This window comes from Pinus tabuliformis, chromosome 1_1 (assembly GCF_031772625.1).
Source record: "Pinus tabuliformis cultivar Carrire ecotype Pingquan chromosome 1_1, CPIR1, whole genome shotgun sequence".
NCBI classification, from domain to species: domain Eukaryota; kingdom Viridiplantae; phylum Streptophyta; class Pinopsida; order Pinales; family Pinaceae; genus Pinus; species Pinus tabuliformis.
The window spans coordinates 660,183,173-660,255,261 of NC_142297.1; the positions used below are offsets into that span (position 1 = coordinate 660,183,173).

General features: G+C 39.1%; 1 pseudogene; it reads right to left on the reverse strand.

The window, feature by feature from the left end:
- Positions 1–42,463: 42,463 nt before the first annotated feature.
- On the reverse strand, positions 42,464–45,029 carry LOC149215124 (pentatricopeptide repeat-containing protein At3g12770 pseudogene; annotated as a pseudogene).
- Positions 45,030–72,089: the final 27,060 nt, after the last annotated feature.

Below are 72,089 nucleotides of genomic sequence, written 5' to 3' on the forward strand. Positions count from 1 at the left end.
TGAGATCTACGGCCGATCTATCAGGAAAACCTCTGAAAAGCAGAGTGCCGTGGTCGGTGAGTAGTTGTTGTATCCATTCTCTATTATTTCGTATGATGTGGGTTGCATCTGCAATCTCTCCTTTGCAATCGTGGGAGATAGCGCATTGGTAAGCAGGGAGAAGAACCCTGGGGGATAAACTGTTTGCTTCTAACGCTCCTGCAATCACCATCTTCCTCCTCCGTTCTATTTCAAGCTTAGTCCTAAACCCTAACAATGGTCCAAGTTATGGTACAAGATAATGGAAAACAATTATTCCAATTAGAAACTTATTCGATATTGAAAAATGTTACACGAATAGGTTGTTATATCAATTATAACATGAGCGATATAGTAAATTTGAGTCTCTTGATGTTGTCTTTGATTGTTGTAGTGATGGTGAAATGAAAGAGAAACATAAACAAAATATAAAGGTGAGATCTCTTCGTAGTTTGTCAATAAGCTCGCCACTGCAAATTTTGTGGCTTCTCACAATATGCTCCATAAATCCCAAAAGGTAAGATACACTGGCCATGATTGAAAAACAATAGTGTGGAGGAAAACCAAAGAATAGGAGGTCATTATCAAGTTTTACAAATTTGGTTTTAGAGATACTCCTTTCTCTGTTCCACTTAGTATTAGTGTGATGTAATTACATCCTTCACTCCATTAGACTAGACTTCAGCTAACAATACATCCATGTCGCCCACCAGTATGAATTAAAAGCAATTGGTTGAGAGCCTCATTAAGAAGGATGAGAGAAGGTATGATGAATATGGAGACCAGGGAATCATCTTGCCCCTCTCTCCCTTATATGTCTTATAGTCTAAAAAAATTCAACCATATATCTCTTGGTGCCTAGTGTCATGCGGAAAGAGTCAATTTTGCGGACAAAACTGACCTCCCTAGAAGCTAAGGCTTTCTAGTGACAAACAAGACAAGTAAACACTACCTTTCTCTAAATATGCATTTAGAATACAAGTAATCAGGTGTTTATAACATACCTTTAGTCCAACGCTTTGTAGTAGTCCAGCCTCGCCGATCCGGATGAGCTCCTCCTTCTCTTCGAAACCTGCATTCACTAACAAGCCAAAATATTACATAGCACCTGAATAACTTATAAAATAAAACATATTCATCATACAGACCAAGGAGTATATGAAACAAATCATGTATAACAATCTGTTGAGAAAAGTGAGCTTAATTGTATTAAGTGGAAACAAAAGAAACCATTACAACCTGAGCCTTGGTGTTGTGCAGGTCCCTCCTAGGGTCCAGCAAGAGTTTTCCTTTACTTTGATCAGCTCACCCACTTCCAAATAAGGCTAGGAAAGGATGGGAATCTCTCCTCTCAAGCTCTATAAGGGAGTCCTAATTCCAGCATCATCTACCCTTAGGAATGTTCAGCTTTCAACCTCCTCTCCCTCTGGCCCAATGCCTGTATTTATAGTGCTCTAGAGGAAGTTAATCAGGTCCACCATCAATGGGATAAGCCCCTCTTTGAATGGGATAGCTCCCCTCTTGATGGGATAAGTTCCTCTTTCATAGGGATAGATGAACCATCTAGAGGCGCTAAATACACGTCAAACAAGCTTCTAGAATGCTCTAGAAATGACCACAAGTAACTTTTTTGAAGTGAAACTTGCGCCTTTTGACCTTTACAGGAGTACGCACCCACCCCTTTACAGACAGAGCGTACAAGTACGCAGGTATTGTGAACTTGGGGTGCGTACACGCAGGTAAGGCTAAGAGAAACTGCGTAACCAGAGTTAATTGACATTTTAAGGACTTTCTCTCTTTTTGGAGTTTGACATGAGGAGCAGAGGTATGAGACTTGCCAAGGAGGATAGTATGATAGTTGATGGAGCCATAATAACTGCAAATATTCATGGTGACAAATTTTAGTGTAACAGATTGCCCCCTAAAGTGCGAAGCCTGTAGTAGATTAGGGTTTCATATCATCTAGGAAGGGTGAAGTACTTTATCATTTCAAGGATTATCTTGTGGAGAGCCCAGTCGGAACCTGAAAATATTCAACACAAAATACATATATAAGATCATATCATCGCTGAGGTAGGCATTCCCATACTCAGATCAAAAACTTTAACCAACAAACTAACTACTGCTCTGATACAGGAATGATTTCGCAGTACATCATAATCATAGACTCTAGTAGACACAGTATGGACGCAGCCATCTGTTTATGATTAGTCTACTGTACAATGAATACAAAACTCCTTGCAGCCTGGATGGTGGAAACTAGATCCAGGGTCTTCATTTCTACTTCCCGAAATGGTACGATTCTATCCATGCGAATAAATGAGTTGATGTCGAACATGGTAGAAACCACTTGATTACCAGTCGATGATGTAAACTGTTAACAAGTGTGAGAGAGACCACCAGTGATGTCAATGGTTCTCAAAGTACCCAGTACAATCCATGAAATGTGAATGAATGAGTTGATGTCGAACATTTCACGGAATCCTTCGATCGAAAGTCAATGATGTAAACCGTCGTCAAAGGCGAGAAACCTGCCATTGATGCATGCAGATTTCAAGGTACTGACGATTTCTAGGTCATCGTTCTAGATAATGTGCTGATGTCGATAGAAAGCAACCCATTGCAGGCAAGCCCACAACACGAAATCATAGATCAAGTTGAAGAAATGTAGCTGTAAGGACTGACTCAGGGATGGTCGAGATGGATGACAGGTATTTTGCAGATGAATGGTTTATTTGCAGTGACCTCTTGAACACATAACGACAGGACAGACGGCTTGGTGACCATTGACCCAAAGTTAATACCCGGAACCGGTTGAAGATTTTCAATGTGGTTTAATCAACTGTTAGGCAAAGGATTTCCCAACCCAGGTGAATGAAAAGTTTCGTGTTCAAGAGTGGTAATAAGGCTTCTTCTGAGACAAAGGATAAAAAATAGGCTCATTTTTCTCTCTTTTCCCCCACCATTTCTGGCAAGTACCTCTTTATTTTTTACAAGCTTGAGGAGGATAACATATGCTTGATTATAAGCTCATCCTTCGGATGAGTCCAACTTAGTTTACATTCGAACCCTAAGAAGGAGTGGTCCGTTCCTGTTTGTAATCGAACAGGTCCTTTACTGTGAAATTTTAACGATTCCAGTATAGGAGAAACTCGGCGTTTTTCAATTTTAGGGAGTCTGAAAAACTTAAGAAGACTCCAAGGTTGAACTTTTTCGTAAATTTGTGTCTCCCAAGCCCGAAAAAGTATAAAATAATACTTGAGAGAACCGCTTGATCTTGCGACCAAGGAGTACTTTCATGATTAGTGTCTTTGACCTGAAAAGTAAAAAGCGATCAAGGACACGTCGTTTTATTTCCAGTATCGAATTTGAAACGACAAAAATCCAGCAATCTTTTCCTGTTTTTACGGTCAGAAAAGGGCTATAAGGGGACCGTCTTTTAATTCCGTTTTAACGAGTGTAAAAGAAACGCTCGGCAATCTTTTCATGTTTTAGGATTCAGAAAAGGGCTTAAAAGACGACTCTGATGTTTCACTTTTTCGTAAGTTTTAACGAGTTCGAAAAAATGATAAAAATGTACTCCTGGTTTTCACTTTTTCATAAGTTTTAATGAGTTCGAAAAAAAATGATAAAAATGTACTCATGGTTTTCATTTTTTCGTAAGTTTTAATGAGTTTGAAAAAATGATAAAAATGTACTCATATGGCCGACTTTCAATTTAATTTACGAGCAGGAAAAGACGGAAAGAACTCGACATTTTCATTTGTTTTACGAGAATGAAAAATAGCAAAATAATCTCGGGATTTTTATGAGTTTAACGAGTCTTGAAAATAACTGAAATTGACTCGAGATAGGTTTCATTTTTACAAAAGCTTGAAACAGAGAAAAACTATGCTTCAAAGTAGTTTCATTTTTACACAAGCTTGAAATAGGGAGAAAACTGTGCTTGATACCCCCTAAGCATAACTGCTAGAGCGCATGCCCCCCAGCTTCATTTCATTCAACTAAGTACCAGCTGGATGGAATGAAGGTTCATGAACGAGATCGTTTGAAAGACTTGACCTAAAACAGTAAGAAAATTATGCAAAAAATTGAAATAACTAACCTAAATATACAACTTAACATTTACGAGATCTAGTCAAACTCTCGATTCAAGTAGAGGAGGATTTGTTTCATTTTTAACGAGCTTGACACAGGAAAAGAACTATGCTCGGATTTGGTTTCATGTTTACGCAAGCTTGAAACGAAAAACTATGCTTGTTATAAGTTCGCATGCCCCCAGCATAATGACGCAAAACGAGGTACATGCCCCCCAAGCTTCATTGCATTCAATGAGGTGGATGGAATGAGGCTTTACTTTCAAGATCTTGGAAAGACTCGCAGGAGTTGTTTCATTTTTTAGTGAGGTTGACACAGGAAAAGAACTATCCTCAAAACCCTTGTTTCATTTTTTAAACAAGCTTGACACAAGATAAGGAACTATGCTCATAACTACTCTCTACAATCTACCTAACAAAATACTCTAAAAACCTTGATTCATTTTTTAACGAGCTTGACACAAGACAAGGAACTATGCTCTAAAATCCTTGATTCATTTTTTAATGAGCTTGACACATGACAAGGAACTATGCTCATGAATACTCTCTACAATCTACCTAAATAACCTATCCTTGTTTCATTTTTTAACGAGCTTGACACAAGATAAGTAACTATGCTCAAGACTCCTTGTTTCATTTTTTAACGAGCTTGACACAAGACAAGGAACTATTCTCAAAAAAGTTCGCATGCCCCCAGTATAATGATGCAAAGCGAGGTACATGCCCCCCAGGCTTCATTGCATTCAACCAGATGGATGGAATGAAGGTTTACTTTCAATATTTAACTTGAAAAGGGAGTTGTTTCATTTTTAAGGAGGTTGACACAAGAAAATAACTATCCTCATACCTGATTCATTTTTTAACGAGGTTGACTCAGTAACAAGAACTATCCTCATACCTGATTCATTTTTTAACGAGGTTGACTCAGTAACAGGAACTATCCTCAAAACCCTACTTTCTACAATCTACCTACAAATCCTAAAATCTACCTGATTCATTTTTTAATGAGGTTGACTCAGTAAAAGAACTATCCTCATGCTAGCCTGTTTCATTTTTTAACGAGGTTGATACAGGAAAAAACTATCCTCGTACACACTGATTCATTTTTTAATGAGGTTGACACAGTAAAAAGAACTTTCCTCACACTCCTTGTTTCATTTTTTAACGAGGTTGATACAAGAAAAAACTATCCTCGCACACACTGATTCATTTTTTAACGAGGTTGACACAGTAAAAGGAACTTTCCTCGTGCCTGTTTCATTTTTTAACGAGGTTGACATAGTAAAGGGAACTTTCCTCGCACTCACTGATTCATTTTTTAACGAGGTTGACACAGTAAAAGGAACTTTCCTCGCACTCACTGATTCATTTTTTAACGAGGTTGACACAGTAAAAGGAACTTTCCTCACACTAGCCTGTTTCATTTTTTAACGAGGTTGATACATGAACAAACTATCCTCGCAAACACTAATCATGGCTTCCAACTGGAAGAAAGACATGTCAATGGACATACCTTGATCATGGCTTCCAAGAGGTCTTCATCAGAAGGAAGAATAGTTCTCTGGAAGGAACACATGTCAAGGGACTCAAAAGGGATAAGAACATTGTGTTCAAATAATCCCATAGAGTTTTCCATGTCAATTACCGGATTTAAATCAACAGTGAGAGGCTCACTTACATCGATAACTAAAAACATGGGACCAGTTGCCACATAATTAACCCGTGGCAGGGTAGATACCACTTTAGAATCAGGAACATTTAGGGCTGTCATATTATTGGTAGTTGAAACAAGACTAGGGAACGAAAGTTGGTCTACAGTCACAATATTGCCATTGTGAGGGAAAGACATCACGCGAAAGAGTGTCGATACGATAGCTTTCATTGCATAAACATAGTCTCACCCAAGGAGTAAATTGAAATCCAAGGGACCTCGAACTACCATAAGATCAATACAGACAGTTTTACCTTCCAAGGTAATGGAAAACTTAGGAAGGATCCCTAAAGGTTCACTAATGGTTCTGTTAAAAGCTTTCAGATTCTGCGTAATAGGCGCAAGCTGAGGGGAACCCAAAGCTTTCCAAACAGTTGAGGATAAAATACTAACAGAAGCACCTTCATCTACCTGAGTACGATGTATGTCCCTACCACCAGCCTTGACAATGATTTGGAAAGGGATGGAGGAAGAAAGACGAGGTTCTGTCAGCCTATTCCAATCAAAGGAAAAGACCTCAGTGCTTGGAGGGGGTTCTATAGAAATAGGTGAAATGCCCCCTGGCATAGAAGAATCTGATGTAACAAGAAGAACTTGAGCGGTATGAAGTTCACTCTCTAAAGGGAAAGTGGGATCGACCGAATGTGAAATTGAATCGACCACTTGATCAACTAATTGATAATCAACCTGAGTGACATGAGTTTCACTCTCCAATGGAAGAGTGTGATCGACTGTACTTGAAGTTAAATCAATCACTCCGTCAGTTGATGGTAGGTTGGGAGAAAGTTTACGGTAACTAGTTGGAAATTCTTGTTGTGGAACAGTAAGGTTTTCCAACAATTTTGAGGCTTCATCCATGTGAGGGAAAATGTGAGTTTGATGACTCCCTTTGCATAACTTACAAGGAAACCTAACTTTACCCTTTTTCCCAGGAACCTGACTATCACTGGTTGATGGATCAATGGAAAGTTGATGTGATTTTTCTGACCATACTTCCAAGACCTTTGGAATACCAGGACAATTGACAAGGAAGTGGTCACCCTTACAAAGCCTGCAAGGGTATTTGGGTTTACGATGCATGTCGGAGTTTTCCTCAACACAACTAACACTTACAGCCATGGTTGGTTGGTTGACTTATTTCTTATCTTGCTTCTTCTTCTTCTTCTTCTTCTTCCCTTTCTTCTTCTTCTTAGCCTCCTGGTTACTAGCATCAAGGCTTTTACCAGGCGAAGAGGAAGAAATGGAGGAAGAAAAATTAGGCGAAGAAGGTAAAGGGTCAACAGAAGGTTGGTGATGTTGAGATGGTGAACTCTGTTAAGGTGAAGCATCCGGTTGAGGTGGAACAATTGGAGTACTTTGGGCCAACGAAGTTGAAAATAACCATATCGGTAATCCTATTGTAAATCCAGATAATGACAAAGTAGCCATATAAGGAGGACCAACATTTCCAAAGTAAGGAAAAGTACTAGGATTCTCGTTAGGAGGGGTTCCTAGGTTGGTAAATTCCGGAATGTTTGCCATTATATTCAACTTCAGTGAATTTTATTAACAATTTATAACTAAAATTAACAATTCACAATTCACACCTAACAATTAAAATTCACAATTCACACCTATGGTCTCTAAAAGTAAAAACAAACAAATTAACACGCGCTATCAAATCTAGGAGTCAAACCACACACAAACAGTAACTTTCCGGACCGAAAACACTAGTTGGTGATGAAATCGAACATCGCAGAATTCAGTACAGAAGTGGCGGGTGGAACAGTTACCTCGACAACCTTCTTAATGAATAGACTGGACCAAGTTCCTCCACTTTAACCGTCTCGAGTGAAGTGAACCCCCCAGAAAATCCAAGTGAGTCTAGCCGACATCTGCTCCAGGTACAGTGGGATCTTCCCTCCACCGTCACCTTGGGTAGAACCCTAAAGATAATAGTCACTAAGGTCACCAACAGCAACAAATACACCTGGGGGAACATTCTACGATCCGATAGCACGCAAGGGCAGAGTAACAAGCTCAATCCCCTTGTCGGGTCCTTGACAATAATCCAAGGTTTACCGACAAGTGACCCCAGGCTCCTCGACAATAGTTAATCCGAGGTTTACCGTTTGTAGTACGTGCGTATCTGGCGTCATTCCAAATGAAGGAGGATTGATCCCCTCACTGGTTCGGACACGATCTCATGCTTCTCCTTTAAGAGGAGCTTTCCCAGAGCATAAATGTAACTACTGGATTTATCCTACCACAAGATGAGCTACTTGTTTGGTTTTACTGTCTTGGAGAGTTAATTACTCTCCTACTCCAAGACACTAGCCTAAGCTATGTTGGTGTATCAGAGCCCTAGAAATGTAAAAATTTACTAGATAAATTTTAATTAAGTGTTGTGTTATTAAGGCTGTTATTACTCAAAGGGGTAAATGGATATGAAACCAATGGTGTTATGACCCGACTCAACTGAATGCAATCGAATATGATAATGTAATCTTTTCAATTCGATGAATCCTAACTAAAGTAAGGAGAGAGTTTCCATTCACTTCCAACAATGCAAAAAATTGATCACTAAGAGAAAATATAACAAATTCTCTAATGCACTAATTTTATCAAGAAAAATTAATGCAAATCAATTCCAAACCATTTTTTTATTTTTATTTTTGTGTAAATTCAAATCAAAGAAAACTGATCTAAATCTACGATTGAATTTTCAGAATGTAAACTATGAAATTGTAATCTATGCACAATTCACTTGAAAAGTATGCAAATGTAATCTATGCACATTTTTCATTAATATTCTGAAAATGAGAATTCTAATTATGCAAATGTGATCTATGCAAGAGAATTCTCAAACACAAGATGATTCTAATGTAATCTAAGAACCAATCAAGTGCAAGTCGAGGAAATTGGGTGAGAGTTCCAAAGATAAAAAAAAAAAAAAAAACACTCAAAGGCGATTAACACTCATACACAATTTAGCGAATGAGGGGGAATTTTTTTTGCAAAAACAAAAGCAAAAAGATACAAAATTGTGAAAAGACTGAGACAAACCTCCAAGTAATGACCAAAGGAAATCAAATTAAGAATTTCTAAGAAAAGAGACTTAAAACACCCAATTGATGAAAGCTTAAAGCAGGAATGCCAATGGAATTAACCAAGGAAAGTTTTTGACAGGTAACCAGTGGATCTGGGCAGCAAAAACAAGCTATAAACAAAATCTAAAAGATAAAAAAGAAAAAATTGAAATTTTCTAGGCTTTTGACAGGGGTACGCAGGCAACCTGTTTGCACAGGCGCGTGTATGCTCTATGCACAAAGCTATAGTGTGTACAGGTACGCACTGTGCTTAACTCAGAGGGTGCGTACTACTAGCAAAACCAAGAAAAACTAAAATCTAATTTAACCCTAAGCTATCCCACCCAAATGCACAGTCAAATAGCCAAAAACCAGAAAACAAACGACTTTTCTCAAATCAAAGTTTCACACAAAGGAAAAATCATTCACATCAATGGAGTTCCCCAGTATGGTCGCCATTTTGTCATGCGAAAAGAGTCAATTTTGCGGACAAAACCGACCTCCCTAGAAGCTAAGGCTTTCTAGTGACAAACAAGACAAGTAAACACTACCTTTCTCTAAATATGCATTTAGAATACAAGTAATTAGGTGTTTATAACATACCTTTAGTCCAACGCTTTGTAGTAGTCCAGCTGTTGTGGGGAAAAGTATCCGACGCGGATGACACTATCCCTACTCTAAAGGTGACAGTCTTTAGCAACAACTGAAAGTAAAGTTTTACTGTTTCCCTTTATGCAAGTACAGAGAGAATGAAAGAAGGTCAACCAACCTGGTGTCCTTCGCTTAGTCAATCCTTGCTCTTCTCTCCTTGTATCTCGTTCCCAGCTCCTTGCTCTCCTAGCCGGTCCAGCTAGATACAGATCCTGCACAAAACAAGAGAGCAAACTACAAGATACATGTACTCATAACTGAAGCATGGATTAGGGTGCATCAAATATACATGTAAACACAAAGCATCTATGTAAAACAAGTATATAGGAGAACATGCAAACTTTATTGATAGAAAGTAACAGGGTTCCAGAGGAAGTTACAACCAATGATGGCTCCAATCCTGCAGCACCTCCTCGGCAGCAAGAACTCTCCTCTTCACCTCTAGTAAAACAATCACCCAATAGCTCTGACTGCAAACCAACAGCACCTCCTTGCTTAAACCAAAATTCCAGCCTCCCTAGACCTCATAGAAGAGCTCTATATATAGGGTAGAAGAAGAAAGGATGAGTCAGCTTGAGACTGACATGAAGCTGCCTTGTGTCCTCTCCCTCTTCAGTTAATCTTCAGTTCCTGTGTCCACTTGGAGATCCTTGCTTACACATGGTGATCAAGTACCTCTTACTCATCACAGGGCGAATCTCATGACCCAAGTGTCAGTTTGGAAGCTTCCTGGGCAGCTGACACCTTGCAGGATGACTGTGCCACTTGGCCAATCTCGCCCAGCGCAGGTAGCCTTCATTAATTTTGACTTCCAGCGCAGGTACAGAGTGGGATAGTTGCAATACAGCGCAGAAGCTCAGTTAAGCAGCTGACATGATCCAAAATAAGCCTGTTTTGAAGTGTTTTCAGGTGGAGAACTGATTGGAAGCGTTGTTGTTTGATGACCTTGTTCTTTTAGGGGTAAGAACAACATGTTTAGGGACTGAGGATCCCTGTAATTATTGACATTCCGTGCTCCTTGACGCGAGGCACAAAAATGTCTATAACAGTTGCCCCCTAAAGTATGAGGCCGTTTATCGGGTGAAATGCTTTATCTAGAGGATCCGAAGTTCGTCCCAGTGCTGAGGAGAGTGCCCTGTAATACAATACAATACAATACATTATTTTTCATTCATCATTATTCTCATGATCTAGCTGAGGCGAGCATTCCCATGCTCAGCTTTTTATAAATACATTTTGGTACATATGACAGACGGTCGTCTGAAGATAGACTGATAATTTTCTACTGAAATTATCATCCTTTGAGTAGGATGATCATCTGCTGCAATGATGTACACGGCAAATGCTTTTATATTTCCTGAATATATATCGCAGCCCGGATGGATGAAACTATATCCGGGGTCTTCAAACTCGTTCGATCTTCACTCTAAGTACAAGTCGATCCATGTGAGAATTGCGCTGAAGTCGAACATGGAAAGACATCGCTTGATTACCGGTCAATAATGAAAACCGTTAACAAGCGCGAGAGGAATCACCAATAATGACGATGACCCTCAAGGTACTGCAGTACAATTCACGTGGCGTGAATAAAGGACTTGGCGTCGAACGCCACGCAAAATCTTCTGGTCGAAGGTCATTGATGTATACCTGTCGCCGGAAGTGAGAAACTTGCCATTGAGGCATGCAAGCTTCAAAGTACTGATGGGGGTGTTCCTAGATCAACTTCTTGGATAATGAGCTGAAGTCGACAAGAAGCGATCCGTCAAAGGAGGGCCTTAATGAATCCCACATCAATGACACGGAACGGAGCTAATGACTTTAGTGGAGGTGAAAACAGACTGTGAAATATGATTCAGGGTGGCGATCATGAATGGATGAAGGATAATGTATGGTAGTGGATGGGACACGGTTGACACTTTCAGAATGACCCCTCTTGAACATATAACGACACTGATGCGACGGATCGGTAGCATTACCCCAAATGTGGATGGTGTGGCGAGGACCATGGTGATGAGACCGGTGAATGAAACAACCCAACCCGATATGGTACGGAGGAAAAGTGTCATGTTCAAGAGTGACTTGCTACCTTTAAACTTTGATGTTCTCCCAATTTTTCCCCAGTCATTCCTGACCAGTACCTCTTTATTTTTGTCAAGCTTGAGGAGGATAACATATGCTTGTTCTATAACCTGCCCTTCGGGCAAGCCCATCGCTATGATTTAACGAGCCTAGCGATAGGGAAACTCGTTCTCGTCTAAAGACAAGTTTGTCGCTATTTAATCATTTTAACGAGTCTAACGACAATGAAAACTCGGTCCTTTTCATTTTTAGAGAGTCTGAAAAGGTACAGAAAGTCAACTCCATGATTCCTTTTTCGTCATCTAATCCCTTAAGTCCGAAAAAGTATAAAACAATACAGAAGGGATGGCTGTTCGGTACTTTTGCGAGCCGAACAAGACAAGCGCTCGATCTTTTTGTGCAATAATCCCTCAGGTCCAAAAAGATTAAAATCTAGAGGAGGGATAGCTTTCGGTCGTTTAACGAGCTAGAAGGCCAAAAACTCGGCAAACTTTTCATATTTTACGAGTCAGTGAAAAGAGCTCAAAGAAGACTCGTCTTTTGAGGAACGAGTGATAAACAGGGATAGCAACTGATTCCAGGTACAAATTGGAATTTTCCAATCACGGTAGTGTCACAAGGATGGCTAGGTGAGATCACTCTTCGCAGCTATTCCTCAAAATAGGTAAACACACATATGGGGGTGAACGACCGGCCAAATGAAATGGAGGTGATGGATGAAAACACGACCAAGGCTTTTAAGGCTTATAAATTTACGATCGCAATGGTTATTTACCGAGTTCGGTTCATTTTTTAATGAGCTTGAACTTTGGCAGAAAAAACTCTGCTCACACTTTTCTATTTTTTAACGAGCATAAATTCCGTGGTAAAACTGCTCGATTCATGGTCAAATTTTAATTTTTACTTTTACTAGCTTTTCTCTTTTCAAATGTAGTACTTCATCTTCAATTGCTGCAACAAATTTTGTTAGAAATGGACAATATTTGCATGAAAACGAGATTATAACCCTAATATTTAACTTTAAACTGTGTAAAAAGTCATAAAAAGGGGTTTTTACCTCTCATTTACCATTTCATTTGCATTTTGCTTGTTGGAGCTCTGGAGGTGCCTCTTCTTCCTTGATTTTCACCAGCTGATTCCGGGAGATTCTGTGGACGATTTTCGGCGCCGTTTGGACCAGGTAGGAGCTAAACCTTAGCCCTTCAGTTTCATGGTTTCCTTTTTCAGTTTCATGCATGTTTTTCAGAGCTTCTGGGCCCCAGGGGTTTCATTAGGGCGCCCTGGCATCAGCGCAGGTTCCCCTTTCGAAATCTGCGCTGTATTTCAGGCAGCCTTAAGGCAGACTGAGTTCCAGAGCAGGGGGAACACTCTCTGCCTGCGCTGGGCCTAAAAGGGCTGATTTTGCATGAGTTTTTTGATGAGTTTTCGCCAGATTTTCATCAAAATCAGGAACTTACTCTTTCTCTTGTTTGATTGTAGGGAACTTTGGACAAAATGTCCCTTACATGGCGAGAACGAGAACATGAAGCGGAGGACATGGTTGCACTCCATGACCCAGTCACGGTGAACGCGCTTCGGAACTGTGGCCTGCTGAAGTTCTTCCGTATCTCTAGCATGAGAGCACAGATTTCTTTACTGCAGTATATGCTTGATGCTTGGGATCCTGTTAACCAAGTATTCCAGATTAGGGGGAAGTCCTTCCCCTTGACCATAGAGGACATGTACTTCTTGACTGGGCTGTCAAGGCGGGGTGCTCCCATTTCTTTGTCAGGTACGGCTCGAGGGACTACTTCCACCAGAGACTATATCCGTCAGTATTGCCGGGAAGGTTCACAGCCGAGCAAAGACGGCAAGATCAATATCCGTGACATCACTGACAGGTCTCTCAGGTCCATTCTGTTTACTATTGGTAGGATGGCCGGTAGCGCAGCTTTGCATGTTGCCAACAGATCTTATATGCAGCACGCCTTGGAGTGTCTCCAACCGAAAGTGTTTAACTGGTGTGATGCAGTACTTATCCAGATGAAAAGTCAATTGACCAAGGTAAAGGACGGGGGGCTGAAGAACTTTGGATTTGGTTCTATTCTCACTGCCTTTGCCTTGGAGAAAATCCCATTGATGCAACCTCAGTACATCTTGCTTGATGTGCCTTCTCCGACCGAGCCACGCATGCAGAGGTGGGTTGACCATATGTCCCGGCATGCTGGTCAACCTCATATTACATTCACTGAGTCCTTCTTTAGGTGGTTCGAGCGTCAGGAGATGGCCTTTTCTGAGTATCCATACGTGGGTATGGACTACCGAGGTGATCCGGACTTGGTGCTTCCGGATGGCGAGCAATGGGGTGCTATTGGTAAAATCTCTGACCATATCACTGTTTATTATTTTCATTCATGATGTTTACTGTTCAAAACTGATCAAACTCTTGGGTGCATGCAGACGTTGGTCCTGTTCGTCCAGTAGCTCGTCCACGATCGCCAGTTGCTGCCCCAGCAGCAGAGCCTGCTAGGAGAGTTGTTATTCGCGACCTTGGTGATACTGAGATACTTGCAGCTGTGCAGGAGCAGGTTGAGAGCCTTACTCGTGGTCTTCCGGATGTACAGATTGACGAGTTACCTTTACAGTTGCAGCGGCACACCATCGGCGTGCCTAGACGATGGACTCGTCTCTTGCGCATGATCGCACAGACCGTGACATACTTTCATGAGCACCACTAGGCTAGGGTGCCCCCTAGCATCTTTTTGAGTTCTAGGTCATATGACCAATTTTGTTTTGATTACAGCACATTATGTACAAACTATAAACAGCTTTATATATTTTGATTTTCGGAGTTTATTTCAGTTTATTTGTGATCCACTTACATAGCACCGATGCATCTCTTTTTATATATGTTGTAAATGTCTATCTAACACATAGTTTGCCAATGAATCTGTTAATGTGTTCAAGTTTCTGGAAATATGTTGGTATTGAATTGAATCAAACTCTCTTTCCAAAATCTTAACTCTTAGAAACATACGATAAATAGCTGGATTACGGACTGAATATATACCAGTGAGTTGTAGTATCACAAGTTGTGAGTCTAGCCTAACAATTAGCCGGCGTATACCATGAGCAATGGTATCAGAGAGGAGTTCGATCAACGCACTATACTCAGCGATATTGTTTGTCGACCGTCCAATACACACACCTCTGAAACTCACTAACTCACCGCTTGGATCAAAAATGGCCCAGGCAGTGGAGGACAAATTCCGCGTACTACGACTCGCTCCGTCGGCATATCCCACATATGTATCAGAATAATTCGACATCTGCAACAAACGAGAAGGGTGGATTACTACCGAAACAAACATTTTAGCGAAAACAAAATACAACAAAAGCACTCAGGTTACTATTTAGGCATAGTAACGCTTGAGATACAACCCGTTACGGGGTTGCGCCAGTGGTATTCCGTCATAATCCATTAACTCGTAGGCTCCTTTTGCTAACACCTTTTTAACAATATAGGGACCCATCCATAAGGACTGAAATTTTCCTGCTCCTAATTTATCGGATTCTTGGTCGTAAAGCAAAACCAAGTCACCCTCAGAAAAGATGCGCGTTTTGACATTCTTGTCAAACTGTGCTTTGACTCGTTTCTTATGAGCCTCGTTCGCCAAAGCGGCATCACGACGGTTTTCATCCAACTGGATCAATTCCAGGAAACGAGCCTCTTCTTCTGAGGTTCCGGGGAGGAGGTCAATTGCGAGTTTAAGAGACGAAATTTCGCACTGGATCGGTAAGACTGCCTCTAGGCCATACACCAATTGGAATGGTGTGAACCCAGTGGCGTTCTTTACCGAGGTTCGGTAAGCCCATAATGCTGAGTACAGGATTAGATGCCATCTTCTCTTGTGAACCCCGATCATCCTTTGCAACATACGCTTCAGGACCTTGTTGATTGCCTCAACTTGTCCGTTGGCTTGTGGATAATACGGGGTAGAGCTGTCGTGCGATAGCCCTAGTTTGGCAGCTAACTCAACCATCATGTGATTGCGAAAATGCGATCCATGATCTGTCACTATAGCTTGCGGAACGCCGAACCTGGCGACTACATGATTGAAAAAGAAAAGGGCAGCTGTTTCACCAGTGTTATCCAATGTAGGCATCGCCTCGGCCCATTTGGTAAAATAGTCAACAACGACTATAATATACCCATGCCCCCCGGTCGAGGTGGGGTTACATTGCATGAAATCGATGCCCCACTTGGCGAAGGGCCCAACAGCAACTATCGGCTGTAAGGGTGCGGGGGGTCTTCTGGTTTTGCTATCAAAGATCTGACATGCATGGCAACTTCTGACAGCTATTATGCAATCTTTAAACATAGTTGGCCAGAAATATCCTGCTCGTAAGATTCTTTGTGCTGTTGCATATCCAGATTGATGCCCCCCGCACGCGCCTGAATGACAATCATTCAGGGCTTTTTCGGCCTCCTCATGGGTAAGGCACCTCCTCAGAACCGTATCGACGCCACGACGGTAAAGTGTATCACCGACGATCATGTAGTCTTTTGATTGGTATCGTATACGTTTCCGTTCCGAGTGTGAGGTATTAGGCCTAAATTTTTGGGTTTGGAGATAAACAATGATGTCTCCATACCACTCATCGCTTACTGATATCAGAAACAAATTTTCATCCACGATTGACTCTTCTGATGTTTCATCGTTGGACGACGATGGGAGATCGCACAATAATTCCGCGAAAACTAGAGCTTTCTTCGATTTGGATTTTACAAAATCTAAATCAAACTCTTGAAGGATGGCTATCCATTTTGAATATTTGCCCCCAAGCAACTGTCGCGACAGTATATATGTCATGGGATTGCAATCTGACAAAACGGTAGTTTTCCTAAAGAGGACATAATGTCGAAACCTTTGAATCGCTTGAACAGCAGCAAGCGCTAGTTTTTCAACATAGGAATATTTACTTTCTGTATCATTTAAGTTTTTACTTAAATAATAAATAGGATGTTCAACTCCATCGACTACTTGCACTAAGACCATCGCAATGGTCGTATCTGCTGCAGCTAGATACAGGTTAAAATCTCTTTGATAGTCCGGGGCGTACATTAATGATGCTCTTACTAGACAATCTTTCAGAGCGTCAAAGGAAGCTTGCGCAACCTGGTCCCAGACAAAAGGTACATCCTTTTTCAAAAGACGAGTATAACCTTTGGCAAGTTCTGCGTAATTTGGAATGAACCTCCTCAGAAAGTTTGCTTTCCCTTGGAGTTTCTGAATTTGAAGCAAATTTAAAGGTGGAGGCAAATTAATGATTGCCTGAACCTTACAGGGGTCGAGACGAATCCCATCCTTAGAGACCACAAAGCCAAGTAAACGACCAGAACCGACGCAAAACACACACTTGTGCGGATTGAGTCTTATCTTATAATGTCGGCAACGTAGAAATATTGCTCTCAAATGCCGCGGATGATCAGTCCGTTTTCGCGAATGAGCCGGAAGATCGTCGAGATAAGGTTGAACAATGTTCTTGATGTCATGAAAGGCATAATTCATTGCCCTCTGAAACGTCGCCCCTGCGTTCTTTAAACCAAAGGGTAATTTTCGATAAGCGAATGTGCCCCACGGACAGATGAATGCAGTCTTAGACTGGTCCTGTGGGCGGATATTTATTTGATTATACCCGGAAAATCCATCCATAAAGGAAAAGATTTCACATCCGGCGCATTTATCAATTATCTGGTCGATGAAGGGTGTAGGGTAGTTGTCCTTCGGACAAGCTTTGTTTACATCCCTATAGTCGACGCACACTCTTATCGTCCCTTGTTTTTTCATAACAGGGACAATATTCGATACCCAATCGGTTAGAGGAACCGGGTAGATGAATCCAGCATGGAGGAGTTTTTCAACTTCCGCCTTAATGGCAGCGGATTTCTTCGGATGTACCTGCCGAAGCCGTTGTCTTACTGGTTTGACATCAGGATACATTTTAATTTCATGTTCAACTATGCTCGAGTCAATGCCTGGCATTTCATCATATGACCATGCAAAGACATCTCTAAATTCGCGAAAGAGAGCACTATATATTTCCAGTTCTGAAGGGGAACAACTTTTGCCGACATGAATATTCTCAACAACATCAGATTTTGTCGAGATGTTTATGGCTACAGTCTCTTCAATATTGGATAGGTTTCTCTCTGAATCCACTGTATTTACAGTATTTGTTAGGAATTCAAACACTGAAGGGTGGTATAGGTCGTGATGAGTTTCTTCTTCACACTCTGGAAGAAGGGAACGATGGTGGTTATCATTCCATGGTGCCCCCTCAATCATCATTGATTGTAAGATTCCTTCGTCAGTCCCATGAACTTTTGACCATGGATCTAATGGGGTACCATATTCTTCGGACCTATCTACCCAAACGCTTGACGAGCGTTCATTTGGGCTCGCCTCCCATGCCTGAAACATTGATTGCTACAATATTTCAATGGGGCTAGGTGGCAATACCACTTGATGATCCATGACGACTTTGTCTTCTGCGACTTTAGACGAAGATACCATGTTGCATGTTGCTACAAACGGGATATTCCCTTCATGGAAAGGAGGTGGCAACGCGAAAGTTCCCATCATCGTGGGATCTTTTAGCAAGCCTACTCCGATATCTTTTATCGAATGGTCGCTCCCATGGATCAGGGGAATGCTTCCAGTAACTTGTGAACCATTAGGGAGGAAATTCTGTTGGTCGACGATCGTAATCCCTCCTTCAAACGGGAATGCGATCTTCCTAAAATATGTCGACACTACAGCTGCCATGGCATATATCCATGGTCTTCCCAGTAGGATGTTATAGTCAAGATTGCCATCAATGACTTCAACATCAATCTCTACTGTTTTTCCTCCTAGTTCAACCTTAAAGTTATTTAGGATACCGTACGGAGTGTACGACCTACCGTCAAATGCTTTCAATGTCGTCGAAGATCGCGACAAGGTTGGAGATCCAAGAGTTTTCCAGCAACTCATCGACATGATACATGTCGATGCACCCTCATCAATAATCGTTCTATGAACAGTTTTGTTGAGTGCTTTCACTTGAATAAGGAAAGCTAATTGTGCTGGTAACTGAGGATCATATCCTTTGTGATCAAAGGATACAAGATTGGAATCTTTAGGATCCACTCCACCAATTGCTGATAACAATGCCTGCCTTTGGGATGGGCAATTTTGTAGTACCTCAAGAGTCGACATTGCAGATGGCGATTGGGCCAAATCCTCCACTATATTATAGTGTTGCGTCGCTCTGGTGCGAGGGTTGAATGTCGACTTGTGGACTACTCCCTTAGGCGGCTTTATTGTTAATTCATGCGTGAGGGGGGGTACAACTTCTGCCGAAGTTGTTGTCGAACTACTGGGTTGATCTTTCCCTTTGTCGTTCGACACCGGCGGATTCCCATAATCTTTATTCCTAGTCGATATCAAAGCATCACTTTGCTTAGAAACCGACAGCATAAGCACTTGAGACGGGGAAGCATTTCCACTATCAACCATATTCTGACCTGGGGCAGGAAACGGATCAGTCAACACAGCTGAAGTTTGGGAACTTTTTAGGAACCTCTTTAACTCAGCTTTGAACGGACAGTTCTTTGTTGAATGATTTTCATCACATATTTGACATGGAGGAAATTGTTTCTTTTGCCCAGGAGGGTTTGAAGAAGTTTTTTGAGGGGATGATCCACCTTGATTCTTCTTCTTCCCTTTGTTTTGTTTCTTCTTGCTTCCTGGTTGATTGGAGTTTTTGTCTTTATCCGTAGATACAGCGTTTACCTCCGAAGCAAGAATCTCCTGATTTGCTTTTTGATTCGAAGTCTTACGGGCTTTCTTATTCGAATCCCTTGTCGACTTAGCGTTTGCAGTTCCAATCACGCCATCACTGGCATGAGAGTCACTGTTCGATCCGGGAGGAGGAGGGATTGAAAATTCCGGTCTGGGGGCATCAGGTATCTTATCATAGAGCGTGCCCGACTGAGTATACACTAAGTCCAAATATTGAGCACGAGCAATAACTTGCTCCTCTGTTACGACACCTCCCTTGGCCACATCTTCTGTAATTGCCGGCAGAAGCGACTTTATAAACCACTCAGCTAATAGCTGATCCGGAACATAGGTTTTTACCATTCTTCGCCGACGACGCCACTCATGTATATGATCAGATATATGTGTGGCCGTTGTCTGCTTGAAATTGGTCAAGATCTCTGTTCCAGTTTCGTACCTTATAGGTAACTGAAAGTGTGTTAAGAAAGTCGTGGCTAGAGAACTAAAATTGTCGAAAGAGGCCCTAGGTAATTCAATATACCATTTGGCCGCCGGACCAGTCAATGTCCTCTGGAAAAGACGAAGCCTTATCGAATCATCATTCAAGGTATTCGACGAACACCACAGATGGAATGTCATCACATGATTCGACGGGTCTTCGCCCGGATTTCCATTGAATTTAGGAATGTCCGAAGGAAGTTTGTGAGGAATCGCTGGCCACCAATGGGCATAGGCGATTGGATCGTTCGTCAAGCGATGTAAATCTGGTAATTCTAATGTCGCCACGAATGGCAACTGCTGATTCAGGTTTGGCGAGGCGTACCCAGGGTACGATGGAATCGCCTGAGCAGTAGGTCTTTGCATACCAGTATAATGCAACTGATGTTGATATGACTGATATGGCTGGTGGGCTTGGCCACTGTAAAGTGGTTGGTTTAACCCGTTCTGAATATAGGGTTGCCCACTATTCGCAAAGATCTGTTGCTCAGATTGCTGGTATACCTGTTGAAACTGAGGTTGTTGGTATTGCACCATCCATGGTTGCGAAGCCATGTTTTGCTGTGCGACACTAACCGACGGACCAAGATGCGGGGTTATAGTCCCCGTTTGTATCTGTGTCGTCCCGGCAATTGGCGATTGTGGTTGTGTTGCAGGGTCAATAGGCTGTTGCATTACAACTTGGGGTTGACAAACAACAGGCATCGATTGAACTTGCGACACGGTCACAATTGCTGGCGTCGTCGGGATACTAGACATAGGTACACATTGTTGCATAGAATATACAACTCTTGGTTGTTGGGGTAACATAGGTACCCAACCACTCGTCGTTACTTCAGTCAAACCTGAATGTGGTTGAAAACTGCCGTATGGGTATCCCCCCGAAAGGGGAAGTGAAAGGGCATTTTGCCCCCCATACGGTAACAATCCGGAGCTCAAGGGTATAGATGGCCTTTGAGGACTGGATGGTCCAAAATGATTCCCAAAGGGATCAATTTGTCTAGTTTCAACATAAGAATTACCGGGTATTATACCGGAAGAGCAAACTGGAACAGACCAAGTTGTCATAATAGTCCCTGGGTGGACTCCTTCTAGTTGATGAGAACTAGTTGGGACAGATGGTATGCCGGCAAACATCGTTGGAATGGCAGCAGGAGCTTCTGCTGTCGCTGTATCATTGGGCACAGTCCTAGATGTCGACGGTTGTTCAGACATTTTAAGTCTATCCAATAAACTTCCTAACGATTCTTCAGGAACTTCTTGTGGCGATAGACAAACTTCTGATGCAGAAGGAAAAAGAGCGGTACCTACTCCAAAATGAATTGGAGTATTTGCTTGCTGGTCCTCTACAATTTCTTCTATTGCAATCAGACCAGGAGGAAGAGGCAGACCGTCAGGTCCGTAAAAGATTTCTGGTGCCGAAGAAGGGGTTTCTTCGACAGCGACAGTTGTTTGAACAACAAGACTCTGTGGACCGGTTTCAGATGGAACTGGTTCAGTTATGCAAGTACTTGTTTTCAGACTAGGATCAGTACAACTGTCCTTCTGTTGCTGTTGAACTTCTTCAATAGAGGCAGGGATTCCAGAAATATTGGGAGTGACCAGAATCTCAGATGTTGTTGGAACTTCCGTTCTAACTTTAAAAGGAGATTTTGACCTGGTCCAGCGAGATCGCTTTGCCCGTACTACTCTCGGTTCCGGGGACAAAGGTGGTTGACTCGCAAGCCTCCCTGAACGACGGGGTTTTAATTGACTTTCCTCCACGATTGCGGATTACTTGATCAACTAAAATACAAAAAAGGGGAATTATGTTTCCGTATTGAATGAATTTTATTAGACGCTTTTAGACACAACTTTGCTTTTTCATGTTTTAAGAGTCGAGAAAAAGCTAAAGATGACTCTAGTCGCCTTCGATGTATTAACGAGCCCGAAGTGACAAATGCTCGGTTGGACCTTTTCAATTATAGAGTTTGAAAAGAGCCAAAAGAAACTGCTCTGGAGATCTAGGCAGAGGGTGTGCCAAACCTTTCGCGAAACCACAGAATACGTTTTACGGTACGGGTGGTCGATCTTCGTGAATGCTGTGTTCACTGCATCGCGATCAGTAGGGCGGTCGACACGGCTTCCTAAGGATAAAGGATAATTGCCTATAGGGGTCTCCCAATATACGCGACGGTACGCGGGAGCTCAAATCCGTATTAGTGCTATCGTCCCTCAGGAGGAATCACCCACCTTCGTAGAGATCGACAGTCACTACGTTTAACGACGCCGGAACACATCTCTACCTAGACCTCTATTGTGAGCGTTATGTTACAATGCGTTTTTAGATTCATTCAATATATTTTAAGTTGATCTTTTTATCAGTTTGTCTTTCAGGATCACCACGAGATGTATTGGTACAAATTCCTAAATGCAGCTAAAATGATAAGCAAGCTTTCACAATCCTTTTAGCTTTGAAAATCCTAACTACTGAGGGGAGAGAAAAACAATATCTTTCCACACAGAGCACAAAGCACAAACTAATGCACTTTCTCCTAGATCAGACACCCAAACTTATCAGAAATGCAAATGCAAGATGCACGTATTTCTTTTCTTTTCCTTTAATGTTGATGCTAACAAAAGGAAAACTGTTGTATGACTTTCGAATTCAATTTGAAGTGTAAACAAACAAGTATTGTCTAAATGAAAAGACGCTTTACAGGTACTTGTTTTACACTAAAAATGTATGAATTCAAACCATAAAGTGAAAAACAAACCAACTCAAACAGCCATGAACAGTAATAACACTAACTCATAAGATCGCAAAGATACTTTTACAGCTCAGGATCTAAGAGGCCACAGCTACTAGGTTCGCTTTTCACAATGGGAAATTGTAACTGAAACAAGAAATACTGAAAGAACGTTTACAATTTCATCACACAACTGAGGCGGAATAATGTCAAGGAGAAGTGGTCTACAGCAAGTACAACAACCAGCAAGCAATCAGCCAAAATCAAGTGCAAACAGGGCCAAGACACAAAGGAAGAGCTGAGCTAGACTAAGGCTAACTGGACCAGCGCAGGCACTGGTCTGTCAGTTTCACTCTCAGCGCAGTTCCCGAAGGGAGCACCTGCGCTGTAATGCAGACTGCCTGTGGACAACCTGCACTGACTTACGAGAGTTACGTCTGCTAAGAATTCCGGGTCATAAAAAGCTCAAAAATGTACTGTTTTTGCTGAAATAAAATGCTATGGGTTAAGTACAGGCTAAGGGATGATCAAGAGGATGAAGATCTATCACAAAGAGTAAAGATTCATCTGTAGATTAGCTCATTAAATCTTGAATTTGCTCAGCAAAGGAGCAAGAGTAGCAAAACCCTCTACTTCGCTTTTGATATAGTCAAAAGCTTTTCGATTCGGTACTCTTTTCTTCAAGAAATGAATAGAAAAATACTACAACAACAAGATACTAGGATCTCCCCAGCGGAGTCGCCAGTTTGTTGTGGGGAAAAGTATCCGATGCGGATGACACTATCCCTACTCTAAAGGTGACAGTCTTTAGCAACAACTGAAAGTAAAGTTTTACTGTTTCCCTTTATGCAAGTACAGAGAGAATGAAAGAAGGTCAACCAACCTGGTGTCCTTCGCTTAGTCGATCCTTGCTCTTCTCTCCTTGTATCTCGTTCCCAGCTCCTTGCTCTCCTAGCCGGTCCAGCTACATACAGATCCTGCACAAAACAAGAGAGCAAACTACAAGATACATGTACTCATAACTGAAGCATGGATTAGGGTGCATCAAATATACATGTAAACACAAAGCATCTATGTAAAACAAGTATATAGGAGAACATGCAAACTTTATTGATAGAAAGTAACAGGGTTCCAGAGGAAGTTACAACCAATGATGGCTCCAATCCCGCAGCACCTCCTCGGCAGCAAGAACTCTCCTCTTCACCTCTAGTAAAACAATCACCCAATAGCTCTGACTGCAAACCAACAGCACCTCCTTGCTTAAACCAAAATTCCAGCCTCCCTAGACCTCATAGAAGAGCTCTATATATAGGGTAGAAGAAGAAAGGATGAGTCAGCTTGAGACTGACATGAAGCTGCCTTGTGTCCTCTCCCTCTTCAGTTAATCTTCAGTTCCTGTGTCCACTTGGAGATCCTTGCTTACACATGGTGATCAAGTACCTCTTACTCATCACAGGGCGAATCTCATGACCCAAGTGTCAGTTTGGAAGCTTCCTGGGCAGCTGACACCTTGCAGGATGACTGTGCCACTTGGCCAATCTCGCCCAGCGCAGGTAGCCTTCATTACTTTTGAATTCCAGCGCAGGTACAGAGTGGGACAGTTGCAATACAGCGCAGAAGCTCAGTTAAGCAGCTGACATGATCCAAAATAAGCCTGTTTTGAAGTGTTTTCAGGTGGAGAACTGATTGGAAGCGTTGTTGTTTGATGACCTTGTTCTTTTAGGGGTAAGAACAACATGTTTAGGGACTGAGGATCCCTGTAATTATTGACATTCCGTGCTCCTTGACGCGAGGCACAAAAATGTCTATAACACCAGCCTCGCCGATCCGGATGAGCTCCTCCTTCTCTTCGAAACCTGCATTCACTAACAAGCCAAAAAATTACATAGCACCTGAATAACTTATAAAATAAAACATATTCATCATACAGACCAAGGAGTATATGAAACAAATCATGTATAACAATATGTTGAGAAAAGTGAGCTTAATTGTATTAAGTGGAAACAAAAGAAACCATTACAACCTGAGCCTTGGTGTTGTGCGGGTCCCTACTAGGGTCCAGCAAGAGTTTTCCTTTACTTTGATCAGCTCACCCACTTCCAAATAAGGCTAGGAAAGGATGGGAATCTCTCCTCTCAAGCTCTATAAGGGAGTCCTAATTCCAGCAGCATCTGCCCTTAGGAATGTCCAGTTTTCAACCTCCTCTCCCTCTGGCCCAATGCCTGTATTTATAGTGCTTTAGAGGAATTTAATCAGGTCCACCATCAATGGGATAAGCCCCTCTTTGAATGGGATAGCTCCCCTCTTGATGGGATAAGTTCCTCTTTCATAGGGATACATGAACCATCTGAAGGCGCTCAATACACGTCAAACAAGCTTCTAGAATGCTCTAGAAATGACCACAAGTAACTTTTTTGAAGTGAAACTTGCGCCTTTTGACCTTTACAGGAGTACGCACCCACCCCTTTACAGACAGAGCGTACAAGTACGCAGGTATTGTGAACTTGGGGTGCGTACACGCAGGTAAGGCTAAGAGAAACTGCGTAACCAGAGTTAATTGACATTTTAAGGACTTTCTCTCTTTTTGGAGTTTGACATGAGGAGCAGAGGTATGAGGCTTGCCAAGGAGGATAGTATGACAGTTGATGGAGCCATACTAACTGCAAATAGTCATGGTGACAAATTTTAGTGTAACACCTAGTCATCTACGATTTTTTATGACTTGCAATGCAACCCTATTTTGAGGTGTAAGAGCCTATCACCTATGATGCACTTGCTGCTTGGGAGGCTTGTAGGTTTCAACATTGCGATTGTCTGGCGGTTTATACCAACAAATTTGTTGACAGTTCCCTTGGGGGCTCTGTGCATGATCACAATGTTGGATTTCAGTGAGGAGTTATTGCTCTTCCACATTTAATATCTACTTTGAATTATTAGGCACAATCCTCCACATCTTTTGCCCAGTCGGGAAATATTTTCTCATCAGAGGACACAACAACAAGGCTGGCATAAGCCAATCATATTTGACAATACGTGTCATCAATGGATTCACTATGGATAGACAATGAAGGTAGGTGTGGGAATTCCCCCTTATAAAACACCTTCGGGATAAATATGTAAATTTAGTTATTATAAATTTTCGACTTTTAAAAATTTTGATAAGACAATTTTTTGTTATAGAAAAATAACCAACAAAATATACCAATTTTTTAATTTAATAATAAACATGTTATTTAACATAATTGTAACTTCTATTATCAAAACAAAATATTATACACTTAGCAGTGAAATTTTACATATTGAAATACATTTTTTGACCAAACTGTCTCTAAACATGATTTGGATAGTCCCCAGGGTCTAATTTTAAGGAGTTATGGTTGGGCTAAGATTTTACACAAAGAGACATCTCAAATCCGATACCTAGATCCCTTAAACAAATTCAAAATTGAATGTATTGCTAATTATGACATCCATGTCCTTCTTCTAAGAGGTGGATATCCTTCTTTAAATTTTAGTTCTTTATTAGGGTTTCTTCTACATTGTCATTCATGGCTAGTTCTGTGGGAGGGGGCTTGATTCATCTTTTAGTCAGATTGTGTCAATAGTTTGTAGGAATGCAAGATCGATCAACAATTCCTCCCAAACTCCTCTTCATCTGCTTCCTTTCCAAATCTTAGCTAGAGGAAATGGTGAATTTGTTCAATAAGAGAAGATCATTGTTTTTATTAACCCCTGTTGCAAGCATATATTCATCAATATTAACTTGGCTAAAAGAGAGCAAGTTCTTGCAAAGCGTACTCAAAGCACACTGATTGAGAGTGATATTATTGAAATCTTTAAATATTTAAATATTACAATGGATATAAATGTATTGCATTCATATTTTTATGCTATAGATATAGATGACATGAATATTGTTTTGGGATATCCTTGGATGGACTCAGTTGGTATGATTAATATTAATGTACAAATAAGTTTTTGAAACTTGCACACAAGAAAAAGAAAATTGCTTTGCACGATATTTCTCATACTAAATAATAAGGGCCCTAGGAGTCACCTAAATAAGTGCCTACAAGGACATTAATTGCAATTCTTAATGACACATCATATGAAGTGTCTAAGGTTGAATCAAAAGAAGAGTCTAAACAATCACATGAAGAAAATCCCCATGAAGGACATAGAAAAGAAAGAAAAGCAAAGGAAATAAATGGCTCGAAGAAACAACATGATGAAGAGTTAAAGAAAGAAGAATCAATAGTCAAGGTTGTTGTATATCATCACCCACGCCACCTAGAGAAACAATAATTGTCAAGCCAATGGCATGGGCGTCAACGAACTTACTGTAGATCAACATGAAACCAGAAAGGCAATCAATATGGAGACACATAGAGGGCTAAATGCAATGCATGGAGAAATCAGAGTAGCATAATGAAGACATGAATCCCAATGAGAAACCAGAGTAACACAATGAAGACATGCATCAAAAAGAGAAACCAGAGCAGCACAATGAAGACAAGAATCCCAAAGAGAAACCATAATCAATATTGAGGAGAAATGGTTATAGTTTGACCCCATGTCCACATTTCACTAGGATGAATGCTCGTGCATGGTACCAATCGACCACATTACCACGTAAGTCAAATTATATGGCTTATTCCCATGTTGTAGGGGTGAAACATGTGAAGGGAGATGGAATGTAATGTAATATGGAGGCACCCAATGGGATGTTAAACATAATGTGACCATAATAGTGGAATAAGCTCAATTAGTTTTTTATGGTTAATAAGTAGGCGCACTAGGTAGTTAAGAGGAAAGAATATAATAATAAGGGGTAATTGGAATAGACCCATGGGATGCTCATGAAAAATTATAAATGCATGTGAGTATCATTGTATTGAGATGGGTTGGATTTATTGTTTTTAGAAAGCATGGCTTGTGGAATGACTCCTTCTATGAGGAGTATTTGATAGTGTTACCCTATCTTAAGGGTTATTCATATTATTGTTATCTTTATGGTGTGAATGTTTTAGTATTTGCTAAAGACAAGGATTTAATTCTCAATCTCAAGGGCTAATCTTTCATATTTTTATCTTTTATTTATCAAGTTTTAATATAATTGACCAAACTTAGGTGACAAATAACTTAAATTTTTTACATATCACTTAAAAGTATCAAAGAATTTTGAGAAATAGAGAAATAGTGGTCAAACTATTGAAAACATATGATAGTTATTCGTGATCTTCAGTAGAAACCACCAATAGGTATTCATTGGATTAGATTTTTATAATAGATGTGGCCAGAAAACATGAATATTCAATTTGTGAATTAAATTGAAAGATCAACTATGATATTCATAGATGTAAATATAGTGTAGGCAATAACAACAAATAAAGTTGACTTGGAATTAGAGCTATATGATTGGAAATAAATACATTCTAAAGTTATTTCTTATCCCTCCATGGTTACTCTAACTCCCTCTTGCTGATAGTTCAACTTGAGAAAGTGCTACACAAGAATTAATTCAAACTCTTTGTCAACAAGGGAGGGGGTTTCAGTGACAAATTGTTGGAAACAAAATTATTTTGGGGTTATGTTAATCTAGCACATTCACTTGTAAGGAAGGAGAAAAGCCTCAAGTGAATGCTAACAATGATGAGAAGTCTAAGAGACCTCTTGGAAAATGAAAACCAATGGTCAATGAAAATGTATTATTATGTGAATAGTAAAGCATGTCATGATTATCTTAATTTTTGTCTAGTTTCGCGAGTGAGAACCGTTTAAAAATAAAAATAAAATTCTTGAGTGAGTTTGACATCGTATCAGAGAAGAGCATTCATTCAACCCCATAACTCTCATTGTTCAAAACACCTACAATTTTTAGGTCTGCCATTCTTTGTGTCTGGATTTTCATTCTTACATGGTGTCAGTTTTTGTGTCAGGACCACTTGTATAATGCCCCTATATTCTGTGTTCAAAATTACTTCTTCCCACACAAACATTTGTAGTTTCCTATGGGAGAAGTTTCTACGGAGTCCCCTTCGAAGTTATTTCTTTTTCTCCATTTTTCTTGCAGAAACACATATTATTTCATTTGGTTCACACAGTCTGCATTATGGCCTATCAATTGAGCATTTTTCTCCACAATACTCAGGGAATAGTTTCTTTGGCACTCATGAAAGCGTGATTGTTCCTATGTATCTGTGTTAGTGTGCTTTGTTTGGTCTACATGTATACAGGGGGTTATCTACTAGATTTGAACCAATCACCTAAGGATAAAAACACACTTATATGGTATACCAATTAAGAAAAGGTTGGACCATTTTTCTCGAGTTTTTGGTATTGTCTTGAGTAGAGAAAATCTCATCTCTAACCCTTTGCAATGTTGCCTTACTCTCTCTTGGCTTAGCTCCCTGCAATAATGCCTTACTCTCAAGACTTGTTGTAGCGTTTAGTTGAATCAAGAGGATTGTCGAGTGGACCATGTGTGGAACGATTACCCTAACATTTGGATAGTTGACTGAAGTGACAACTAGGTGGAAAGGTGTAGGTTGAGTTATGATGTGGTATGCATAGGGGAACTGAGCTCTCTATATGTTTATTTACCGATTTTTTCCGTTTTTATGTGTGGTGTGTTGGAAAAATTCTTGGGGTTATGTTAACATGCATACCTTTACAATTACCTTTGGTTGTTACACTGAAAAGTGTTATCTCGTCCTTAATAGGTCAATGATCATTATAGAAAGGGTTTGTAAGATGTGAGGGTTTTTATACACGAGGTTTTTATTATTCACGAGAGGCAGTAGTGAAGGGGTATTATTAACAGGATAAATCGTTGATTCCTTTGAATAAAGAATGATATGTTTCTATTGAAGTAATAGTTCATTCTCGGGAGTAAAAATGGGGACATTTAGGAAATGGAAAAGATTGGTGTTTAAGCAGTGGGATTTGGTGTTTCGATACTGGAAAGTGGTGTTTGAGCAACGAGAAATGGTGTTTCAACAACGGGAAATGGTGTTTCAGCAGCGAGAAATGGTGTATCGGCAACGGGAAATGGTGTTTCAGCAACGGGAAATGGTGTATCGGCAACGGGAAATGGTGTTTCAGCAACGGGAAATGGTGTTTCAGCAACGGGAAATGGTGTATCGGCAACGGGAAATGGTAGAGGGAACGAATTATGATCTGGGATGACATGGCAATGCTTTCCAATCTGCAGATTAATTCTTCCTATATTGGAATTTTTCTTTTCAACCACCATCCAAAGCTAAGATCTGCAAAATAATTAATTGTAACATGGCAACCCTTGACAGGGATTATTAGTTAAGAAATCTAATCTAAAAATAAATACATAAACACGAAATTAAGTGCATTGAGGGATAGCCGGTTCCCCCAAAAAGGCACAGTGTATCTCTGTCATGCAAGTAGCTTTGAAATCCTCTTTAGAAATAGGTTGTTTATACAAACGAAGTCGATACCCATTTACTAATAATGGTGTTCTAGAATCATCAATCGTTAGGAGTCTGACTGTTCCATTTGGAAAAACAATATCTACTTCATAAGGTCCTAGCCACCTTGTTCTTAATTTTCCCTGAAATTTTTCAAAACGGGAGTCATACAGTAAGGCCCAATTACCTTTTTGGAACTGCTTGTGCTTAATAGTTTTTTCATGCCACCTGGTTCTTTGCTGTTGTATCATGGTTGTTTGATGGATGGAATCCAACCTCTTTTCATCCAATTCTTGAAGCTGCTGCACCCTAGCTGTCTGTGCATCAGTCAAATCAAGGTTAACAGCTAAAGCAGTCCTTAAGGTTTTGATTTCAAATTCCACAGGAAAAACAACACGTTTACCATAAACTAATTCATAAGGTGAAAAACTCGTAGTGTTCCTCCAAGTAGTTCTGTAAGCCCATAATGCTTCAAGAAACCTTTGAAACCAGTCCTTTCTATTCTCCTTGACTGTCTTTGTTAAAATGGCTTCTATGACTTTATTTGTACTTTCCACTTGCCCATTTGCCTGGGGGTGATAAGGTGTAGTCATTTTATGCTTAATGTGATATTTCTGGAGTGTATCTTTGGAGCCATGAGAACTAAAAGGAGGTCCTCCATCTGTAACTAGCTCTCTAGGCAAACCAAACCTAACAAAGATTTCTTCAAATAGAAAAGTTAACACTGATTCTTCATTAGCTTTGATGAGTGCTTTAGCTTCTACCCACTTAGTCATATAATTTGTGCAAACCAGTATATAAACTCTTTGATTGGATGGAGGATTGATGGGACCTATAAAATCTAGTGCCCATCTTTCAAAAGGTTCAAGTATTACCTGGGGATTAAGTGGCATTTCATCCCTGTGATTAGGCTGGCCCATTCTCTGATAGCTATCGCAGGCCCTAACATATTTCTTTGCATCCTTGAAAAGTGAGGGCCAATAGTAACCCATTTTAAGAACTTTATGTGCTGTTCTTTTGTCCGCAAAATGCCCTCCACAATGGCCATCATGGCAAGCTTTCAATAAATCATAAACTTCATCTTCTCTGATGCATCTTTGAATTTCCTGATTGAGTCCTGTGTGAAAGAGACACCCACTTATCCAGTTGTGCCTAGCACTTTGCTGAACAATCCTTCTTTTCTCTCTGTGCGATAGGTGTGATGGTAGTTTCCCTGCAACTAATTAATTGGCAATGTCTACATACCAAGGTGAGTGAGAAGATACTGTAAATAAATATTCATCAGGAAAAGAATCATCCACTGGAATATTTTCATCAGTTTTTAACCGAGAAAGAAAATCAGCAACTACATTTTCTTTACCTAGTCGATCTATAATTTTGATATCAAATTCTTGTAATAATAATAACCATCTAGTAACTCGAGCATTTTTAACTGATTTGTTCATTAAATATTTAATGGCCGAGTGATCAGTATGCACAAAAGTAGTGTAACCAGTAATATAATGTCGAAACTTATTAATAGCATAAATAACTGCTAAGAATTCTTTCTCGGTGACTGTATAATTAAGTTCAGCAGGGGTCATATTTTTACTAATAAAATAGATAGCATATGGAAGATTGTTTTCTTCTTGACCCAAGACAGCTCCAATTGCAGTATTTGAAGCATCAGAGGATATATGAAAGGGGAGTGCCCAGTCAGGTCCTCTTAAAATGGGAGTTGTAGACAATTGATGTTTAAGTTCATTAAATGCTTTTTGACAACCATCAGTCCACTTAAATTCAACATTTTTCATAAGTAACACAAACAAAGGAGAAGCTATTTTAGAAAAATCCTTGATAAATCTTCTATAATATCCAACATGTCCTAAAAAACTTCTTACATCAGTTTGTGTTTTAGGGATAGGCAGAGTCTGAATTACTTGTACTTTAGCTGGATCAACTTGAATTCATAGGAATGAGATGAAGTGTCCCAAGACAATACCTTGATTCATCATCATAGGACATTTTTCAGTACTTAAGGCAAGATGTGCTTCTATACACCGTTTAAGTACTTTTTCAAGGTTTTGTAAAGCATCTTCAAAAGTCACACCATAAGGAGTAAAGTCATCCATAAATATTTCTAAGGAATCATTAAGCATATCAGAAAAAATTCCTATCACCGCTCTTTGAAATGTTGCTGGGGCATTACATAGTCCAAATGGAAGAACTCTATAGGCAAAAGTCCCCCATGGACTAGTAAAAGTGGTCTTGTCCTGATCTTGGGGTGCAATCTTGATCTGATTATATCCATTAAATCCATCCAAAAAGGAAAAGAATCTCTTACCTGCCAAATTATCTAGTACCTGATCAATAAATGGTAGGGGAAAATGATCTTTCTGAGTAGCCTTATTTAGAGCTCTGTAATCCACACAGACTCTCCATTTCCCATTTTTCTTAGGTACTATTACTAACGGTGAAACCCATTCACTATCAGATATAGGATATATAAATCCTGCATTCAACAGTTTTTGAAGTTCTTCCTTCACAATTTCCCTTAAATTGGGATTCATTCGTCGTTGGGGTTGACAGACTGGGCGGGATCCTTCTTTAATATAAATACGATGAGTACATAATTCAGAAGAAATTCCCTTCATGTGTAATCCCATGTGAATGCTTGTTTATTCTCGTGGAGTAACTTCATTAACTGTTGTGTTTCAGCATCTGTTAGGTTAGGGTTTATATTTAATGTTTTTCCAGGCTCGATTTCGATTGTTATACTTTTGGAGGAGGTGTCAGCTGATGTCTCAGATAAGTCTTCAGTTCTAAGATTTTGCTATGATTCAGATTCCAAGATTGTATTCAAGTGATCATGTATTTCAGAGTTAACCGAAGAAGGTTCAGAAATAAAGCTACTAATTAATTCATCTTCGTTTGAATCTTTAAAAGTTAGGGCTTGTCCGACAGTCAAGATGGGTTGAGTCTCATCATCCTCATAATCTAACCACACAGAGTTATCATTATTAATCATAGGTGTAGCATGAGGGTACAGAGTAAGCTGTTTGATTTCACATCCATTAGAAATTGTCATTGAACCTGACCTACAGCTGATGAAGGCATCTGCTGTAGCCAGCCAAGGTCTCCCTAAAATCAATGGATGACCCCCCAACTTTGTTTTGGTCTATAACACCACAAAATCAGCTGGGTAGTTCCAAGATTCGACTGAAATTATCAAGTCTTCAATGACTCCTTCAGGTTTGATTGTGGAGCGGTCAGCTAGCTCTAAAATGGTTGGGGTTTCCCTAATTACATCCTTTAACTGTAATAATTGTGTAGTTTCAAGTGTCATGATGTTTATTGCAGCACCCAGATCTACTAGAACTCTAGAAACAAAAGTTTTTCCCACCTATACTGTGACCGTAGGATGACCAGGGTCACCATATTTCACAGGAGGGTTTTTTTCTGACATTAGAGCAGCTAGATCACCCATCACATGAACTGTGAGGGGGTCCTTAGCTTTTCTTCCAGGTTTCTTAATACAAATATCTCTAACAATTCTAGCATAAATCGGTACATCTCTCAGTGCTTGTAAGAGTGGAATTTTAACATATAAATTCTGCAGCTCTCCTAACAGATTAAAAGCAGGTGGCTCAAGTGTTTTGGTAAGAGCCAAATGTTCAGGGAATGGAGGCTCTGCTGCTTCACCAGTCTTTTTAGAGGATGTTTCAACTATTTCAACATTGTTATTAGAGGATGATCCAACTGTTTCAAAATTGTTTTTAGAGGATGATCCAACTGTTTCAGCATTAGATGACTTTTCTTTTCCGATTTTTTCTTTATCAGAATCGGAAGTAATGTCATCAATGATGGGTTCAACTATTCTTCCAAAGCGTAAATGAATTTTATTACATTGCATAGGGGCAACCAGTTGGTTTTGAACATTAATTACCTGCAGAGCTTTATTATTATTCGTGTTGGGGTTAGGTTGTACAGGCAGCTGGGGTATCATTGTCTGATTATTTGGTGGAGCATTTGATGGTAAGGAGAGAGATTGTTGATACTAAGGTAATTGGTTTGGAAATGGGATCTGTGGAGCTATCCAATTTGGGTTCCATTGATTAAAATAGGTTTGCTGTAGAGCCCAGGGATCCCACATCGTAAGATCAACAAAAGGAGGGTTCGGTTGCTGCATGGGTGGGAAATTCATTTGATTAAAGTGTGGGTACTGCATTTGATTGAAGGGTGGGTAATTTGTTTGAAAAGGAGGATGATTATTCCAATGATTAAACGACATGTTAGAATTCGTACCTTGTCCTCGTGGTTGCCATTACCTTCTCTGTGTGAGGAGGTACACTGCTTCAACTTCTTCTTCAGTTGGCTGCAGTGCTGCTTTTATTCCTGGCAAAGAAGGGCATTGTTGAGTCTCATGGTCCTTTTCACAGATAGTGCAGATTGGTACCTTGTCCAGGGGGCATTCCCTTAGTGGGTGTTTTTCCCTGCATTTAGAGCAGAAAATAGCCAAAGTAGCTTCTGCTTCTGCCTGCTTATTTTTAACCTGCAAGGTATCAATTTGTGAAGCAAAAGAGCTTAACGTTTCAGTTTTAAATTCTTCAAGTAAGTTACCTATTTCAACCCGTGTTGCTCCTCCACTTGCTGATTTCTGGACTCTTGAGTATGTACTGTCTTTGCTCTTTGGTCTGCTTGCTGCTCCTCTCGAACATCTTTTATAGAGATTGACAATCTCATCATAGGATTCCTTAGATATGTCTCCTTTTCCAAGCATATTCAACATATCTAAACAATCATCTCGTACCTCTTTTAGCAATATTGACTTGAGAATATCCTTACTCATATCAGGATGATCAGATCGCTGTAAGTTATACTGTAGCCTTTCCACGAAGTCCTCCAGACTTTCGTCCTCCTTCTGAGTCATCTTGAATAATTCCTCCTTCCTTTCTCTTGTTCGACAATAATCTTGGTATTTAGCCAAAAATTTCTCCTTCATCTGGTCCCATGTTGTAATCACATGAGCTCCCAAGCTCATGAACCATCTTAATGCATTCCCTTTTAATGTAGCTGGAAACAACTTCAATTTCTGATCAGCGTTAACATAGTCATAGCTTCTACACAATATATCAAATTCAAAAAGAAATTCATCAGGATTTTCTGTGGATAACCCATGGAAATTGGGTAATGCTAAAAGTGGGATATTCTTCATAGGAGTTGCTCCTCTGAGGAGATATCCAATAGGGAATTCCAGGGTAGAAAGAGAATTTTCTCCCCTTCCTTCTATTTTGCGACCTCCACCGAAAAGTCCTTCATTGTTATCCTCCATTGGTTGTTTTCCTGATGCGCTTGCCCGGTCTTCGGAGTTTTCTGTTGGAATTTCAATGTCCTGCACTAGTTCCTCCACCTTAATTTCCTCTATTGGTTCTTCTACTGGTCGTTCGTCTTCTTCCACCGGTTCCTCAGTATATTCTGATGGTTCTATAACCCTCTCTGGTCCCACTACTTCCTCTGTCTGATAGTCTGTCTGGGAAGAGTGTTGGGTCTGTGGCCTTCGAGAGCTTAACCTCTCAGATGTCTCAGCTTTTGAAATAATATCATCAATAAAAATTTTTCTTCCTCCTTCTTTGCCTTTTCCACCTGAATGGTTAACCTTCTTGCATCCTCTCATTCATCTTGCATTTCTGAAGAAAAATTGTTAATACCCTTAAAATCTTCAGTCGCCTTCCTCGGCAACGGCGCCAAAATGTTGGTCACTTTAATTGTCTATTAATAAAACAGTCGAGTGCCACATAAATTATCAACCCGGGAAAGTCTTATTATTCCAAAGGTGACTACGTACTGTATGTACTCAATCTTAATGGTATTAAAAGCTGTAGTATAAACAATCTACTATCTATTAAATCCCTACTCTGTGTTACAACAGTTACAGTAGTTACAGCCTATTGCAGAAATGAAGTAAGAACAAATAACTTAAAGGAAACAAATCTGCAAAAGGAAGTGATGGCTGTCCTGCAACAAAGGATCAGGACCCTATCCTCAGAGTAAGGACTTTCAGCACCTGCCTCTGTTGTCCAGTTCACCAATACACTCTGTAAATCCTAATCACCGGTGAGGCACTCATATACAACATCAATCAGTTAAAAAGGAAAACAGAGTTTCAGCAAAAGTAAATATCATTAGAAGCAGTACTCGTGATATAAACAGAAATCACACACACACCACACAATAGAAAGAAGATGGGTGAATCTTGTGATGAAGGTGGGCCCTGTCCTTCTCACAAGATTCCCCAGAACACAGAAACTAAGATAAAATACTCAGAACAGAATTGTATTCATCTACCAATAAACCATATTACAAAAAGAGATTCAGTCTCATCCCTTCACTACAGTTTCTGTGTTACAGCTTGTTCCCCTCCTTTCCGCGTCCCCCTCTCTAATGTAGATGTCTCATCTTTATAGAGGAGACATCTATTACAAAAGATTTTCATACATTATGATTCAACCCTTTTGTACCAAAAATAGGAAAGTCGGTTCTTGATAACAAAATATTGTTACAGTCATGTGGATCATGATCATTACGACCAATGTAGTAATCGGTCAGAGTCCTTTGTCGATGCAGATTTGTTACGCAAATCTCAACTGTTCCTCAAAGTGCGCGTGTTGTTCGTGCTGTTTCAGCTTCGAGGTTCATGCTGTTCTTGTTGTTTCAGCTTCACGGTTTGCGCTGTTTCCGCTATTTCAGCAACTGCAAAATGTGATCCTGCCAGTTAGGCAGTTTCAACAATTGGTCAGCACTTTAATCAACTTCAGGGAACAATTATAAAGATAACATGATTACGTGTTGAATAATTAAACATATAGCAATGAGGAGAGTTACTTTATACCTTTTGGAGTGATTAAGCCAAAACACTAGCAAAGGATTTCAACTAAGGGTTGAAGAGGGTAATATAATGGCAAAATATACGGTCAAAAATAGACAATATGGGAACCTAACAGTATCTACCTTTTTCAGTAACCCAATCAATTATCCACCCATTAGTTTTAGCTCAGTGTCTCATATAAGTTGCAAGTTGGGTTAAGCTAATGTTGAGCTTCCTTGAATTGAAATTTGGGTTCAAATTTAGGCCTCTAATTGAGTACATGACCTCTCAATGTTGCATGCAGATTTCTAGTGGATATGCAAGTCAAACCCATCCCTCCTTAAATGGTGTCTTTCTTGTGTTTTTTGAGGATTGTGCCAATTTAGAGATCATATTTGATAAATTTGTTTTAATAAGTTGGCTTGGAGATAAATTTTACGTTATTCGGTCCTTTTGTCGGTTATTCCAAGGGGATTTTGTCAGATTGACCTGAAAATTGTGTACAGTCAAATAGAGAAGGGCTTTGTTTTAGGAACACATTTTCCTTTTCTGTTTTCCTAAATTTTGAAGCAATGTTATGGGTCTTGTTTCATAATGTTCAATGATAATATGTTTGATTCCTTTGTTGGTGATTCATGAGGCTCAAAATCGAGCTTTCGTGCAATGCCATTAGGACAAACAAAACGAGAAAACAATGGTGTTGATGATGTTCCTACAACTAACGAGGAAATCTCCAACATGGGTGATGTGTTTTTCCAAACACTATGTTCTTGTCCACAAGATTGAGGAAATATCTCAGTTGATTGCAATCACAAGTGAACCTCAGATTTTTAAAGCAACTACTCAAGATAATTGAACATTGCATATGAGTATTGGAAGAAATAAAAAGTTGTTGGTACTACTTGCATGGAATTGCAAGATTCGAGTTTCAAGTGGAGTCTTATGTACTCAAGCATGAATTACACAGAATGGATCATGTCATTTCTGACCTGTTGTGATTGGTTCCTTCTACTCTCAGTCCACCTTATGTTGTAATCTTAGCATCTGGAAAATTTAGTGGTGTTGTTGGGATGCGATTTCACTAAGGTTATCAAGGCCAACTTTGGGATTCATCAACAAGGCATTTAGTGTGGTGTGCATGCTATCCATTTTTGGTCTTCATATTCTAAATCCAATTCCCTTTTAAAACTAAGTATTTCCATAGAAGACCAAATTCATCAGGAAGCCTTTGGACCTTGATTGCTTTGCAACGTTGAAATATGCATCTCTTTGCTGCCTAATGAGAGTAGATGCTTCACACTATTATTGTAGTGATTTTTGCTCAAAGAATTGACGTCACAATCATCCTGAAGATCAATGTAGCTTATAAATAGTTTTTTTTGTAAGTTCATGTGTACATTCTTGAAAATCAATTGAATTGCATTATAGATAGGTGCATTTTCGATTGAAGTTGACACCCTTCATTTTTTTGAGATGTTGATAAAATGGAAAGAATTAATAACATGACAGAGTTAGTACATACGCTTATACAATTTGTTGTTCATGATACAGTGAAAATTAGCAAATCCATTCTCACTAATATTCAAATATGTTTACAACATGCACATGATAAAATCTATTTTCTCCAACTTGAATCACAACTTTAAGAATATGAACTACAAGAAAAGAGTCAACGTTCTGAACTAGTTCTTATTCAAAACGATTTTTTTTTTTTTTTTTGAGTTTGAGAAAACTCTTATCAACATTCATCACATGATCAGAAAAATGATGCCATTTCAAATGAAAATTCACATGAACATGAGAGGTTTTGCTCGCACTTCCCAAGCCCATTATTAGACCTTGGAAAGAAGACATCAACAATAAGCATCGTACTAGCCTTGGATATGAAAGCGAAGTGACCTTTCATCTTCCAAACTACTCCAAATCAATCAAGTTTTAGGTTGTTGGGTTTTTTCAAGACAACTCATTTTCACATGCTCCTCTTCCACGTCCACATCCACTTCAAATTCTCAAATGCCAACATTGTGTTTGAGTTGGCCACATGAAAGATCAATGTTTAATCTTCACCCTTGTGAGCATTGTGGAAAACATATTCATTATTCAGATAGATGTTCTAGACACAAGGCTCTTGCAAGGGCAAAGGTTCACCTCAAATAGATCACTTCTTGGAAATGGTATTCAACAACCAAGAAGACATATCGGGCATGCCACAACATTCATTCGCAAGTATTGACACATTGTGCAGTGGAGAGATCTGCATCTTCTCACCTTGTATCTAATAGGTAAGGAATTGGTAGTTAGCGGCTAATTTTGAAGTTATATCAAGTGAACTTGTGCCACAAGCTGCACTAGAGCATGCAACAAGAGTCATTCAGAGCTAGAGTCAAAGTTGTAGCTAGAAATAGGCTCATGTTGTTGTTGGAGATTTCCAGAAGAGAACTGTGTAATATTTGTGATCCATCCAACATTTGGGATGGTGAGTCCATCCATCATCAGGGACCAAAGAGCCTTGTGGTCATGTTCCATGATCATGATTTGGTTGGTGGCCATCCGTAAACCACCACAAGCAAAAGACTTCGACTTCTACTACCCATCTCATCAGTTTGTGTTCATATAGTTTAAACCATCATCAAGGAGCACTTCCACTTCGCACAAGACTTCAACTTCTAGCCGGATTCAAAATTGTTTTAGGAATTGCTTCAAGCCAAGTTCCAGAGTTGGTGGTTTAACTTTAATCCACTATTGGTAGAAGACTTTGGCTTTTACTACTTCATTTGGTTTGTGGTCTTCCCTAAACCACCATTTCAAAGAGCACATCCAACCATTGGCTGCTATCCACCTTTGTATTTTAGCACTATTATTGGACTCATATACACCCCTTCAGATTGGGGGGGGGGGGGCGTTGGAAACATAATTGTTTTGGGGCTATGTAAATTTGGCACATTCACTTGTGAGGAAGGCGAAAAGCCTCAAGTGAATGACAACAATCATGAGAAGTCTAAGAGACCTCTTGAAAGACGAAAACCAGGGACTTGTGAAAATGTACTAATATGTGTACCATTTTAGTAATAAAGCATCTCACACTTGTCTTAGTTTCAATCTACTTTTCGTGAGTGAATTTGACATAAATTAATACCTCTTCCTTTGGCTAATAAGGATATAAATGTTGTCTAGTCATTTTGCTTCCCTTTATGTGAAATTCTCTACATAGTTAGATACCATGAGAGTATGAAATGTGGTCATTGGGAGAAAGTAGGCATGAGAAGGCTAGATTGTGCTTATCCTACCCAATAGGGTTAAGGGATTTAAAGGAAAGGATAAGTGCATAGGGATTTAAAGGAAAGGATAAGCGCATAAGCATGTGCATTGAGCTTGCTGAAATGTGGTAAAATATGGAAATAATTTCACTTGGAAGTAATTTAATCCCCTTCGATGTGTTCTTAAACTACATCATCTACTTATAAATATATACTTCAACAACAACTAGCAATATTGCTACTTGATCAACAACTGTTGTGTTTAGTTCACCTCATGAATCAATGTGTTGATGAAAGGGGAATATTTCATAGTTCACACCTAACCCACACTACAATGTGACCAATAAAGTGTCTTCATCCCATCCCATATATCAACTACAATTGGTTGAGCATATATATCATATCCAAATATGGTATTAAAATTGACCTTGTATCTCATAAATAGAACATGGGCAATAGGTCCTATACCCTATTTGATTATTGCTTCATCAAAGGTATAAGGATTTTTAGCCAGTTTAATATAGGGGATTTTGAAAGTCTTCTTTCTATTCAAAGAGTCCTATCATGAACTCATTTGTTACAAAAGGGGGGAGAAATTTGAAAATACTTACATGTAGCTTGAGATTTGTCCCTGCATTGATTCTCAAAGGATCCATAGGATTTTGCAAATTCTCTCAAGATCAACTTTAGCAAGCCCTAGACGATAGAGAAGTGTGTTGATGCTACCAAGGATGTAGAGACTAATCAACATGCCTATAAACCATCACCTATCACATGTTCCCCAACACAAACCAACTTGTAGTGTCTCTTCTACTACTAATAATAATTTAATTTTAAGATCATGGCCAAGCCAAACACCAAATTGGTGGATGAGACCCCATTGTTTGAGGGAAGGTCCCCCTTCTGCACAACAGTTAGACTGCTAAAGTCTACATAGGTATACATACATACCCCCAGCCCCACCATCAACCCCTCGCCCGCACTCCATCCTCTAGACTTGAACCTATGACCTCTTAGAAGGAAACACATGTTCTTAACCATCAAGCCCAGTATTAACTATTATATCCTGAATTCATGGATATGCAACAATTCTAGGTTTTATCCTCCCCCCACCAACACCACCACTCACCACACCCCTACTCCCCCCTGCTCCCCTCGAAAAAAAAGCTTGGGATACCAACATAACACTAATAGCCTAAGTCACTAGTCACACCCCTAGGGGGTCTTATGGCACAAGGCCCACATGAGGAACATAGATTTGTGATGACACATGTTGGACATGAGTCATGTTCACAAAACACATGCCAAACTCATGTTCAACATGTAAACATGTCCCAAGTTTAGGACATGTGTCCTAGGAAAAAACACTAAATAGGCGACCTATCCACCTTTTTTTACTCATTTCACTCAATAGATTGGATCGTTAAGGGGTTTTGGAGTGTAGCTAAGGGTTCTAGTGTGGCGTTGAAGAGATTGCAAGTGCTAGGCAAGAGGATATGTCCACATGTCTTCAATTTTTTTCTTATAGCATTCTATTTTCTTTTTCATTCTACAAAAATCAATGCTCAACCAACAAGGGCAGCTAGAAAAGCTTAGAGGAAAAGGAGGAATGCCCCTATTGAGAAAGATGAAGGAAGATAAAGGAAGATGAAGGAAGATAAAGTAGTGGTAATGATGTTGATTTTGATTATTCTGACATGGAGGACTATCAACAGTCATGAGTTATAAGTTTCTTCCATCTACAATTCTAATATGCCCTATTTTGTATTGGCCATTGGCATTCCACTTATAGTAGCAATGACTCAGTGTCTATGTAATACATTTGATTTTGATGACTCAATGAGAAAACTACAGTTTATGGTTCTAATTTCTTGCATATTTATCATTTGATCATCATTGATGTAGTACCAGTAAATATTAAGTAATAACTAATTATAAAATTATATGATTGAATTTGTATCATCATCATGTAAATGTTTTAGTTTTTTTGAATCTTTGTCTATATTTCCTTTTTAATGTGTAAATCACTAATTTGTTATTTTATATATATCCTTGGTATCATGTCAGACGTGTCCTCTGCGTCCCACATCATCATGTTAGGTGACATAGCTAGCAGCAATCCAAATTTGATGGAAACTTTGACCTCCATTGCAATTACTAGCAAAGGAATCACTTTGGGCCAGCATCTCCCAATTTTACCAGACGGACTGAAGATTTGGCATGAACCAAACCAAGATGATTCATTATAATTGGTTGATATATAATTGAATTAAGAGGCGTTATATTAAGTGTAACAAAACTGCTGCAGAATGGACAAAATGAAGTTATTGGGATCTTAATTATATTTGCCTGCTTGCTAGGATCACCAGTAATCCCCACAAGAACACAATCCATTCCTGAAATGATGGAAACGGTTTGCATCCCTCACAACAACTTCTCGTCGAACAATCTTGGAGATAAATTTGGTGGCATTATGGCAGTCAGCACAAACACGAAGGTTCTTCATGATCTGAACAGGGATCCCTGGGCTTGTACTTAAAATCCCAAAAGCAATGGCCAGTTTTTCACTGTGGCTTGAAAGCATCTGTTCCTTCACCTCCTCCTCAACATCATGCAGCACAAAATCAGTGCGAGGCACATACCCTGCCTCCTTCATCAGCCCAGACAAGGTATCCAACATTGCATAGATATTCTCTGATTGAGGATGTGATCCGTCCCCCACATAGAATGCATGAACAGTGTTATCAAGCTCAATCAAGCTGCATCCTGGCGTCTTTTTCAATTGCCCATCTTTCATTACAGTTCTCACCTTTGCTACATCATCCCACCTGCCAGCCGCAGCATAGATGTTGGAGAGCAGTACATGCCATCCTGCATTTTCAGGTTCTAACTCAAAAAGGTGTTCGGCCACACGCTGTCCAAGCTCAATATTGCAATGAATTCTACAAGCAGCAAGCAGAGCACCCCACACAATAGTATCAGGTTCTAATCGCATCTTATTGATAAAGTCAACGGCCTCATCCAGATGACCAGCGCGACCAAGAAGGTCGACAATGCATGCATAATGCTCCAACCTGGGTGTAATGCAATAATCATGATCCATAAGATTGAAGTAATGCCAGCCCTCATCAATCAGGCCAGCATGACTACAAGCTGATAAAAGATGTGTAAAAGTGATGTGGTTTGGCCTCAAGCCTGCCACTAGCATTCGAGAAAAAAGTGCAAGAGCATTCTGGCCATGCCCATGCCTTCCATATGCAGCAATGACGGCATTCCATGCAAACAAATCTCTTTCATGCATTCTGTCAAACACTTCACTAGCAAACTCTAAACCACCACATTTAGCATACATGTCTATAAGTGCAGTCCCTACAAAAACATTCAAATCAAAACCCCTTCGGATTACATAACCATGGATCCACTTCCCCTGTTGCAGAGCCCCTAAGTAGGCACATGCCGTGAGCACACTCACCATCGTGAACGTGTCTGGCCTAGTCCCGGTCTGTTGCATTTGCTTAAAAAGTGTCAAGACTTTGCCAGAATATCCATTCTGAACATGCCCTGCAATCATAGCATTCCACGAAACCTGATCTCTCCTTCCCATCTTCTCAAACAAACGGCAAGCAATCTCCACACTCCCACATTTGGCATACATATCTATGAGTGCAGTGGTCATGACAACATCCAAATCAAATCCAATTCTAATTATATAAGCATGGAGACACTTGCCCTGATGCAGATCTGCTAACTGAGCGCAAGCTGGAAGCACACTGACCATGGTGACCGAGTTGGGCATGATATTGTCCGTCCTCATTTTACTTAAAAACCTTAGAGCTTCACCTGCACATCCATTTTGAGCATGCCCAACAATCATTGCATTCCAAGACACCACATCCCGTTCGGACATTTTGTTAAACACTTGGCGTGCATCCTCCAAACATTCACATTTGCAATACATGTTCAACAGGGCATTCCCAACATAAACATCAAACTCTGAATCAGCCATACTTATGTCATCATGAATCCGCTTACCCTCTTCCAAAGCCAACAGGCCGGCGCACGCCATTAGTACAAATGAAAATGTGAAGTTGTCGGGCTTTAGGCCTGCCTCCTGCATTTGATCATACAATGCAATGGCTTCCTCATAGGAACCCATCTTGGCATACCCTCTGATCATAACATTCCACAAGAAAACATCTCGCTTACGTATTCTGTCAAACACTTTGCGTGCATCCTCCATGGATCCCAACATGATATACAAACCCACAAGCTTGGTGGTGAAAAACTTGTTACGATAAAGAGCATTTTTCAGTATTTCGGCATGGAGTTGCTCGAGTTGTTTGGTGTCAGTGCATTCCTGCAACATTGAAACGTAATCAAGGGTTTTAAAATTTATATGCAAATTGTCGCCGTGTAGGGTTTTGAAGCTCTGTTTCTGTGTTGATTTTGCTGTAGTAGCAGCAACATTTCCATGGCCTTTTGCAAGAATATGAATAGGTGTCGAATTGGATTTGTTATTCATGAATTTTGTGTTGTTTGGAAATGGAAGAGTTGACAAGAATGGGCTGAAATCCATGGCTGCCACTGCCAAATCCATGAGGGTGAAAAGTAAGAGGGTGTGAAGTCAGTGACCGTGTGAGGATGACATCATTTTATCCATATCCAACTCCCAGTACATGGGTTTGCTGACTTTGTAAGGAATCCTTTACTCTTAGTTGGAAAAAATTGCAACAAAACATGTTCTTTCGTAGTTATCAAACCAGAATTTGGAAATTAATGTTGCTTATGTAGCAGAAATATTCTTGACTCAGAGATTTTGGGAAGAACATTGTTCTCTTAAATGAGATCTAAATAGCTCTGACAGTGAAAATAATATAAGAGGAAATTTTGATAATAGGAAAAGTTTAAAAATACAATAACAAAGGTATATTTTATCTTTATTTTTTTTATTTTATTATCAAATTTGTTAGTATTCATGTACATAGACATCACACATAGTTTATTATCAAATTTGCTATTATTCATATACATTAGACATTTCACATAGTAGAGATGTAAACTTTTTTTTTTTTATGATTTAATGATTTTAAAATTGAGGGTTTTTTTTACAGTTACAGTATTAATATTCATTTTTAAGGTTTCTATTTGCTTTTAGGAATTTGAATATCACTAATTTTAAGATTTTTTTTAAGTCAAACATATTTAATTATGGAGTTTTTTGTTTTTTGTTTTTTTTTTAACTCTATTTAACTTGTTTTCTTATTTGTAAAACTTTAATATTATAAATTATTTTCATTAATTTAGATGAAATGATTTACATTAATTTTTTTGGATCTGAGTGTTAGATGACGAATTCAAGGCATTAACTGTCCCCCATGAATGCCACCTAGAATAAGGACTCAAGGTTTTGACAACGCCATTAGCATGCCCTCCACAACACATAAGGTTCGAGACAGGCAGCAGGTGGCAAGACCACCCTCCATTTACAATTATGATATCAATTGGACAGGTACACTTGTCCTGCAACATGGCAGGATGAACATCACGCTAATGGCTCAGCTCCTAGAGAAATTGTTGTTCAAATTCGCAACAACCCACAGACGGAATCAGAATTGAGTCGACTCGCATTGAGGAAGAGATTGTTGCAGACATGGTGCGTGACTGTGGGCACCCCTACAAAGGAGGTAGGGGAAGAGGTAGGTGTTAATTTTGGATTTTACGGTAAAATTCCACCTTGGATAGCTCAAATGACCAAGATAATGATTCCATTGGATTCCTCTTTTCAAGAGGACCAATATTGACCTAAAGATCGCCCAATTTGGTTAAGCGAAAGTTGAGTTATGAATTATTTTATTCATACATACATTATGGAATGGGTTGACCCTCACCACATGAGTAACTACTTAGGTCAGTCTTAAACCCAAGTGAACCCTCAAGAAATCTTATAAATAGAAGAGGCCTCAAGATCATTTGGACACATATTCTATTTTCTTTTGTCTTGGTTCGCACAGTTTTGACGGAAGGAGTTCGCTCAAGGATTTGAAATTACAAGCGAAAAGTTCGCTTTGGGTTAGGGTCTTCCGGATCTCGGTCGCTGGCACAAAACAGGGTATTCTGGTCTCTAGTCGCTGGCACAAAACAGGGTATTCTGGTCTCTAGTCGCTGGCACACAAACCTATGAAAGTGACTATAAACCCTTGGACACTGACACAAAGTCTTATGGGATTGACTCTGTGTTTAGAGGCAGGTCGGAAGGTTCTGGTTGCTGGTCACTCGCACAGAGTAGTCCCGAGAGTGACCATGACATCAGAGTTGCTCACACAGCTCGACAAGGGAGTGACTTTGGGTATTTGCAGTTCAGTGCCATAGTCACACACATAGAGACCTCCTGGGAGGGACTCTTCAATCACATTCGCTCGCATACTATATTCGTGAGAGCGACCCAGAAGTTTCATTCGCTCGCACACTATATTGATGAGGGAAACCCAGTTCAAATCTAGGGTTTTGACATCTTGGTTTCAATTGAATTCACTGATCAGGTAGATATGGATTTCTCTCTACTGTTATACATATCTGTAGATCTGATTTGTTAGTTTTCGCTACAAACATATGTATTGGGCTTATTGACAGTGACAATAGTACTCAACAATATTCGACACAGTGACAACAGTACTCAACAATATTCAACACAATGACAACAATATACAACAATTGACATCAATTTGTGATAGTATATTACAACCATCAGTATGAGGGTTCTGATTCCTAGCATGATTAGATCTGTTTCATAGGTATCATTATTGTTTTGTTGCATAGACAAAGTTATGGATCATTGTACTCTCTTTTACTGCATCATTTGATGATGATCTAAGAAGAAGAAGATTTGCAAGGGTTTTCCCCATAGTGTTTCCTTGGTCTTGGACCAATCTTGGTGTCTCTATGTGTATGCATACTTTTTCCTATTGTTCCTTTTATATTGTGTTGCATTGATGATGATGGTGATGTTGTTTCTTTTTATGTAATTGCATATGCTGATAAATAATGAAGTAGATTTGAATAAAGTAATGATGATATGGGGTGAACTTAATGTATTTATGATGAAATGCAACTATCATAACAAAGAACAATGTCACCCTAAGAGAAATTAACATGGTATTAGAGCTGCGCTGAAAAAAATCCATGGAGATCACCCCGATGATGACACCATCGATGGAAGCAAGAAGAGGATGGTGGAGATCTAAAAGAATTATAGGGTTTGAAGAAAACCCTACGCATCTGATGATTAGGGTTGATGGGTTCTATGATGTTAGGGTTGGAGAGAAAACCTTGGTTTATGGAAACTATATGAGGTATAGTATGGTCAATGAGAAGATGCTCAAGCACTTGTGGGAGATTTAATGAAGCCCTAGATGGGATAATCCCTAGCAGATCTGGTTGGATACTTGAAGACAACATTGGTATATGGATCATGGAAAATGATGGCTCTTGAAGATTGGTTCAAGAGGGAGAGGATCACCTCTCATTGAAGATAAGTATTTCTTTACTTATGATGCTTCTTACTTGTTAGACTTATGGATTTGATGAGTATGCTAGTGCCTGTACTTCCTGCATATGTATATGGATGTTTCTAACCTCCTTGATGAGATGTGATGTGTAGATCCTTCTTGAGGATCATTTTGAGATGTAGATCTGGAAAGAGACAAAGAGGTACTTGATGAAAAGGTGACAAAGTGCTTCAAGTGGCCTATGTCTAAGGAGTAGGTGCTCATGTATTTAGGATATGCATGGTATGTTGTGTTTCAGATATTGGCTCAGTAAGCCCTGAGGTATGATGAGAATTCCTCTTTCTTTAATAACTCATACATGTATATGAAAGTGAATTGGATCTATGTTTCCTATGATGAAAAGATGCACCTAGTGTTGAACATTTTTGATCTTATTGATTTTATGAGGCTATCTAATATAGATACATTGATACACTTGATGTTTGGCTAACATCCATGATCTATCTGTTGGATATTTTGATCCTATAAAGAAGGCTAACACCTTGCCTATAGAAAATGATACTCTTAATAGTTTTCATATAAAAGGATAGTTCATTGACTCCTATACATGAGTCTGTTGGTAATGCTTGTTAAAAGCATGATGAAAGCATATGGAAAGAGCAATTGACACTCTTGTTGTTTTGATAAAGCTTTATTGAATGGCCTAATCTGATCTTGTTGGTCATGAAGTGCATTGCAACCTTGATGTGAGAGGTATAAGTGTAAGATTGATATTCCAGATCTCTTACTGCCTATGGTCTTGTCTTGATGGCATATGGTTAAACTAGATGCAATAACTTGATGGAGTGACTTGACAGAAAATGCTATTGTGTTCATAATATTTAAGATATGATGCTACATATATCTGCTACTTTGAGTCTAACCTTTGATGAAATATTTATGTCATGATGTAGATGGCCATATGTTTATGATCCAACAGATTTGTTGTTAAATGACTCAAGTTGAGACAAGACCACAAATGTATTGTAGATAACATCAAGATCTGCTAACATGAAAAGATTGAATGTTTGCCATAACATGAACATGCAAACTGAACTTGTGTTTGCAGGTGATCGAGACATACATATGGACATGTCATTATGTTCGTTCTACAAGAGGTTGGCATGATTTGGCATTACTCGTATATATGAAAAGTGTTTTATCATAATGTGTGATAATAACTTTGAATTGATGATTGATATGTGCTTTGACTATAGATCTCTCTATGGTAACAATTTGAACTTGACCTAATGACTAGTGATCTGACCTGACGATTGTTGATTTTCCCTAATATCGATACTATGAGGGCATGATGACTTATGTGAGTATTTGGAGATTGGCCTCCTTATTCTTAGCACAATTGTTGGAATAATGATAGTTGTGATTTGGCATGAAAAATGGAACCTGCATGACTCATCCTTAATGTATGCATTTGCATCTAGTAACAGGATGACTTATATTATGCTTATGAGAATGACTTGATAAAGTTCAGATTGATAATGCATGACTTGTTGGCATGATTTGATATGAGCTCCACCTGTCTCTTGGTTGAAAGTATTAATACTATGATAATGATGACTTTGATAATGGTTGTGATCTAGCTTCTAAACTCTGATGAGTTGACTTTGTTGTTTATGGTACACCATTGAGTTATGTAAGGATGATTGTGTTGGCTTAGCTAGGCATTATGCTTAGAGCATTGTAATCAAGATATGTCTAGATTTGATAGTTATCTGATGAAGTCGGGATGATGAGTTCCAAGGTATATTATGATTTTTTTATCTTGATGATCTATTTGTGATAGGTGATGAGCCTTTGATGATCTAATCAGAGGGAGATGGCTTATGAAGCCTGAATAATGTATCATGGAATGATGAATCGATTTCTGGAATTTGGGAAAGAAATTCCATATTTCAAAGTTATTAGAAAATGTTTTGAATAATGAAAATGAAAATCCTTGGATACTCTGATTTGAAGTTCAAGATGTTGTTGAACTTGACATGGCATCCGATGGTTGAAGCATTGATGTTCCGTTTTGAACATCCATTTGTATATGTATGATGTGCATAGAACCTTAATGAATTCATGAGTGAGTTGCTTCACTCACATAGAGTTGCCACCTAACATGCTTTAAAATATATTCATGTGATATTTCTCCTATGATATGTATTTGCATAGATGTATTGTTGATATTTGAGATTATTGCTGATAAGCACATTTGGATGTTGCTTTAGTATGCGATCTGCCATGATATCTTGGATGAAAGGTCCATAACATGACCGAGGTTGACCATGATGTTACTAACATGACTAGTTGTGATGCATGATACATAAGCTCCTTAGAGAGTTGTTTGAGCATGATCTGGATATGACATGGATACCATGGATACATTGTGATGATCTGATTGGTAGTGAGTCCCATATTTATATTTGGGACTGAGATACTCTCATATATTGAGATAATGTAGTTGTTTGAAACAAGCTCAAGCTTGTGGTTGGCACCTCCCTGAGAGGGAGGATGATTATGATATCCTTTTGTGATTTATGTGATTATATATGATATGACATGATATTTGATTTAATGTTTTGTATGATAAGGAAATAACTGATATTGAGGCAAGAAGATGGAATATATTCTCTCAAAGGAATCTTGGTTTTCAGAGAGCATCCCCTCCGGATGAGGGGAAATGCTGATCGAGGACACTGAGCCAACTTGTCCTACTTTGTTTGAGCTCCCATGGTGAGGAATCGAGATGGAGGGCTCTTGGGGTTGAGGGAACTCTGGACAATATGCGTTACCCTATCTATATAGGGAGTTACCCCTATCTATTACCCATAGGGTTAGAGTTGTATCTCACCCTATCTTGGTCTTAACAAATTATACCCCAGTTGGCATCATACCCACAATTCGAGCTTGTTGGGAATATTACTCCTCATTTGGCCAACGAGTTAAGGGTATTCTTGGGGGTGTACAACCCAAGGCTATTATGATGTAGGTGTTCTACCACATGACTATTTTGGGTCATCGATGGGAAGATCAATAGGCAATAAGATGGGTTGAGATGACCCGATATGATTCCAGGTTGAGGGTATAGCTCCCTGATGAAATTCCAGGGTTGAGAATTTACTCCCCTATGTGATGAGGTATCCTATTGCTTGGTATGGTTGGAAGCTATTTCTCCCTGATGTGATTCCAGGTTGAGATGTTCTCCCTGATGATATACTCTCCGATGAAAACATTCTAGATAGTAGCCCGCCGACAGAGATTCCAAATAACATCCTGATGGATAGAGGGTGGTAGCTTGAGCTCCCCTCCAGTATCAAATTCTTCTTCTTCTAGATCCGAGAATGTTAAGCATATGAGCAAGAACTGTTGGGTTGTGTTATATTCTTTCCACGTAATTAACAGGGGGTTTGAAGGGCACCCGTAACCCCACTTTATGGGGTCTGGGGCAGCGCCCCAGAAAATTTTGGTTTTGGACCCTATGTTAGGTTGGGTAGACCCACCTATGGTTTGTGCATGATTTTCGCACATGTTTTTTGGACGCGATGGTTTTAGGTCCATGGTATTGGACGTGATGGTTTTTGGTTCATGGTACTGGACGCGATGGTTTTTGGTCCATATTATTGGATGCTTCGGCATGTATAAATATGTATTGTAACATTGAAAGGAACATAATGAAAAATCAAGCTGGTAGTCCCGGTTTTGGGATTCAGGGGAAAATCTCTGTGTATATGTGTTTTATGTGTTGTGCTCTCGCATTGTTTATTTTCTATGTTTTAGAATTCATATGTAGGTAATTTCTGTACAGGGTTAAAACCTACATTTGGTATCAAAGTTGTTTTGGCTTCAAGGAGACACCTTTGTTGTTGAGGGATTTCGCTCGGGCCTGTGGTAGACCCTGTTCAATGGGAGATCTACGAGAATGATTCTGGTGGTGAAAGAAGATGGTGAGCAGTGGAAAGATAGAGATCAAGAAATTTAATGGTCAGAGTTTTGAGTTTTGGAAACTCAAGATGGAGGATCTGTTGGTGGATAAAGACCGGTGGATCGCAGTAGATCCGGGTACTAAACCAATGGGAGTGTTCGATGAAGAATGGAAGAAGTTGGATCAGAAGGCAAAGAGCACAATACGATTGTGTGTCTCAGATTAAGTATTGCTGAATGTATCAGGGGAAGCTACGACGAACGCTTTGTGGGACAAGTTAGGGAATTTGTACCAATCTAAGTCTCTGGTGAATAAACTGTTCCTGCGGAAAAAGTTGTATAACCTGAGGATGAAAGATGGAGACTTAGTGACAGAGCATCTGAATGCATTTAATACTGTGGTAAGTTAGTTAGCATTTGTTGATATTAAAATTTTATATGAAGATAAGTGCATCAGTTTGTTGTGTTCTCTACCAAATTCGTGGGATAGTCTGGTTATTGCAATAGGTAGCAATGCAACTGCCTTGCATTTTGATGAAATAGTCTCATCCTTGCTGACGGAGGAGATGAGATGGAAAAATATGGAGAGCCAAAATGGTGATGCCTTGTCTGTACGAGGGCAGACCCAGAACATAAAAAAAAATAAGTCATCGAGTGGGAGATATAAATCTAAAGGGAGATCAAAATCTCCAGGAAAACCTGTAAAGGTGGTGTGCTGGAAATGTGGAAAGGAAGGGCACTACAAAAGGGACTGTAAATATAGAGCTCCTGAAAAAGGAAAGGGATCTGATGAGGCTCCTTTTGCAGAGGCGAAAACCACCTTAGATGAAGGTGGGGATGTGTACTTGGCTTCTTCAAGTACACATGTAGATCAAGAGGCATGATTGATTGACTCAGGTGCATCCTTTCACTTCACTCCCCATAGAGAGTGGTTCTGTGAGTATGAAAAATATGACGGTGGTGATGTCTTCTTGGGGGATGATAGGAAGGCTAGAATCATGGGTTACGGAAAAGTAAAGTTGAAGTTGCAAGTTGGAAGGATTAGAACGCTTTCAGGTGTTCTACATATTCCTGCATTAGCCAAAAATCTGATTTTTGTTAGCAAGCTGGATGATGCAGGTGTAAAAACAGTGTTCGAGAAGGATACCTGCAAGATGGTTCGAGGAGCATTGGTATTGATGCGAGGTGTTCGGATTGGAACTCTGTACAAGCTGCAAGGTAGCACTATTATTGATGGGTGCAATAGTTCTGTGATTCCTGAAAGTGGAGCAGAAAATCTAGTGGTCCCTGGAGAGAAGACCATGCTGTGGCATCAAAGGCTTGGACATATTAGAGAAAAGGGCCTTCGGATACTTCATGGTACAGGTATGAATAATAGCTCTCTAGATTTTGATTTCTATGAAAATTGTGTATATGGGAAGCAGAATCGGGTGAGTTTCCCCTTTGGTAGTAAGAGGGTGAAACATATATTAGAATCTGTGCACAGTGATGTTGTTGGACTTGTGAAGGTTCCATCATTGGGTAAGTCTATGTACCATGTATCATTTGTAGATGACTTATCAAGGAATACATGGATATATTTCCTTAAGAAGAAATCTGAAGTCTTTGACAGGTTTAAAGAATTTAAGGCTCTGGTGGAAAACAGACAGAGAAGAAGATAAAGGTGTTGAGGACAGATAACAGTGGAGAGTTTTGCAGTAAGGAATTTGAATAATTCTGTAAGAATTTTGGTATAGCACGACAAAAGACTACTCCATATACACCTCATCAAAATGGAGTTGCAGAAAGAATGAATAAGACATTGATGGAAAGGGAAAGAAGCATGCTTAGTGGTGCCGGGTTAGGACAAGAATTCTGGGCAAAGGCAGTGGATACTGCATGTTATCTGGTCAACAGGTCACCTTCATCAGCGTTGGAGGATAGGACTCCATAATAGGTATGGATTGGTAAGAAACCCTCTCTTTCACATTTGAGGGTATTTGGATGTGATGCATATGTACATGTTCCAAATGAGAAACGAACCAAGTTGGATAGTAAATTTGAAAAGTGCATCTTTATTGGGTATAAGGATGGTTTAAAGGGTTATAAGCTTTGGAACCCAGTCACATGGAAGGTTGTGTATAGCCGAGATGTGGTGTTCAGAGAGGTGAAAGATGTTATTAAACATAAAGTCCAACAAAAGGAACCTGAGAAGATAGAGTTTGAGCTAAAGGAGGAAGAATCAGGCTCTACAACAGAGGAGGAATCAGAAGATGAAGATCCACAAACTCCAGCTGTGAGAAGATCAGTTCAAGAAAGAAGGCAGCCTGAAAGGTATATTCCATCTGCTTTCTGTTCAAATTTTGCTTTATCTATTACTGACGATGATCCCAGACTGTGAAGGAAGCAATAGATTCAGAGGATGGAAAACTCTGGAAAGAGGCCATGGTTGATGAAATGGCATCTTTGCACAAAAATGAGGCTTGGGATCTGGTGGAGTTGTCGGCTGGAAGGAAACCCATTGGTAGCAAATGGGTGTTCAAAAAGAAGACAAATGCAGAAGGAAAAGTGGAGAAATACAAAGCTCGGTTGGTAGCAAAAGGTTATTCCCAGGTGTGGGGAATTGATTTTGGTGATATTTTTTCTCCTGTTGCCAAGGTAACTTCTATTAGATTACTTTTATCTATTGCTGCTGCTTTTGATTTTGAGGTAGAACAGATGGATGTGAAGACAACATTTCTTCACGGGGATCTGGAAGAAGAAATCTACATGAAGCAACTTGAAGGCTTTGCAGTGAAGGGTAAGAAAGAACTGGTATGAAAGTTAAATGAGTCTTTGTATGGGTTAAAACAGTCACCAAGGATGTGGTATCAAAAATTTGATACATTTATACGGGGACTTGGCTTCACCAGAAGCAGAGCAGATCACTGTGTGTAATTTAAATTAATTGGTGACCGTGTTATTTATCTGGTTTTGTATGTGGATGATATGTTGTTGGTTGGAAATGACAAAGAAATTATCCAAGATTTGAAGACCCAATTGTCCTCCAAATTCGACATGAAAGATCTTGGTGCTGCAAACTATATTTTGGGCATGGAAATTAAAAGAGATCGGGCAAAGAGGAAGCTCTGGTTAAACCAGAGGAAGTATGTTGAGACAATACTACAGAGGATTAATATGCAGGATAATAAACTGGTGAGGGTTCCTTTTCTTGTAGGTGTGAGGCTATCTACTAAACAATGTCCCAAGACACAAGAAGAGGAAAAGGACATGTCCAGTGTTCCATATGCAAGTGCAGTCGGTAGCCTAATGTATGCAATGGTCTGTACTAGACCAGACATTGCAAATGCAGTGAGAGTATTGAGCAGGTTTATGTCAAAACTAGGAAAGGAGAATTGGACATCAGTGAAGCGGGGTTTCAGGTATTTGTGTGGCACTAGTGATTATGGTTTGTGCTACCAAGGAAGACCAGGATTGGACAGAGTGTTGGATATTAGTGGCTTTGTTGATGCAGACTGGGCTGGATATTTGGATCAAAGAAGATCTACAAGTGGGTATGTGTTTAACCTATTTGGAGGTGCAGTCAGTTGGATGAGTAAGAAACAATCTATAGTGGCACTATCAACTACAGAGGCAGAATACATGGCAGCCACTCATGCAAGCAAGGAAGCAATTTGGTTGCAGAGATTGTGTTCAAGTATGGGGTTAGTACAGGAAGCTATAAGGATAGACTGTGACAGCCAAAGTGCAATTTGGCAAAGAACCCTGCATATCATTCAAAGACAAAGCACATTGATGTTCAGTATCACTTTGTGAGGGATATGATAGAAGACAAAAAGGTGTTGCTGGTAAAGGTGGACACTTTGAAAAATACTGCAGCTGCATTGAAAAAATCTGTGAGCTCTGAGAAGTTCTCTTGGTTTAGAGAGACAATGGGCATTTCAGGGCTGGGAAAATGACTAAGTTCTCTTGTGTCCCCCTGTGGAAAGAAAACAACAAGTGGGAGAATGTTGGGTTGTGTTATATTCTTTCCATGAAGTTAACAGGGGGTTTGAAGGGCACCCGCAACCCCACTTTATGGGGTTCGGGGCAGTGCCCCAGAAAATTTTGGTTTTGGACCCTATGTTAGGTTGGGCAGACCCACCTATGGTTTTGTGCATGATTTTCACACATGTTTTTTGGACGCAATGGTTTTCGGTCCATGGTATTGGACATGATGGTTTTCGGTCCATGGTATTGGATGCGATGGTTTTCAGTCCATGGTATTGGATGCTTCGACATGTATAAATATGTATTGTAACATTGAAAGGAACATAATGAAAAATCAAGCTGGTAGTCCCGGTTTTGGGATCCAGGGGAAAATCTCTGTGTATATGTGTTTTATGTGTTATGCTCTCACATTGTTTATTTTCTATGTTTTAAAATTCGTATGCAGGTAATTTCTGTATGATGTGATTCCATGTTGAGATGTTCTCCCTGATGATATACTCTCCAATGAAAACATTCCAGATAGTAGCCAACTGACAAAGATTCCAAATAACATCCTGATGGATAGAGGGTGATAGCTTGAGATACCCTCCGGTATCAAATTCTTCTTCTTCTAGATCCGAGAATGTTCAACATATGAGAAGGAACAATCAAGAGATAAGAAAAAATATGCAAAGGATTGATCGAGATGCACAATGATGATTTGTGATCATAAGACACTTGCGATGTACATGGAACAACAATTACATAACATAGATTATCCGTGATGATACGTGATGACACTCAAAAATTCAAGAATGGCATATTGTTCGATGGATAGACATTGGCAGGTGGAATTCTCCCTAGTTGAGAGTGAGTGTTAATTTTGTCAACTATGGTAAAATTCCACCTTATACAACTTAAATGACCGCGATAATTATTGCATAGGATTCCTCCTTTCGAGGGGACCAAAATTGATCTAAAGATCACCCAATTTGGTTAAGTGGAAGTTGAGTTATGAATTATTTTATTCATACATACATTAGGGAATGGGTTGGCCCTAACCACATGAGTAACTACTTGGGTAAGTCTTAACCCAAGTGACCCCTCAGGAAATCCTATAAATAGAAGAGACCTTAAGATCATTTGTACACATCTTCTCTTCTCTTTTTTCTTGGTTCGCACAGGTACGACGAAAGGAGTTCGCTCAAGGGTCCGAAATTACAGGCGAAAGGTTCACTCTGGGTTAGGGTCTTCTAGATCTTGGTTGTTGGCACATAACAGGGAATTCTAGTCTCTGGTCATTAGCACACAAGCCTACGAGAGAGACTATAGAACCTTGGAGGCTGGCACAAAGGCTTATGGGAGCGACTCTGGGTTTAGAGGCAGATCGAAAGGTTTCGGTCCCCAGTCGCTTGCACAAAGTAGTCCTGGGAGTGACCAAGACATTAGAGTCGCTCACACAACTCAGCAAGCGAGCGAATTTGGGTCTTTGTAGTTCAGTTCCAGAGTCGCAAACATATAGACCTCTTGGGAGAAACTCTTCAGTCATAGTCGCTTGCATACTGTATTCGTGAGAGTGACCCAGAAGTTTCAGTCACTCGTAGACAGTGTTGATGAGGGCGACCTAGTTCAGATATAGGGTTTTGACATCTTGGCTTCAGTTGACTTTAGTAATCAGGTAGATATGGGTTTCTCTTTACTTTTAGATAGATCTGTAAATCTGATTTGTTAGTTTCCACTGCAAACATATGTATTGGGCTCATTGATAGTAACAACAATACTCAATAGGATTCGACCCAATGATAGCAGTACTCAACAGTATTCAACACAATGACAACATTATAAAGTAGTTGACATCAGTTTGTGACAATAAATTACAACCATCAGTATGAGGGTTGTGATTCCTAGCATGAGTAGACCTGTTTCATAGATATCATTATTGTTTTGTTGCATAGACAAAGTTATGGATCATTGTACTCTCTTTTGCTACATCATTTGATGATGATCTAAGAAGAAGAATATTTGCAAGGGTTTTCCCCATAGTGGGTTTTTCCTTGGTCTCGGACCAATCCTCATGTCTCTATGTGTATGCATGCTTTCTTCTACTGTTCCTTTTATATTCCGCTGCATTGATGATGACAGTGATGTTGTTTCTTTCTATGTAATTGCATATGTTGATATATAATGGTGTAGATCTGAATAATGCAATGATGATATGGGGTGAACTCAATGTACTTATGATGAAATACAACTATCATAGCAAAGAATAATGTCCCCCTAAGAAAATTTAACACTAAGCCTCCCCTCCCACCTTGGCATAGACAGGGTGATGAACATTTTGATAGTAGCATCCTCCATTAATATCACAATATGGTAGTTGATGTGGAAGCTCAGGAGCTTCATGTCACGAGAGATCAATTATGGGCTTTACACATTCTTCTTGGTCAACACTTTAGAGACCAGAATGTTATGGATCTAGATTTCCACCTACACCATGCCAAAGCTATAACTTCAATTGACACAGTGGACGAATCTCCCTTGCACTCCCCAACTCAAACCACCACACACCATGCCAGGCTTCACAATCCATCACCCAAGTGTCAACAGCCTTGCAGAGACTCATAAATCACTCTAGCTAGCTTGGGTGCCTCGAGCGGTAAGGGTGGCCATGTTAGAAACCACAATATTGCACCTTCCCCTTAGAAAATTCTGCAACCAACAACGTTCAGTTAGCTTGCTTCCATGGGTACCTCCTTCCCAATGACACAAATTATTACAAGCGTTACCCAGTAGCCTTGGAAGACCCTCTAGAGCATTGGTTGGGCGAAGCATGACTCTCAAGGTAGTTTTCCATGTGACCACCACATAATGTCTCAATGCTTTTTAGGTTCATTTCCCTCTAATTTTGTATGTAATGATGCAAAGAACCTGCTAAGAGGACATTTGATTTCTCCTTTTTGGGCAGGCATTTCTTCTTGTTTTTTCACTTTCTTGACTCTTACCCTCATGGCCTCTGAAAATGGTTGGTTTCTGTGAGGCCTCAAAGCTCCACTGCATGTAATTTTTGTACAACAATTGTAATACAAAGGCTTATAACTTAAAAAAAAAAGGATTTACATTAATTAATTTTATTATTATAACTTTTCCTTAATTAAAAAAAAGAAAAATAACAAAAAATCTTATAAATATTATTCAGGTTAATGAAAATTAATTTTGGACATTTTATAAATAAAAAACATATCATCAAACTTGTGAAAATCATAATGAATTTAGTAGTTGGGCTCACTCAAAATGGGATTTAAAGAAAGTACAATAAATTTGATGTTTTATGATTTCCATCACAAAAATAAAATTGGCATTTAAAATTTATATAATATGTTTTTTTTCATAAATAAAGAATTAGTAATTTTATTGAGAGAAACAAAAATACAATGGTAAATGTTGAGAGAGCACTCTGAACTTACCTTTACAATTATAGCTTTAGTTACAAGATTGCCAGCTTTAGTTACAAGATTGCCACATGTAGCTGTAAAATTTCCTTCAAATAAATTTAGTTTAGGATCTATACTTATGAAACATTGTATATAATCATCGTCAAAATTTACAATAAAGTATAGTCATTTGTATACACTGAAAGAGTTCAAACAATGTTTTGAAAGGAGTTCACCATGTCTTTCCATAAAGAGATATCGGTCATAGAGTTCAATAGTTAGCAAATGAAACTTAAAACCAAAGAGCATGAACATATTTAAAGAGTGCACATTGGTGTTGTTAGTATCCTCTAGATCTGATTTTCCAATGCCACTTTGATCCTTAGATAGACTATCTACGTCATTGATTCTCTCCCTATAAACATGAGTAAAATAAAAGTGAGTGAAGGATGATTTCAATAATGTCATGAAAAATGGGATGTGGAGTGAAGTTGCACAAATTGAATTATCCTCTCATATATTGAATCATAAGTAGTAAGTCTATAAATTTGAATTTGAGAAATGCCTTGTTCATGAGCTAGTGTTAAGATCAATTTAGAGCCATGAATAAACAAAATTTATGTGTTGTGGCCCAATCCAACATTAAAAGAGATTTTGTGAGGGTGCGATAGATGTAGAATCCCCATTCCCTAGCTTTAGAGGGGATCCCTGGTAGGCTCCATAGGTGAAAGTCCAATGAAGGTATTTGTTTATGACTTCTTTGGGAGAGTGTTTTGAGATACATCTTTCCTTTAATTGAGGAAATGTAGAGAGGATATCTAGACTTTGGACAACACATTTCAAAGGCAAGGTGTTCTTATCCTCAAAGAAATTATATTTTCAAGTCGGTCAGATTCCCCATGCTAAAGTTAGAAGGAGAAATATGTACCTCTTTGTCTCTTTGTTCATACATTAGCTCAGACTGGGCTTCTTCAATTGAGTTCCCCTTCCAAGAATTATTAAAACTAGTGAAATGATCTATTTCTTGCTATACTTCAAGAGTATATGAACAAGTCATAATAAGGCGAGAGTTCCTCATAACTTATTTTTTGAAGGATGCCCAATGTTAAGGCTTTGTTATTTAGCAACAACTACATACAGAGTTTTGTTTTGGATGGACATTTGAATTTCCATAGAAGCCTCAACCAATAAGGTTTATTGATGCCATTACCTTGAAGAGAAAGACCTTATATCCAAGTATGGGATCATAATTACCTATAGGATTCATAGACCAAATGAGTTGATCTTCTTGATTAGTCAAAATTATGAAGCGATTTATTAGTTTTTGAGTATAACATTCCAATCACATAATCCAATCTCTTCCTAAGAAAGCCACCATTGTGGCTTATCCAAATTAATGACTCCCTCAACTACCTATCTGAGAGTATGGTAATAATGACTTTTCAAATCCATAACTAGATGCTATGAGAGCCTATATGCATCAATGCTACCAATCTAGGGGTCCAGGCAAATTTGGACTTTGTTTTCTCTGCCAATTGTCTATCGAGGGGAAAGACAAAACCATCACTTTCCATATTATTAACACATTTTGAGAGTGTCAATGTAACAACAACATGTTAAGTTTCCATGTAATAAATGGGCATTATAAAAAAAAAAACCAAGATCATGGGACATGTATTCCAAGTTGAATGAAGGGAAAAACATTATATTTTGATCGCGGTTAATTACTTTGGCTATGGAAAGTGGCATTGGAAAAGGAAAAATGCAATAAATGAATTTAATATAAGAAATAAAGGAAAATAAGAGAAAAGGAAGATGAAGAGACAATAATACACAAGCAAGGAAAAATGAAGGAAAAGGAAAAGAAAAAGATAATAAATTGGGAGAGACATCATTATACCATTATTCACTTTTGGAAAAGAGCAAGAGAGAACACTACAACAATGGAGAAACAAGAAAGGGAGCACTTGGACACAAGGAAGACACAAGCAAGCAAAAAAGGAACACAAAGAGAAGACTGGAAAACAATGAGCAAGGGTAGGAATCAAGCAAGGAAAGAGTAGCCATCAAGAGGATTTGGGAGGTAACAAGTTGTTGTTTGATTATCTTGTTGGGATGTGAATGCATGGTTTTTGAAGTGGTTTATTGGTCATGTTGTTGTCATTGAAATGGGATTTTCCTGTATTGACAGTGATGTACAACCTTGCCTTTGCCATTTCCTAGATAGCCATGGTATAGTGGGTTTTCATTTTGGTTGAACTTTGGATTGTCGATGGATTTAGATCTAGTTGAGGTGGTCTCAGGAAAATCCCAAGGGTTGAGGGTGGAGATGGTTTTCTCCAGAAAGCTCTTGACAGGTGGGTGGAGACAAGAAATTTACTCTAGGTATGGTGAAGAAGTCCCATGGCATCCAAGTTTGTATTGGTTGGATGATTTCTGGACTGGTTTAGGTGAAATCATTGTGGCTTGAGGGTGGAGGAGGTTTAACCTTTGGATTCCTTGTTGGGTTATGGTTGGTTTATCCAATGTGATCCCACATTCATGTTTGTAATATGGCACATGGGTGGCTGAAAGAAAGCTCTGGTTCAGTCCAATCTATGGTCAGGTGGTACGTGGAAGTCACTGAATTGGTTGGTACTATGCATATGTTATTATGTATTATTTATTATTGAGACCAATAAGCACAAGCATTGGTTAATGTGTTGATTTTAGGACTAGTTTGTCATGGATTCATTATGTTTAAATGTTGGTTATATGCATGGTACATTTGTATTATATGATGTGCTCTTGTTATGGATCTTGTTCATGGTTTGATAATTTATTGAATGATTATATGAATGCATGAACTAACAAGTGTTTTTTGTAGCTAGCTTGGGAGGGAAGTAAGCCTTCTTGATGAACATTTGATGAAACAATGAACATAAATACATTCATGACCTACAATTATTATGTTTACCAAGTGTTTGTATAAATGGTTAATGTGTGTTGGCAAGATTGGACAAGATCCAAGCCTAAGAATAGATTATGCAGACTTGTGATTATCATTGACAAGGTTCTGGAAAGTTCTGAGGATACCTAGGTTGTTCTACTGTAGGTTAGCCCTAAAAATATGGAACTAAGTCTGTGGCTATAGAAACATAAGTGAGGAATCTCGACTGCAGCTGCACGGGGGCTGAGTTATGCATGTGACTAGAGCCCTCTGGATGCACTGGCAAGACTACATGCATGCATCTGGGCTATAAAGCTTGGTTGAAAATCATTCAAACTTAGAGAAAAGGTCACTGGTGGGAAGTGTTTGACATCTAGGTGATCAGGTGTCTTTGAGTGTTGAAGTAAAATTTGTACAAATTGGTAAGTTAGGACCCATTTCCATAACTAGATTTTGGATTTTGGGGCATGCATAGTAAATATCAATTCATGTTTACCTTGGTAAGCTTGTTGAAGTGGGTAAACGTGGGGTGGGGTGTTACAGAGTGGTACCAGAATAGGTTCGAAACAATATACCTCAAGGTAAATGAAGATTGTTATGCATGCATGTTAGTTATCTATGTTTACCATGCATGCATGCCAACTATTTATTGTTATTTTTATTATATCCATGTACATGATATCCTTCTATCACGCTAATAGGGATTAACCTGTGAAAATGAAATAGCCTCAACAAAAATAAATTAAGGTAATGCTTTGGATTATGCTGTTATTTAGATAACAATGGCATATTGCAGGAAAATGGAAGGTCAAGAAATGAAGAGTAGAATGGTAGATTACAGTTCATATGACTCCTCGTACAGGCCCGAAGAGAAATTAATAGGATGGGAGAAATCAGTTGAACAATAGGGAGGGGGAGGCTGTCCTGATCTAGCAGATACATTGAGAAGTTTGAAGGCAGAGATTATAAGTTTCAAAGAAGATAATGAGAGGTTGATTGAAGCCCAGGAAAGGCTTGCTAAAGCTCAAGAAAAGAAAGCCGAGGTCAATACAGTTATTCTTCAGAGCCTTTAAGATTTACAAAAGTAGGGACAACTAGGGATCAATCATAGAGATAGGTAGGAAGAAAAGACTAAAGGCGAATGGAAGCCAATATCATAAGAGGTACAAGATGGACAAGGATGATACAGTAAAGAGTGGAAGACTCTTGGATACATCTGACAGGAGGGCTAGAATGCATGGATTTTATTCAAGCTTAACTTCTAGGAGACACCATCGCCATCACCGTTAGCATCATTATAGGAGGAGTGAGAGGGGGTATTTTCCAGAGGAATTCAAGAAATCCAAGATTCCTACTTTTGGTGGTGATATGACCAAGTCAAAAGATGTAGAATCATGGCTGCTTGGGATGAGTAAATTTTCTAGCCTTCATGATTACTCAGAGAATATGAAGGCCAAGATAACTACTTTCAGTCTCAAAGGAAAATCATATATCTGGTGGGAAGATGTTAAGCATGTCAGAGGCATTAAGGAAGGGGAGTTGAATTTGGAAGAAATTGAAAGACTCTTCAGGATGAAATACTTGTTTGAGAAATATTATGATGGAAAGGTTGAGGAGCTATATGAGCTTAGGATGGATTCGATGATAGATGAAGAATATACAACTAAATTTCTAGAGTTGTTGAGATATGTGCCCTATCTCAAGGATGAGAAAGAAAAGATCCAAAGGTTCATCAAAGAATTGTCATTATCATTCAAAGACCAGATTGAGTTTGATGAGCCTTAGTCATTAGAGGAAGCCACCAGGAAGTTGAAGCATTTTTATGAATAGTCAAAGCGCAAGGTTGGGTTCAAGTGTGACTGGTGTTGAAAAATGTGTAACTAGGTTCGGTCTTCATAAGTATAAAATGTATTCTTGTAAATTATAAAATGTAAATACATTATTATTAATATTGGAGCATGGGTTTCATGCTCAAGTTTTTTTATTTTATAGGTCAAGCACCCATTGAGTGCTTCTAGGGTTTGTCCTAGGTATAAGAGTCATTGTCATATATTGAAGACCCTATGGGCACATTGTAAATTGTAAATAAAAAATTATTTTGTCTTTAAAGTGTCAAAATACCTCCAAGATCAAGTCGGCCTACATGAAGAGCCACGTCCACCCTTGGAAGAGCCTATATATAAAGAGGAACTCGTCCTCCATTAGACCACTCACTCATGTCTTGATATGCAAAGAAGTAGAAGAAGGAAGTGCGAATAAGAGGAAGTCAAAGTGTTTTGGGCCTTATCTATCTCTCTTGTGAAGATCAAAGTTAGGGTTTCTGTGCTGGGATATTTTGTGGTTCAATCTTGGAAGAAGAAGAGACAGGAAGGAAAAGGAGGTCTATTAGGGTATCTCATTAGCCCTAAGGCTCAAGGCAAGGAAAGTTAAGTCAAGAGGAAGGTTATTAGAGGGAGATCAAAGTCTCCAAGAGAATCATCAACAATTGCTGTGGGGCAGAATTTAATATCTACTAGAGAGGTCAAAGATATTGCAGCATGAGGTTGTGGTAAACTTGATCTTGGATGGTATTTGTTTGAGTCTATAGGTCATGGTATTTTTCAATTGAAGAATCTATTAGAAGAGAAGATAATTAAGGGTTTTCCCCTCAAGAGGAGGGGTTTTGGCCCTGGCTTGTAGCCTATATATGGTGTCACTATTCTTATTGTTTTTAGTAGCTGTTTGATGTATTTCACATTGGAATAATAAAAAACAAAGCTAATAAGTAAAAGGATAACACAAATAGTTATCAAAGTAAGAGAATTAACATATTCATTGCCCTATTGAATTCGCAACATGGTATCAGAGCTTTGGTTCTCTAAGGGCATAATGAATATCTCCCCTACAATGAAGAAGGTCATCAGGAAAGCTGCAAGCCATCTCAAGAAAGGTATCAAGGAAGCATGGGGTTTATTTTTCTCTTCAAGGAATACATCATACAAAGAAAGGGATGAAGGTCTCTTCTCAGTGCTCTCTGGTAGATTCCAAGACGAAGACAACTGGGTAATTGATAGTGGTGCATCAAGGCACATGACTGGCCACTCCAAGCAATTGAAGACCTTATCAAAAGGAAAATCTTCTTACTCTGTGGAACTTGGAGACAACAAAATATATCCTGTGAAAGGCATTGGATCAACTTCCATAAACTCGAAGATGGAACAACATCCACCTCAATAAAATTCTATTTGTTCCAAGTTTGCGCAAAAAATTACTTTATATTTCAAGTTTAGAAGACAAAGGAGATAGAGTAGCCTTCATTGATGCAAAAGTAGTTGTTTGGGGAAAAGACTCAAGCATAGATCAAGCTAAAGTTATTGGTATCTGAGAAGGAAGGATTTACATATTAGTATCTCTTGTAGACCAAGCCCTAGTTCACACTTAGATTAGTCCATGTGAACTTTGGCATCGAATATTTGGTCATCTACATTTCAAAATACTTCCAAATTTAAGTTCCATAGTTGATGGAATCTCGAATCTAAAGGAGGATTATGAAGGTGTCTGCAAGGTATGTGCATTGGGAAAGAATACCAATAGACCATTGGGAAGTAGTGCTTCGCGATCAAAAGAAATCTTGGATCTCATTCACTCTAATTCTTGTGGCCCTATGACTCCAAAATCATTTGGATTCTATCTATATTATGTCACATTCATAAGTTATCATTCAAGAAAGACATGGGTTTACTTAATGAAAACCAAGGATGAAGTATTTACAAAATTTCAAGAATTCAAGGCGGAAGTGGAAAACCTTACAGAAAGAAGAATCAAGATACTAAGATATGATAGTGGAGGAGAATATACATCCAAAGAGATTACAAAATTTTGTAAGGAGGCTAGGATTAAGAGGGAGTTAATAGTCCCATGTAATCTCGAACAAAATGGAGTTGCAGAAAGAAAGAATAGATCCATTGAAGAAAGTGTGAAAGAAATGTTACACGATCAAGATCTACCCAAATTTCTGTGGTGGGAGGCAACAAAGACAATGGTCTACATTCAAAATCGATGTCCTCACAGATATCTAGATAAAAAAACTCTAGAAGAAGTGTTCACTAAAAAGAAGCCATATGTAGATCATCTCTGGATCTTTGAGTGTCATGTGTATATTCATATACCAAAGGACAAAAGAAAGAATTTGGATCCTTCCAGTATGAAGGGTATATTTGTTGGGTATAGTAACTCATCAACGTCTTATAGAATATATATGAAAGATGTACATCACATTGAAGTTAGTCATGATGTCATATTTGATGAGAGTAGAGCATTCAAGAAGTCAAAAGAACTTTCCATAGATTATGATAATGAACAACTTTTTATATTTGAGGAGGAAGTTAACAAGGAAGGAGAAGAATCACATCATAAAGAAGAAAGGCCAAGTGAACCTGTTCAGCCCATGGTCATCCCTAAAATAAGGAAAAGACCTAATTGGTTGAAATCCACACTACTTAATGCAAAAGGTCATGGGGAAGCACAAGGATCATTTAGAGAAAGAAAGAGACCCAAGAGATATCATGGGTATGTTGCATAGATGAAAAAATTAATAGAAGAAAAACCATCCACTTTTGAAGAGGCTATAAAACATCGAGAATGGAAGGATGCCATGAATGAAGACTATCAATTTATAATGAATAATGGAGTATGGGAGATCATACCTATGCCCGAAGACAAATCTGTGGTTACTTCCAAGTGGATCTATAAGATCAAACATGTAGCTGATCAAAGTATAGATAAGTATAAAGAAAGATTTTTGGCTAGAGGCTTCTCTCAACTTGAAGGCATCCACTATGAAGAGACATTTGCTCCAACAACAAGATATATAAGAATTCAATCATTAGTCTCTCTGGCAACATCGATGGGATAAAACATCCACCAAATGGATGTCAAGACTGCGTTTCTGAATGGCATAGTAGATGAAGAAGTCTATATAGAAAAATATTTTGGATTTGAAGCCAAGGATAGGAAAGCATATGTTTTCAGATTAAAGAAAGAATTATATGGCCTCAAGAAAACACCAAGGGCATGGTATGCTAGAATGGATGCAAACCTGCAGATAATAGGCTTCACAAAAAGTTTTGTTGACTTGAACCTTTATATTAAGGCTGTAAATGGTGAACCTGTAATTATTCTTCTGTATCTATATGATCTTCTATTGACATGTGTAGAAGATCTAATTGAAGAATGTAAGAAGAAATTGGCAGCAGAATTTGACATGAAGGATCTTGGGCTGATGTATTAGTATTTGGGACTAGAAGTCTAGCAAGGACCTAATGAAGTCTATTTGGGTCAAGGAAAGTATGTGGTGGTCGCGATACTAAAGAGGTTTGACATGATGGAATGTAAACCTATGACCACTTTGATGATCACAAACTTAAAGAAACTAAGGAGTTCTGAATCTGGCTCCATGGATCCTTCCAAGTATAGGAAACTCATTAGCTCATTGATGTACTTGGTGAATACTCAACTAGACATATGTTTTGCAGTAAATGTTCTTAGTCAATTCCAAGTGGAGCTGAAGCATGATCATTGGATGGAAGCAAAGCATATTCAGAGATATCTACTAGGAACCATCAACTACTGTCTAAAATATGATAGAAGGAATGATGTCCAATTGATTGGATATACAAATTTTGACTGGGGAGCCAGTGAGCATGATGGAAGAAGCACTACATGGGGATGTTTCAGTTTAGGATCCTCCATGGTCTCATGGATTAGAAGAAAGAAAGACACCGTTGCTTTGAGTAGTGATGAGGATGAATATGTTGCAACATGTGAAGTAATCAGATAAGCAGTATGGTTAAGGAAGTTGTTGTCTGATTTGTTTGAAGGACCGATGAACCCTACAATGATACTTTGTGATAACACCAGTTGCATTTGTTTTTCTAAGGATCCATTGTTTCATGGAAAGATAAAGCACATAAACAACAAGTATCACTATATTTGAGAGCTAGTACAAAATGGTGTGTTGCACCTACAATATATCTCCACTGATGAATAGGTCGCTAAAAAAGAATCTTGTATACTTAAGAGACAAGCTTGGTTTGGTTGATTTGTCCTCCCTAATTGAGAGGAACGGATAGATACAACATTCTTGTTGGAGGATTGGGTAACCATATGGCATTCAATACTCTTTGAGAACGTGTTAGGGAATTCAAGACAAGAGTAGTCACGAACTGATATTCTTTGAAGATTAGCTATCCAAGATAAGAATATTCCAATGGAAGGTCATACTATGTGAAAACCCAGGTGGATTATGTACCTTGAAAGATAATGATGATGGTGTCTATAAATCATTGGTCTCGCCAGCATTGTGCTATGATCTTGTGGAGAGATAGAGTTATTAGTCAAGGCCTTGCTATGTGACAATGCTAATTAATATGATGCTAGACAGATGGGTTACCAATCTGAATCTTCTTATGAGATCTCTTCAAATTAAGAATGACCATGTACCTCTTATTAGTACCTCCTTAGTTAAGAGGGAGTGTTGAAAAATGTGTAACTAGGTTTGGTCTCATAAGTATGAAATGCATTCTTGTAAATTATAAAATGAAAAGAAATTATTATTATTATTATTGGAGAATGGGTTTCATGCTCACTTTCTTTTGTTTTATAGGTCAAGCACCCATTGAGTGCTTCTAAGGTTTTTCATAGGTATAAGAGTCATTGTCATATATTGAAGACCCTATGGGCACATTGTAAATTGTAATAAAAAAAATATTTTGTCTTTAAAGTGTCAAAATACCTCCAAGATCAAGTCGGTCTAAGGAGTTGTCAATTCGGCCTACATGAAGAGCGACATCCACCCTTGGAAGAGCCTATATATAGAGAGGAACTCGCCTTCCATTAGATCACTCACTTATCTCTTGATATTCAAAGAAGTAGAAGAGAAGAAGTCGAAGAAGCAAGTGCGAAGAAGAGGAAGTTGAAGTGTTCTAGGCCTTATCTATCTCTATTGTGAAGATCAAAGTTAGGGTTTCTATGTTGGGATCTTTTGTGGTTCGATCTTGGAAGAAGAAGAGAAGGGAAGGAAAGAAAAGGTCTCTTTGGGTATCTTATTATCCATAAGACTCAATACAAGGCAAGCGAAGTCAAGAGGAAGGCCATTAGAGAGAGACCGAAGTCTCCAAGAGAAGCAACAAAGTTGCCGGGGGGGGGCAGAATTTCAGATCTACTAGAGAGGTCGAAGATATTGCAGCAGGAAGCCATTGTAAACTTGATCTTGGAGGGTATTTGTTTGAGTCTCTAGGTCATGGTATTCGTCGATTGAAGAATCTATTAGAAGAGAAGAGAATTAAGGGTTTTCCCCCCAAGAGGAGGGGTTTTGGCCCTGCCTTGTAGCCTATATATTGTGTCACTATTCTTATTGTTTTTATTAGTTGTTTGATGTATTTCACATTGGAAAAATAATGAACAAAGATAATAAGTAAAAGGATAACAAAAATAGTTATCAAAGTAAGAGAATTAACATATTAATTTCCCTATTGAATTCTCAATAACTGGAAGGGTAATGAGAAGACTAAAGTAAAATGGTCCAAGAAGTGAAGAATATCTTAGGATGCATGTGACAAGGAAAATATGGCACCTCATAAGAAGTGCAATGCATCTGATAAAGGACTTGGGTCTTAGCCCGTGTAGCAGTAGAATAAAGGTTGTGGCAAAGGACCATTGAAATGTTGGATTTGTGGTAGACACCATCACAAGAAGGATTGTCCATTGTATCAAGGGGGCGCGAACAGTTGAGGATGTAGGCCAGAATATTCCCTAGATTTATGCAACAATTTATAGTAGGCATGAAGACCACCAAACATCCATTATCGATATGGAAGGTAAGCTTTGTGATCAAGTTGTTTCTATTTCGATTGATCCTGGATCGAATTATAAATATATTAGTCCTGACTTGGTGGATCAATGTTGTTTGAATAACGAAGTGCATGTAGTATATTGGTTGGTGCAGTTGGCTACATGGTACAAGAGAAGATTTCATCATTAGGTGAAGTCTTGTGCATTTGAGCTTAATGGCATGACTATAGCAAAAAATCAGAATTTTCTTCCTTTGGGTTCATATAACATGCTTATGGGAATGGATTGGCTATTTATTCATAGGATCAAGATAGATTTCTATGAGAAGACCATTGAATGTTGGATGATAATGGAGAAAAAAGTCTTGAAGGTAAAAAATAATCCTACATTAGTGAGGATGGTTACAACCATGCAATCTAAGCACAACCACAAGAAAGGATGTTTATTGTTTGCAGTAAATGTTTCCAGTGACAAAGCGAAGGATGATGAGGATGGTGAAATCCTGAGGAGGTATCCTATCTTGCAACAGTTTCAAGATGCGTTTCCTTCAGAGGTTCTATAGATGTTTCCTCATAGAGAGGTGGATTTCTCTATTGATTTGATACCAAGAGCAACACCAACATCTAAGGCACCATATCGGATGAGCATGCCTGAGTTGGTGCAACTAAAGTTGCAGCTTAAAGAGATACTTGGTAAGAGATACATAAGGCCAAGTGTATATCCTTGGGGTGCAACAGTGTTGTTTGTAAAGAAGAAGGACACTACTCTCAAATTGTGCATTGGTTACAAGCATTTGAACAAGGTGACTATCAAGAAAAGGTATCCATTGCCTCAAATTGATGATTTTTCTGATAGCTGAAGGGAGCAACAATGTTTTTGAAGATTGATCCGAGATCAGGATATCATCAGGTGTGCATCAAAGAATAAGACATCTACAAGACTGCATTTCGTATAAGGTTTGGGCACTATGAGTTTGTGGTGGTTTCTTTTGGTCTTACCAATGCTCCAACCACCTTCATGTGTATAAGGAAAAATGTGTTGTTCCCTTAACTAGATAAGTTTGTGATAGTCTTTGTTGGATTGGTATATTCAAAGAATGAGGAGGAGCATGCAGAGCACCTAACAACAATATTGATATTGTTGAGAGAGCATAAGTTGTATTACAATCTCAATAAGTGTAGCTTCTTTTAGTCTCAGATTCATTACTTAGGACATATGGTTTCCAAGGAAGGGATAATAATGGATCGAGAAAAGATTAAGACTATCATGGAGTGGCCAACTACGAAGAATGTGGATGATGTCAAATAATTCATGGGACTAGCAGGTTATTACAGGAGGTTCATCAAGAACTTCTCTAAGATTGACTATCCTATCACATATTTGCAAAGGAAAGGAAAGAAGTTTGAATGGAATACTAAGTGTGCAACTAGTTTTGATCAGTTGAAGCAATTGCTTACCAATGCTCCAATGTTGAGGATTGAAAATCCTGATAAAGACTTTGCAGTTTGTACAAATGCTTGCAAGGAAGTACACTTGATGTAGGAAGGGTAGTTGGTTTGCTATGAATTAAATAAGTTGAATGAGCATGAGCAGAATTATGTGACTCATGATCTTGAGTTGGAAACTATCATTCATGCGTTAAAGATGTGGAGATATTATCTCCTTGGCATGAGGTTCGTTTTGATGAGTGATCATAGTGGACTGAGATACTTGTTTGAACAACCCAATTTGAATGCAAGGCTAGCTAGATGGTTTGTTACTGTTGTGGGGAAAAGTATCCGATGCGGATGACACTAACCCTACTCTAAAGGTGACAGTCTTTAGCAACAACAGAAGATAAAGTTTTCATGTTCCACTTTATAGAAGTACAGAGAGAATGGAAAGAAGGTCAACCAACCTGGTGTCTTTCGCTTAGTCGATCCTTGTCCTTCTCTCTTTGTATCCCGTTCCCAGCTCTTTGCTCTCCTAGCCGATCCAGCTACACACAGAACCTGCACAAAACAAGAGAGCAAACTACAAGATACATGTACTCATAACTGAAGCATGGATTAGGGTGCATCAAATATACATGTAAACACAAAACATCTATGTAAAACAAGTATATAGGAGAACATGCAAACTTTATTGATAGAAAGTAACAGGGTTCCAGAGGAAGTTACAACCAATGATGATGGCTCCAATCCAGCAGCACCTCCTCGGCAGCAAGAACTCTCCTCTTCACCTCTAGTAAAACAATCACCCAATAATCCTGGCAGTATACCAACAACACCTCCTTGCTTAT